At 45.8% G+C, this 69,552-nt stretch overlaps 4 protein-coding genes across 6 annotated transcripts in view; 2 read left to right on the top strand and 2 right to left on the bottom strand.

The window, feature by feature from the left end:
- The window catches only part of WNT8B (Wnt family member 8B), an 11,744-nt gene extending 4,984 nt beyond the window's left edge, over window positions 1-6,760 (top strand). Inside the window, exons 2-6 of the mRNA XM_058029326.1 lie at window positions 1,114-1,147; window positions 2,098-2,236; window positions 3,566-3,691; window positions 5,667-5,809; window positions 6,203-6,760. Of these exons, the coding sequence (XP_057885309.1) occupies window positions 1,114-1,147; window positions 2,098-2,236; window positions 3,566-3,691; window positions 5,667-5,809; window positions 6,203-6,760 (1,000 nt within the window). The remainder of the gene's footprint in view (window positions 1-1,113; window positions 1,148-2,097; window positions 2,237-3,565; window positions 3,692-5,666; window positions 5,810-6,202) is intronic.
- A 4,764-nt stretch (window positions 6,761-11,524) lies between these two features.
- SEC31B (SEC31 homolog B, COPII coat complex component) lies at window positions 11,525-46,501 on the bottom strand. Of its 3 annotated transcripts, none has more exons than XM_058028624.1 (27): window positions 46,427-46,501; window positions 42,034-42,122; window positions 39,913-40,036; window positions 38,930-39,125; window positions 38,077-38,172; window positions 36,853-36,993; window positions 36,225-36,367; window positions 35,889-35,988; window positions 33,810-33,971; window positions 31,834-31,986; window positions 30,874-31,104; window positions 29,398-29,472; window positions 28,777-28,857; window positions 27,739-27,847; window positions 27,176-27,354; window positions 26,397-26,523; window positions 25,180-25,325; window positions 23,612-23,785; window positions 22,808-22,990; window positions 21,879-22,095; window positions 21,186-21,509; window positions 20,103-20,141; window positions 17,298-17,356; window positions 15,921-16,067; window positions 15,385-15,501; window positions 13,926-13,997; window positions 11,525-13,386 (listed from the first exon to the last, which is right to left on the bottom strand). In XM_058028624.1, the coding sequence occupies exons 2-27, from the start codon at window positions 42,110-42,112 to the stop codon at window positions 13,207-13,209; spliced, it is 3,654 nt and encodes a 1,217-aa protein (XP_057884607.1). In that variant the 5' UTR covers window positions 42,113-42,122; window positions 46,427-46,501; the 3' UTR covers window positions 11,525-13,206. The 3 variants fall into 3 exon arrangements, with proteins under 3 accessions (XP_057884607.1, XP_057884608.1, XP_057884609.1); XM_058028625.1 differs by having other exon boundaries at window positions 17,298-17,353; XM_058028626.1 differs by lacking the exon at window positions 20,103-20,141 and having other exon boundaries at window positions 17,298-17,353.
- Window positions 46,502-48,504: 2,003 nt separating this feature from the next.
- NDUFB8 (NADH:ubiquinone oxidoreductase subunit B8) lies at window positions 48,505-51,116 on the bottom strand. The gene is made up of 5 exons (XM_058028627.1): window positions 51,032-51,116; window positions 50,736-50,862; window positions 50,045-50,144; window positions 49,428-49,583; window positions 48,505-48,730 (listed from the first exon to the last, which is right to left on the bottom strand). Exons 2-5 carry the CDS (start codon window positions 50,852-50,854, stop codon window positions 48,638-48,640), a joined length of 468 nt encoding a protein of 155 aa, XP_057884610.1. The 5' UTR covers window positions 50,855-50,862; window positions 51,032-51,116; the 3' UTR covers window positions 48,505-48,637.
- Window positions 51,117-51,432: 316 nt separating this feature from the next.
- Window positions 51,433-62,759, top strand: HIF1AN (hypoxia inducible factor 1 subunit alpha inhibitor). The gene is made up of 9 exons (XM_058029681.1): window positions 51,433-51,476; window positions 52,825-53,437; window positions 54,381-54,631; window positions 55,857-56,005; window positions 57,693-57,838; window positions 58,324-58,430; window positions 58,823-58,886; window positions 59,114-59,224; window positions 60,358-62,759. The coding sequence occupies exons 1-9, from the start codon at window positions 51,433-51,435 to the stop codon at window positions 60,400-60,402; spliced, it is 1,530 nt and encodes a 509-aa protein (XP_057885664.1). The 3' UTR covers window positions 60,403-62,759.
- The last annotated feature ends 6,793 nt before the right edge of the window (window positions 62,760-69,552 follow it).

Here is a 69,552-nt window from a genome sequence, read left to right as displayed (position 1 = left end):
GTCACCCATTTCTCTTGAAGTGTTGAGCTCCAGCAGGGAAAATGTTCCACAGACTCACCAGAAATAGTGATGTTATTTTATAAACCTTAGGTTTATAAAATATGTTATAAATTATATAAAATATATAAAATATGTTTATAAATGATGTTATTTTATAAAAAGTAGGTATTTTTAGGAGACCCTCTCTTTTCTTACTTCATTTCTGACTTGGGATATTTCGAATTGGCTCTTGGGTTTCTTCAAAGTGTCAGTCCTTTCTGCCATGATGCAGCTAAGCAGGATTCACCCAGAATTCTCCAAATTCTGCAGGTGGTCACTGCACCTTATGGAGTCCCAACGCTGACTAACCATTTGCACAGAAACAGTCTTTCTTACTGGAGAAAGACTCGGACCAGACAGCATCCATTCTGCAAGGCCATAGTGTTGGAGACAAGCCACACTGCCTGACCCTTGGAGATGATTCCTCCACACCTTCAGTGGGAACAGCAGAAAGATTAGTTTTGTCTAGGACCTCCCACCCACCCCAAACCCTCAGGGTGCCCTGCACAGTGTCCAGGAGGATGGGCAGGAGAGGTATATTTGTGTTCAGCCATCACCATAACCTGACCAAGAGGAGAGTGTGGGCAGTAAGACATGGCACCACAGGAAAACAAGGGATTGTGATGTGGAGAGATGCATCTGGACTCATATTGCAAAGAAGCAGTGGTGTGATGCCCTCCCTCCCTCAGCACGGTCCCACTCCTGGGGGCTGGGAGAAATGCTATCCTGACTTCAGTCAAGTGAGGTAAAAAAGCAAGGCTAGGGGAACCAGAAAGCTAAATAAGGGATAGATTGGTACAAAGGGTAGCTGTGCAGAGGAAAGCAAAAGGAGGGAGCAGTGAAGGAACTGCAGCCCAGTACAGTCTGACTGACGGGAGCAGGGTGGGGGGAAGGGGACAGCACTGTCCCGTTCCTTAGGGAGCAGCAAAAGAACATGGGGGAGAGAGCAGAGGTGCCTGCAGCCAGGAGACAGGCAGACTGTGGGGGAGCGAGAGGAGAGCCCTGGGATGCCTGGCATTCCCCAGGCCCCTCCACCATCACCCCCTCCCTGCTGACACTGTCTCTATCTTCCAGGTCAGTGAATAATTTCCTGATGACGGGCCCCAAGGTAAGAGAAATCCCTTTGATCTCTGTCCCTGATTCCACTAAACCCAGAGAGGGAAGGAGAGAGAGAGAGGGGCTCCTCCTTCCCACTCCTCTCCACTCAGCCTTGGCCAGAGCTCCTGTCTCCCCCAGGTTTCAAGCAATAAGGCAAAGAGAAAGGCCAGGAACTTGTGAGCTCCTTGGGCTGCATGAGCACTGAGCAATGCTGACCTGGGTTTCTTTTAAACTGCCTGGGACCAGATTCTGGAGATTTGTCTATTGATGCCAGCCAAGGCTGTCATCTGACATCTATTGCTTCCTGAGGATCAGGTTGGCATCAGGGTCCACACTGAAACAGCTGGGAAGTATTTTCTATGGGACATGTAAAACATACTTCCTCAAGGAGCACATCTTGAATTGCCAGGACTTCGTTCCATATTTTTGACCCCTCACACCTTTGTGCTCCTCTTTCAGAGGCTTTTTTTCTTAGCCAGGAGCAGTTGTAAAATTTACCCAGATTTTGTTCTGGCTATTCCCCAGGAATACCTCCAAGCCCATCTAGCTCCTAATATACTGGTGTAGCAGCCTTGCCCCAAAGCACTAGCTCTCCCCCATGGGCTGTGGTGAAGAAGAAGGCAGGTTGAGGCATCTGCTAGCCTGGAGCTCCCGGATCTGAGCAGAAAGTTGTTTCCTCTCATGGTGGAGAGATAAGGGGTTCCCCATGGCAGAGGCTGGCTGACACATTTCCTAATGTGGCTAACAGCCAAGAGCTGAGCTTTCTCCCACAGGAGGCTCAGGCTCTGACCCAGCTCAGCAGGAAATGGGTGTGCTGCTGGTGGTGGTGAGCTTCCCAGGGAAGCCAAGCCAGGAAGACCCTCTGAGCTCTGTACGTCTTGTCTCTGTGAGATGGCACACAGGTCACTTTCAGTTGAAACTACGCATTGTCCCCGTGCTGACGCCCAGCTCTGTTCCTAGGCCTATCTCATCTACTCCAGCAGCGTGGCGGCCGGGGCGCAGAGCGGCATCGAGGAGTGCAAGTTCCAGTTCGCCTGGGACCGCTGGAACTGCCCGGAGAGGGCACTGCAGCTCTCCAGCCACGGCGGGCTGCGCAGTGGTAAGGAAAGTATTGGATACCACTACTGGGACCCCCTTGCTACAGGTTAGAGCCCATGGCCCCCTCCTCTCTTCCCAAGTGCCTCCTTTTCTTCCCCATTCTCACCTGAGAAGAGCCTCTCGCAGGAATCACCCAGAGGGATCTCCCCAGGAGATCCCTTCACCCATCAGCTCCCAGATACAGTGGGATCTAGCTCCTTGCAATGCCAGCCTTACCCATGGACCTGCTGAACCCCAACTGGCACAGGACCAAACCTTACACAATAGTCTCCCCAAAAGGATGCATCCCCCTGACCTGCACATGGTCTGCTGGATACCATGCTAGATGGTGCCCCAGGGTATCCCCAGGGAGGCTGAGAACCAGCACAGGCTGCCTGGGTAGCAAGCAGAGGGATAAGGCTAAAGGGAGCAGGAAAGTTCATCAGCTGCTGTGCTCTGGCCAAGAGACAGGACAAAAGTCTTCCTACATCTTCCAGATGTCAGAACACCCTAGGCAGAAACCCAGCATCGCTGACCTGGGCCTCTGTAGAGCATGGGGCTGTGGTCATTGTCACTGCATCCTATTCTTTACCTATTTGCAGGTCCCCAGAAATATTTCAGTGCATATCTAGCCCTCTAGACCTATGTTTGATGCTCATACCTGCTTTGTAAAAGCAGGACCTGGGTGTGGAGGAGAGCCTCAGGCCTCTGGTGGGACTGGCAGCAGACAAGAGACCAGAGCCCCAGGCAGAGGTGGACAAAGGTTTCAAAGCGGGGCCTTGAGGAGACAGTTGCAGCACAAGGCCCGCTCTGAGATCAGAAGCAGGTCCTGGAACCGTTCCTGTCAAGGTTATCCACACCGTATTAAATGAAAGGCAAAGGCTTAGGGAAGTCAGCTGATGATTCCCAGACTGATCCTGGTGGGTAGGTATGGTCACTGCTCAGAGCCCTTTCAACAGAAGGTATGGCTTGAGGGGACTGTGGGGAAGGAGTTCATTGATACTTGGAGAGAACCCCTTCCCGTTGGGGTGTGTTAGTGACAAGTGGGGGACACTGGCTGTCTGTGCTATATCACCACTGTTGAGCTCCCACAAGGACAGTCAGGTACTATCTCCTCCACACCCTTTCAAATGACATGAGTCAGTCTGGATCATATTTGGGAGATTCTATCTTCATGAAGTTCAAACGCAAATTAAGCTAATCTGACATGTAGGGCCTCTTCTCCACCCCACAAAGTCTTCCCCACTGCAGATGTCCTGTGCAGACCCCTGCATGGCAGGAACAATTTCTAACACTGCCCTTGCCATGAAATCTTTTGCACATCTGCTCTCTTTGTATTCCCCCTTGACAGCAAACCGAGAAACAGCCTTTGTCCACGCCATCAGCTCTGCGGGTGTCATGTACACGCTGACCCGGAACTGCAGCCTGGGCGATTTTGACAACTGTGGCTGTGACGACTCCCGCAATGGACAGCTGGGTAAGGAGGGATGAGCTGCTGCCCCTCACTCGTCCCAGGTGGCAGGAGAAGCTCTTCTCTCCTCCACTGACGCCTGCAGAAACACCTCCCCATCCTGGTCCCCACACCTGGGAACAATGCCCAGAGAAAAGCTTTCCCTGGTTCAAACCAAAGTAGCTCTGTGGAAGCTAATGGAGTCACCTCCAGTTTACACCAGCCAAGCTCTTGATGCTTTCCATTACTTCCTCAATGAGCAGGAAAGCAGAAGGGGTTGAAGTTTTCCTGGTTCAAATCAACTCTATTTAAGCTGCTGGAGAGAATGACTATATCATACAGGCAGAGGAGTGGATCTGTTGCTATGCACCTAAATGATCTTGGTATAGCAGCACAGGTCAGAGACCTCAGGGTTCCCAGGGTCTGCAGGACCAGGCTGGTCCCACAGCAGAATGACCATGAGAAAAAGCAGGGTGGCATTCATAAACCTCTCTAGCACTCATCAGCCTGACAGGCACACAGGAGCACAACCAGGAGAATCATTGTGGGTGCACACAGCCATCACACCCTCCACATGGCAGTGATTTCCAGGCCCTCAGCCACCAAGCACCCCTGGTAGGGAACTCTAGGCTGCACCACTTCAGTTCTCTGCTCAGCTTTCATAGAAAACATTGACATTTAGGGATTTTGTTTTGAATAGAAAGAGGTCAAATTTCAAATTATCAAGATCTTGTAAAAGCCACGCCCTGCCCAGCTACACTAGGCAGTCAGTATGTGTCACTTTATGAGAAACTCCTCTGGAGTGTCCAGTATTTAGTTTACTGGCTGATAATTTTGAAAACAGACACTACTGCAGAGGTGTCCAAAGTTTGTGAATGCCTGTCTCTAGCAGAGCAAGACTTTTAGGTAACAACACATCAAATTCTGTCTTCTCTGGAAAACCAAGTTAGTCATGCTACATTTCCTTTCCCCCAAATATATCTGGTTTTAATACAAAACTTTCCATTGTGGACTTAAAACCTTGTAAGGCACAGGAAACTTTTGGGCTTGACCAAAACAGCATGATTCAATTTAGCCATTGGACTGAATCCAAGCTGGTGAAAGGTTTTTCTATTCCTTCAGTCCCAGTTCTTGATTTGGACTGCATCATCCACTGCAATTACCCACCTCCCATGAAGCACTCCTGTCTCTCCCTGGGAGAGGGGATCACAATGCCCTGGGGAAGTCCAGGCAAAGGCCAGGCCTTTCCAGAGAGGCACAAGGCCATTAAACCACAACTTCCAACATGTACCAATGTGGCACGTCAGGGTCAGAATGTTCCAGATTTCAAATCTTCATTAAAAATTTGGCATCTTTCTCTAGGAGGAAAAATACGGCATGATGTTTTTCCAGTCTCACTCAGCTCCCACTCAGTTAAGAAAAGTACTTTCACATATTTTTGTGTAATTTCACAGTTCTTTGCTGACTCCCTTGTTTCTTGATGGTAACTAGCAAATCAGACCCTTCTAAGATGCCAAACATCATCTCAGAATTCTGGGTGTGCCAAAACCACAGCCTCCTTGATGCACATGTGCCAGGTTTGGGCTGCTCTGGGCAGAGTGGAATTTGTTCCTCTGACCAAGATGCCTCCACCAGTTTGTTAATCCAAGTTAGCAAGATGCTGTTCCTGTAAGTCACTCTGAACCAGCTGAAGTCAGGGTTTGAGAAGTGATTAGAGACCCAAAGGCTTATCTGCATGTCTGCTAAGGCACGGTAACTGACAGCTTCTAAATCCTGCTCTACAGAAAACCCGGAAAGCTGTGTTTGCTGTACAGGACATAACCCCTCTGCCTGAGCCACTTACTATCCAGGCCTCAGGAGAAATGTCATGAACTCAATGGCAGGGAATCTGGGAGTACTGTGTGGTGAAAGGCTGGATTTGCCCCACAGCCTCCATTCCCTCCCATCACTTCTGAAACCTCTTCTGGTTCTTTGACAGCACACATCTCATCTCCTTTCTTAGGGGGACAAGGCTGGCTGTGGGGAGGCTGCAGCGATAATGTGGGCTTTGGGGAAGCTATTTCCAAGCAGTTTGTGGATGCCCTGGAGACTGGACAAGATGCCAGAGCTGCTATGAACCTGCATAACAACGAGGCAGGTAGAAAGGTGAGCACCTCTCTCCCTCCAGAGCTTACAGTGCATACCAAATTGGCTCTGAGCATTCACTGTGGAGAGTCACAATTTGATGTGGCTAAAAACACATGTCCAGAAGAAACAATTTCCTGGGGGGGATGGCAGCAGTACACTGGTGTCTGCTCTAAGGTAGCAAAGCTTCTGTGTTACAGCGTTAATGACTTTCTGCAGTCCTCCTCCTCCCAGTTCAAGGAGGCGAGCCCTGTGGAAAAGCAAATCTGTGAGCTTCAGGACTACTGTGCAGGGAGAATTGATGCCAAACTCCTCCACAGGCCTGGAGCCATGGTTCTGCATGGAATTGCAGCACAGAAACAGCCCCTCTGGGTTTTTTTTTTTCTTGAACTCCTCTCTCTGATCACCCCGTAGGCAGTGAAAGGGACCATGAAGCGGACTTGCAAATGCCATGGTGTGTCGGGGAGCTGCACCACCCAGACCTGCTGGCTGCAGTTGCCCGAGTTTCGGGAGGTGGGCACTTACCTCAAGGAGAGGTACCACAAAGCCCTGAAGGTGGACTTGCTGCAGGGAGCAGGGAACAGCGCTGCCAGCCGGGGTGCCATCGCTGAGACCTTCAGTTCCATCTCCAAGAAGGAACTGGTCCATTTGGAAGACTCTCCTGACTACTGCCTGGAGAACAAGACGCTGGGGCTGCTGGGCACGGAGGGCAGGGAGTGCCTGAAGAGGGGCAAGGCACTCAGCAAGTGGGAGAAGCGGAGCTGCCGGCGGCTGTGCGGGGACTGCGGGCTGGCGGTGGAGGAGAGGCGAGCCGAGATGGTGTCCAGCTGCAACTGCAAGTTCCACTGGTGCTGCGCCGTGCGCTGCGAGCAGTGCCGCAAACGGGTCACCAAGTACTTCTGTGTCCGCAAGGAGAAGCGCGAGCGGAGCGGGGGTGGTGGAGCCAGCCGCAAGCTCAAGAGAAAGCTCTAACTTGCTTCTGCTCCTCCACAGTCCTGCCTGCCCCTCTCCTCTCCTGCCCTTCCCATCAGCTCCTGGCACCATTTCTCTTTGGCATGGTTTTGTCTCATTCCCACTGCTGCCTCACTGGGGCTTGGGCAAGGCAAAAGAGCTTTGTATGAGTGCTCAGGCCTTGCCCATACAGGGCATTAGTGCAGCGGGCAATGTCTCATTTGAAGGGGAGACCTTCCAAGTGTTCACAAAACAAGGTGAGACTTGGTCCCTTCAACTCAGTGTCACTCTATCCAGTGACTATGGCATTATCTCTGAAAGCACAGGAGGTCTTGGTGGCTCCTGTGGTTTTGAGCTGGTCTGTTCCCCAAACAAGCACCTGCTCTGGGCTTTTGAGTAAGTGAGATAAAAAGTATAAGGAAACTGAGACGGCACCAACAATTGGGCAACTCATTTTCAACTCAGTAATCTGTAAATGAGAAGAGGCTTAAAAAAAATATAGGTACTAAAACAGATATGGCCTCAGGCCCACACTATGAGGAAATACAAAAGACATGCAATTCCTTTCTCAGCAAGCCAGCCTCCAGGGACCCCACAGCTTTGCTTCCCACCTTTTGACAGCTTTGCTAAGCTCTCCGGTGCTTTACTTTACATTTGAAATGGCAGCAGCAAGATCAAAACTGCTGCTTGACCTGCCCATTACAGCTGTCCAAAACAGGGGTCCCATCACTTGATTTTTACATGCTTTCTCTGTGTCTTCCAACTCTCCAGGTCTGGTCTCCCTTTTTAGGCCAGCATTGCTATCAAAGCCCCTGACTGATGCCATAAAGATGTCCTCACACTTCTCCACTACCTCCTTCCTCCCAAGTTGCTCCCAGAGAGGAGCTGCCAAGCTGAGCCTCCTCCCCATGTCCTGGTGTACTTGCCAAGCACTCTTACCCTGTCAGCTAACTAACTAAATACTTCTTCCTAGTCTGAGAAAATAATGTCAGTTACTATTTAATGGTGGTGTAAATAGGAAAGTGAAGCACTTTGAAGTTTAATTTATTGCACAGTTACTGTGATGTATACATAACAGTTTTTCCTCTACCACTTATTGTATATATTCTATAGGCTAAGCAAGCAGCAGGAAGATTTGGTTGATGCATCTCTGTTCCCTTGCTGAGGCTAGGGGAGGGAGGTAAGAAGCTGCCAGCTGCAGGGCTTGAGGAAGCTCACTGCACCATCACAGCAATCTTCCCCTGTGCTGCGATAAGATCATCTACTTTGCTGTTTGAAGTGTCCTTTAGCCAGACAAGAAGCCAGCAGAGCTGTTACTGGCCATTAGACCCATCTTGTAGCCAATATTTGTAAACCAATAGACAATGCAATAAATCATTAGCCAAGTGCTTGCAAAATGCTGTTGTGTCTAAGTGGCTGGGTGTTCTTTTGTCCCATTTTGCATGTGTATGTAGAAATTTAATTGTCCTAGAGATTAAAACACACTGCTTACCCATCTGAGCCCAGGAAGACCTAACCAGTTCCAGCCAGCACAACCTCAGCCCCTACCACAAGGGGAAAGGATGTGCTCTCTCCTGAGCTTGCTTGAGGATGCATCCAACTGCAATGCAACTGCCAGGAAGAAATGGAGTGGGAGGGGGGTAGGCAGGGCCCAGTTGCCCACTACACAGCTGATATATACAAGACACTCAGCAGCCTGTATTTGTCTCTCCATTATCAATTAGTCCCTTGATTCTAGGACTACCTCACAGGGAGCAGGAATTTGGACCTAGGATCTCATCAGAGCAAGAGCATTCCTGTGAAGCAAGAATCTGGCCTTTCTAAGATTGCAAGAAACCTTGGCCCATTCTCGGGGAAAACTGAAACACTTCCCTTCACACACAAACCACCACTGTTTGCACAGGAGTTCTTACTAGCACAGTGACCCTGCCCAAGGTCTCTTGCATCCCCAGCAGCAGTTGCCCTACGTCCCCGGGGTTGGCCAGGAAAGGAAGGAGGAAGCAAGAGCCTCTCGACCACCAGGGAAATCTCCAGCATAGGCCTCCCTTTTCCTTCTGGCTCCCCTCGTTCCACAGTCAGCTGTAGAAGCTGTAGAAGCTGCTTCCCTCTTCCCTCTTCCTGCCCGCGCAGGCCGTGGCACAGCCCCGGCTGTGGCGGCTGCTGGCGCAGGGGACATGCGGGGCACCTCAGCGACAGCCGCATCGCCACACGCTGCTTCCGCCGGGGAAACGGCGACACCGCAGCTGCAGAATGTGCTGACCTCAGCAGCGGGTCCCCCCTCCCGGCGCACGGAGCCCTCAGCGGTAAAGGCCCTGCTGCCATTGTGGGCAGGATTGGATGCTTCCATGTATTCATTTCGGTTTAATGAAGGCGCATTCCTCAGAGGAGAAATATTTACATTCAGCTTCCCAGGTGGTCACCTTCGCCCAGATGACACACAAACAGGCAGCCCCCCGCTCCCTTTTCCAATCCCAGCCTCTTTAGAGGGCTCGGGAGGAGGGGAGACAGCGGAGGGGGGGCTGCTGGGCGAGCAGAATAGAGAAGGGAACAAAATGCTAATAAATCAGCCAGCCAGCCCTTTTCCCCTCCCCTCAGTGGAGTCAATGGAAAGTGTCATTTCACATGCTAATCCCCCTCCGATCTCTTTACAACACCTTTTCCGAAAAGTGTTTGGGAAAAGTCCTTGTGGCCCGTTTACAGCTCCCCGCCGCTTCAGATTCCTTCTTGTCTAAGGCCGCGGCCCCGGTGTGGGTCTCTCCCTCCAGCAGGGCTCCTTACAAAAAACATCTCAACAAAGACTTTGGAGTTCATCAGCCTCCCACTGAAATTCACAGCTGCTGAACAAACTAATCCCCTCTCTTGGCCTTTCTTCCTTTCAATGGGTTCTTGGCTTCAAAGACACTTTGGGAAAGGACTTTGTGGGGACTCACACTGCTCCCTCAATAGAAGTTAGTGCAAGCATTATCTTCAGAGCAAGTGGCTTTACAAACAAATACTGCCTAACAATCTCTGCCCCTCCAGCTCCCCCAAACACACACAAGCCTAGCCTGCAGACATGATGTTATCTGCCACAGGATTAGAGCTCTGTTCTCTGTGCCCAGGGATCCTTCCCTGCTGCCCCCTTCCCCCCAAATTCTTTGTCAACCCAAAGGCCTTCTCACCCAACTGAAATGCCTTCTCTGGTGCCCGGGTGCTGTGAAGCCATGTGCCCACACTGGAGGGGGTAATGCTCACTGCCTGCAGAGTGGGATATTGCCAGCCAGCAGAGATGGTGCTATAAATGGAGAGCACTTTCCAGCAGGGTTTGAGGGGTAATATACCACACCAGGGCTGCAGAGACAGGGCCTCTGCCACAAGCCTCTCAAGCGAGTCACCTCACTTTCCCCTCTGCTTGCTTTCAAAGCAAAGAGCTTCAGGGATGGTGCTTACAGGGGTAAACATGAAGCAAAACAAGAGCAAGAGAGGGGCAGGTGGGAAGGATGCACATCAAAGGCAGGATAAACGGCCAGTCTTTCCATAAGTAACAGTAGCTATGCCTGCTCAAGGGACCTAATGTCATATGTATCTGAGAGATATGTGGAAAGTCTGTGCTTATTTCTCAGCAGTAGAAGTGGCCTGAGTTAAAGAGAGCAAAGGGCTGGACCACAAAGAGTACTGTAACTGAATCCAAAAAGGCAGAATCTAAGAAATGCCAGGCTTATTAAGTGATCTCAGAAAGCCAGGACTTCCCTTATACACTCATTAAGCAAATGTATGCCACCTGGGCTACCTGTGTGATAACCCCATTCTGATGCTGCTCCAGTGTTACCTTTGAAAATCAGCTTTGCTTGTCCCTGCTGGGGGACAGCTGTTAGGCCAGGCTGTTTGTTAACTGCTCCAGACCAAAAGCTCTTCAAGACTCCTTCACACTGGCTATTTGCCTCTGCCAGCAGCAGAACTACAAAAGCTTGTTTTCCTTGAATGCATGTGGTGTGTCCTTAACACCCACAACTCTCAGAAACCCCTAGGCCCTTCTCAGCAACAGCCCTTCAAATTTTCACCATTCAAACAATCTTTTCAAGCCTTTGCTTCCTTTTAAGTCCTCCAACCTTGGGCCATGTAATACAGTCCTTCATATTTTAGTGTTGAGACTGGCAGAGTTGTACATACATACTAGCTAACTGAAAGAAAAAAAGAAATCAGAATTTCTTTCTTTTGTAAGAAAGAAGTTTGATTCCCCCACCTTTAGCATAATACTATGTTTCAATTCAGAATTGAATTTCTTCTTACCTCCTTAAAAGATTAAATTAAATCAGCCAACAGATTCCTAAGCTATTAACTAATTATAAGAACTGACAATTCAAGGGTATAAATTTCCACACAGGTCCAATCCTTATCCTAGTTCAGGCTGCATGGCTTCAGTGGTGTAACATTTATTTCCAATGGGAGACAATGCCATCAAAGGCTCTCTGTTTACTTACTCACATACTTCCAACTCTTGATGTCAAGTGCAAAATCTCAAACATTGCTGAGATTCCCCAAGAGAACCTGAGTCTGGGGCCTTCTTGTGTCTGATGCAGATGAACAGTCACAACTGACGCAGCTCATTTGGAGAAGATCTGACCCTGCAGCCTTAGGGACTGCATAAGACCTGATGTCTCACCACACCAGGATGGATGCCACCCATAGCAGCTGAGCCCGAAATCTGGTTTGCCCCACACAGTTCTCAACTGCCCCCTCTGTGGGTGGCCATGTAGACTGAGGAAGTCTCATGCAGCCAGAGTAACAAGTCTATGAAAAAAGGCATCACAAAACACAGCTTTTATTTCACTGTTCTGTAATTTCTCAGTGCATCAAACCGCAGCAATAGAAACAACACAGCAGCAACAAGGAGGCACTTTGACCTGGAAAGGAGTGAATGAGACATGTCCTCTTCCTCCCTTCTCTGATTCTCCTCCCTCCTAAGTCTCATAGTAGACTAGGTTGATTCGTGTATGTCACTGAACCGCAGGCCCATGACAGCATTATCACTCAAGCAGCAAGCAGAGCAAATATGGGCTGGCTGCATCCAAATCTTGGGAATAACCCTTGCTCTCAGCTATGGATCAATGATTATGCTGCCTGGTTAGTAACAAGGATGTTGAGAGAGCAGACAAGGAGGGAGGAAGAGAGGAAAATAAACACACACAAAGATGTGCCCTAAAATCCCATCTACCTTTCCAGATTTCTTCCTTAGAACAGATATGCTTCATTCATCTACTTCCAGAGGAATTGCCACAGTGATGACAAGTCTCAGCACAATCCGTATCTTCAAGTCCTGACAAGTCACCTCCTGCAGCATATTCCTACCACCATAGTGCCAATGGGCCTTTGAGAACCACCTTTGCATCTATCTGTAGGTGGTATGAATGCACCATACCTGTAGCAAGGAGCTGTCTCTCCCTGCTCAAGTCTGGGCTGGTCAGGGTAGCTCAAGGGAGATCTTTATGGGACTTAAACAATCCTTTCTGCTCTTAAAGCCCCTAGGCCATCTGAAAAACCTGAAGTAGGAGGCCTTTAGATAATAGTAGGTGAAAAATCCAGCTGTGCTAAAGTAAAAGAAGTGAAAAAAGCCAGGAGCCAGAAAGGGCAGGTTTTAGCCCCAAGACAGGATTTGACTGGCTCCAGGGAGAAGCACACAGACCATAACCTGCCAACATTCCTGAATGGGAGAGTCACAGGAACTGGAAAGGGAAATTATCCCTGGATCTGAAACTGGGTGGGCTTGAGCCTGCAGATGATGGGGGAAAAAAGATATAAAGGAAGGTGGAGAGAGGGTAAACAGGAGACTTGACTTTTAAAAACAAGAGAGCTGGGTGAAGAAGAGAACCAAAGCTGGCCCAGAGTAGACTAGTAGTTAGTCCCAGGTGTAGCAGGATATGGGTGCAGAGGGGTGAAAGGGTGAGTCAAGGATGAGAATGAAGAGAAAGAAGGAGCCAGGAGAGATTCTTGCTGCAGCCCAACAGAGTGAAGACACACCAGCCTAGGTTCCCAAGGCAGCCCAGCTACCACTCAGGAAGTTTACTCTGCAGCAGGGAATAGAGCTTGAGCCTCTTCTGTGGTGGTGCTGCAGGTACCAGCCCTGTTTGTTTCCTGAAAAATAGAAAGCAATGCCAGCCTAGAAGGGAAAGATTTTCCCCTTTGTGCTGGGGATAGAAGGAAAGAAGAAGGACCTCTGTGCAACCTGGACAGACTGAAACTGAGATCCCTGGCTGAGAAGTGGCCTCAGACTAGTAAGAAAGAAGAGAGAAAAAAGTCTCCAGGAGCTGCAGGCACCAGTGGGCTGTCTGGATAGTGGATGGGGCCAGGCGTGCAGGCTTAGCACAGTTCCAGGCACTGGCACAGACCTATTTCTCCAGAGTCAGAAGGAGAGTCCACAACCTGCAGCACATCAACAGGTGAGGCAGTCCACCAGCTCCTGGTGTGCACTGCTCCAGCTGCTCCACACTTTACACATTCAGCTTGCCTGCTATGGTCATGAGGACTTTCAGGATGGGCATGAAACCAGACACCTCACTGAAACTGCTGCTGCTCACAACTTGGGTATGAACCAGGAGACCCTGTGGGTAGTTCTTAGCCTCAATGCATCGGGCAATTTCATGGAGGCCCATGAGGATGTTTGGAGAGAGCTGTGGAGAGGGAGAAGAAATGAGTCAGCATGTTCTGCAATATAACACAGGTCTCTCTCCCTCCACACCCTTCATTACTGTTCTCCACTTCATTTTCACCAAACAGCACCTATACAGTCAAGCACTGGCAGGAAGAATAGCTGCTTCTCCCCTTGCTTTCCCAGACTACAACTGCCAGCTGGCATCAGCAACTGGCATCAGCAACTTCAGAGTTTTTTACGCTAGTTACACTATGTTCACACTTAACCACTCCCAATTGCCCCTTCCCATCCAGGATCTATGTGCCAGTATACTTCTCAAAGGGTAAAAGCACCTTTCAGATACTTCCTCAACTTCTCCTTAGACTATGTCTGGGCCAAAGTTAAGAAAGAAGATACAAGGCAGGCTGGATTAATGGTCATTACAAGGTTTGGCACTCCCCTTGTCTTCCCAGAGAATATGTGCCAGTTACACTGGTACAGACACCAAGACCCACAGCCCAGAGCCAAGGTGTGCTCAGGGCCCCAGCAGGACCACAAGGAAAGGTGGCATCTACTCACGGCCTGCTCGCGCAGCTTCTCGTACAAACACTCCAGCCGCTGCAGCGCGTCCTCCAGCTTCCTTCGCGTTTTCTGAAGCAAAACAGGTATTGCTCGTCTGCCAGAGCTCCAAAGGCACCTCTCCAGAGCCAAAGTGCTCTCACTCAGTCCCTCCCTTCCTCTGCCTTTCCACAACACCTTACCATTCAGCTGCATCTCAGCCTCTGACAGCCAGGGTCTGTGACACAAGCCAGCCATGGCCTCACTCTGCATATATACATACATGTACATATATACACATTCTCTCCCCAATACAGAAAGATGGACGGCCCCTTTTCCCATCTCCCAGCCTAGGCATTCCTCCCTTCTGCCAGTACTTGCAGACCACAGGATAGACTGATGACTTCCTAAGTGTGAGAAACATCCACTAGTTGACCCATGGGGTGTTCAGACAGCCTCGCCCTGACTGGCCCAAGAGAGAGTTTCTTCCTGGTCTCCTAGGGAAAAGAGGGAATATCCTTCCCACTCTGGGTAACCACCAAGGAAAGTGTGTGAAGTGAGTACTGAAGCTCTGATGAGACTGACCTCATCAAGCCCATCTTGAGTAATCCACTCACAGGTAACTTATTCCACCAACACAAATGCCTGGCTCTGGGCACTGCTGGAACAGGCCTGGAAGCCACAGGAGTTCACTGCTGTACAGAGCCAGCTATTCAACCACGACCTGAGCTAAGTGCTTAAGCCCAAACCAACAGGCCTTTCTGTCCATAGAGGGAAACTTTAGATTATGCTGCAGAAATTGCTATGCTGCGCTCACAGAAAGCACAGAGCAAACACACGGAAGATGCTGCTCTAATTGCCTGATTCTGGCATAGCAGTCTGGGCTGAGTGTTCATCATAATACCTATCAAGCAGAGGTATTCTGGAAGGCTTCTTAGTGGCCCCAAGCCCTGGGAAGACTTAGCAACCTAACACAATGTGCAAACACTGCTTTTCTGCTTCCAGACAGTCTGGCCTGACACACTGACCCAATGTGACAGGTGCCAATAGCCTTTCAGGAACCAGGGTGGAGAAATTACATTTACTTGGACACAAAGATTGTTTGGCTTTCTCTTCCACCTGGGATATGTCAGCCTTTCCCTCTAAGGTCTATAGATAGCTGGTAATACCAGCTCTGCAGGAACTGTCTGCAGATCAAACCAGTGATTTAGCTGGGTAAATTCTTCTACTTTCCTTAAAAGAAAGAGCCAGGAGGACAGAATCATTGCTCCAAGAAGGCAATGAGAAGCAAGGGATAAAAGAGAATGCATCTCAGTTCTCAAAGATGAACAAAGCTGCAGCCTAAAGGAAGGAGGCAAATGGAAATTAACTTGGTTATAGGGACAAGACTTTTCCTTTCTTTAGCCAAACAAAAGAAGGAAGCACCAGTCAAACATCTCTAAGGGAAAAAAAGTCCAATATCAGAGAAGGGAGGACTTACTGGATCAGTGGCAACAGCCGAGCAGCGTTGTACCAGCCCTTCAAACGTAGCCTTCAAAGCCTGGTGCTCAGGGGGCAGCTCCTTCCTCTCAATGCTTTCCCTAGGTAGCTGGTGATACTGACAGAAAAAAATGCAGCTGAATGAATGCAACAGGAGCATGAAAGGCTGGAGCAGGTAGATTCCCCTCTTCAAACTAGAGAACAGAAAGAATTTCACCCCTTCACAAACCTAGAGAATATCTGGAAGCACAGAGTTAGGTTATCTTCAGACCGTGATACAGTTCCAGGCCTCTCTGGATTCCCAACTCCCAGCAGGCTGACAGCCCTCCCTGGTCTCCCTCGCTCTCTCCCACCCATACCCAGGTGTCATTTTTCCAACCTGGCAATTCCTCTAATGCTCAGCAGAGATGCCTTGTAGGGGCTAGGGAGCAGTATAAGCCCTCTGCAGCTGCCAAGTAGTAAGAACCTCAAAAGCTGAGTTGTTTTGCTACTTGACAAGATGCTGGTGGCTGGGGAATGCCCCACTTTCCCTGGTACCTGTAGGCTGCCTTCCTTGGGTGCTCCTGGGGGTGACTGGCCAGATTCTTGCAACCTGGATAGCTGAGGATGGATCCCTTGGGGTTCAGCAGGCACGCCCATTACTGGAGCTGTGATGGGGGCCAGAGGAGTAAATTTCTCAGGCAACTGTCAGCAAAGAAAGGAAAGAAAAAAAAATTAAGAAAATCAAGTCCAAGGAAGAAGGGTTGGCTGCTCCTCCACAGAAAAATTCAACATCCTTTCTAATTTGAAGAGTCTCCAGTTCTCAAGATGATGAAAGAACATATCCTTGTTCTTTCAGCCCCCTGACTCAGAGAATAGGGCCCTTCCTCTTCCATCCTAGATGAACAGTCAAAGCAGCAGCAAGAAAACCCCTCTGGAATTGCTCAATCAAACAGATCCGTTACCCCTGAGAGCACTGCTCCTCAGAAAGCCGCTTGGTCTCTGCAACGGCACGAGCCCTGAATGTAGAGATTAGCAGCAGTAAAGTGTCCAACTGAGCAAGTATTGGGGAAAATCCCACGACATGGGGGGAGATTCCTCTTGCAAACACTTCATCATGCCCCTGCTAAGCCAGAGAGTCATGACAGATTCTCTCCAACAGGGCTAGATCAAAAGGAGATGGCTTTAACAAGAGGCTAATCCTGTTGTAGTGAGCACAGCCTGAAGCAGGTTCCCAGCTATGCTGCCAGAAAAAAAGGGCGAGAAGTCTGTTCCAAGCTAAAGAAGAGGGGTGGGGGGTGGGAAGGATGCCAAAGATGCTTCTCATCACACCTGCCAGCAGGCACCAGTGATAGAAACAGGGTACTGAGAGCATTTGTTGCAGAAGAGCTCAGCTCACAGGCCCTCCAGTGCAATCACGACAAGGCACAGAGCTGCAGGACCAGCACAGCAGGCAGCTGACAGCTACACCTGTCCCAGCTTCTCTCAGCACAAGTGCCTTATCATTTGGTATCAGCATCTGAGGAGAATCACTGTTGTGAGGGAAAATGCTGCCCCTAGCTGTCAGGTGTGAAGAGAATGTGACCTCCTCAGCCGCTATCAAAAAAATTGTGTAGGCAAGGGCATAAGATTAAATCTGTATTTTTAACAACAAATTATTGTAGGCAGCCTGGGAAGTACTGACAGAGGATGCAACATTAGAGCTGATAACCATATTACAAAACAGCCACCCTGCAGAACAGCATGTGACTTTGGATGGCAAAGAGTCAAGATTGCTTGGTCTCCATTCCTAGCCATGAAGGCAGTGCAGATGTAGACAGAGCAACAGGGATAGAGACCTGCGGAGTTTGACAGCGAGCATTTATAGGAATGTATCTGTCACATGGAACTCCCTGGCTAAAAGACAACCAACACATATTGTAGCTGAAAACTTACCTTTTTCTTTTGAAGGCCTCCTCTTCCAGTAGAGGGATCACTCCAAGATTCCTGAGCTGCTAGGACAGAGGACAAGACACAAACCTCAGACTGTGAGAAGCTGGCTGCAGCAACAATGCACAATCTAATGCACAATTTAGAACTTCCTTCAGGAGAAGGTCCTTTGGCTCCAATTCCCTTGTCATTGTACCTTTAGACTGTTTCAGCTGAGGAATTTCAAACCCAGCTCACAGGCCCATGAGATGCTCTTGCTTTCCCTTCTCTTTCTTAGTTTCATTCTTAGTGTCCTAGTGTGTGCACAGCCTTAATGAGGTGATGTCTGATCAGACTGAACTGGCACATACCCACTCCCACACAGGAAACTTTTTTTCTAACTACCTGAAGCTTTCTGGATTCTGTATAAGCTGCAGAAGTCAGCCTCAGAGTCAGGCCTGAACCTTGGTGGGGACCTGCTAAGTGTGCACCTCACATTTCAGGAAGTTCTTGGGGTTCCCCAGAGAATATGGCACTGTGATAATGCAGCAAGAACCATGCTACAGGTGAGAGGGCTTGTGACCAGTACTCACAGGAATGCTCATGGTGGCAGTTCAAAGCAATACCGGCTGTTCTGATAAAGGAAGAAAGATTTAGGGGTGGGTTCCCTTCCAAAATCATGTTCAGAACCAAAGCTTAGCAAAATTTGCTGACTGCCAAATAGAAGGGAATAGACTTCACCAGTAAATGCTTTGGGAGCAGAAGGGTGTCTCAGCAGATGCTTCTGTGGTACTCTAACCTCACTCCAGGTAATTTAAAATCCATCAGACAACATGACATCAAAAGACTTGCATCCACTCTTCATTCTGCAAAGGTCAAATTGCAACTACCTTGTCTGCTGCTGTCCTGTAAAGGTACCTGCATCTTTAGACAAAACCCTAATATTAACAACCTCAAGCCCATGAGAAGGAATAATCTGTGAGAAAACAGAGGAATTCTAAGGGGGCAATATCAGAATTTCTGGAGCTCAGAGCCACACTTAATGAGCTACTGATCCTGAACTGAGCTTTAAAAATCGCAGGGGAAAGATGCAAAGGTGCTTCATTACTTTAATTACCTTTATTATTAAAATCCTGGCAGCCTCTTTTTGCCCTCCCTTTTCCCATGATTTCAAGACTCGCTCTCTGATGAGTTTGGATCAGAAGTTTAATTAAGTTGGCACCTATTTCTAGCTTGGGGATTCTGTGCCCTAGAACTCTGCTGGCCCCCACAGAGTCTGTGGCCCAGCAGTCCTTGGCACTATTCCAACCCAGTGGCACTCTGTATCCTCACTGGAAACAGCTATTTAAATTATACCCTTTAAGCCAGGCATTTAATCATCAGACATGACAGACAACAGACCCTGGTGCATTTTTCTGGGGTGAAATACTATCTTCCCTATGCTACTTGTGAAATAGGATTTCTCACCATCCCTGAAAGGAGTGCCCCATGGCAGCAGTCTCCAGCAATGCCTGTCCTAGAAAACACAAGACCATCAGAGGCTGGAATCAGGGATTATCCTGGCCAGAAAGGAGATGAGCCATCATGTTGCTGTCCTTCTCCCTGTCCCTGACACTCACAGGAACTTGGGATTTCTGCAAGTGGAGGTGTCTGTTCATTGTGTTAGTAATAATGTTCATGAGCTGTAGATACTATGTTCAGGAATGTCCAGAGCAAACAGTTTTGGCCAGTCAGATTGAGTGATTTTACAGTCCCTTTTCTGATTAGGAGAAATACAAATCAAAACCAGAACAATAATAGCAAGCAAGAAAGCACTCTCAAGGAAGCCAGTTTGCACTGCTGAACCAAGCATGCCATACGCTGCCATTAAAACCAGGGGCAAATGCTGCCAAGGAGAAGGGAATTTCTCAGTAGTGAATTCCTGAAGGGCATCTTCAGCCTAAAGAAGTGCTTGAAATCCTTGCTGTGGAATCATCTTCCCTTAACACAGAGAAACTGAGTTGAATTTCCTAAATGAAGCTGTGATGTTTGTGCCTGGTAGATAGATGGTCCTGCCAAAGGGCAGCAATCAGAACAGTGACAGCCCACAAAGACATTACCCCACTGACAATGTAGATTAGAATATGACTACCTTCCAACACCAATGAATATCAAGGAGAGAAATCAGTACAAAGTATCAGTCAGAAAACCCCTTGGGTCCAAATTTTCCCCCACAGTCAAACTAAGATTCAAAGCTAAACCTCACCCTTTAACTAAAGCCAAAAGGGATTTCCAGTTCCCCTTGGAAGAGAGCCCCCAAATTCTGCTTGGGAAGCTCTGCTCCACCACTGCTTCTATTGGGAGTCCACCTCTTCCAAACCACAGGAGGAAAGCACAAGCAAAACCATGCACAAGGCTGGGAAAGTAACAGGGAGAGATGAATTACAACCACTGGCCTCTTCCTCACCTAGACAACCAAGACAGAAAAACTGCTTCCCTGTACTGCTGGCCCAGCAACTGCCTGAAAAGACAGAGACTGAAAATGGTCTAATACCTCCAAAACTGGAGGGAAATAGAGAAGGAAGAAGCAGGAGACATTATTTTCTGTATCCAAACTCATGAGTAATAGCATAGTACTTTTATTTCACTTCCAATATTCCCAGCTGTCACTTACTAGTCCTCAGGACAGGTATGTTCCCTACCCCACTTGGACAGCTCCCCAGGCATGCAAGGGAACAACAAACAGCAGTGAGCATGCACACATGCACAAGTGCACACACATCAAAACATGCATTTCACTGGAACCAGCAACATTGCCTGCCCCACAGGTCTGGAGGTTTCTCTGGGTACTACCTGCATGATCCGTGTGGGGATCTAGCCAAGGGAAGAAACCTGAAAATCAAGGCAGGGTGGAAAAGGCATAATCACCAACAGCTTTAATTCAGTGAGTAATTTCACTGGACTACTATGCCAAAAAGCTTTTCAGGAAGGAATCTGTCCAGCTGTAGCTTAGAGCCTTTGGTGTGTAGTCCCCACAGACTTCAACTTCACACAGTGGGATTTGCTATCCTTGGATAAACACAGGTCAGCAAAGAATTTCAGGTGGAGGTAAACATCATAGCCTCAGTTCCTTCACTCTCAGCATACATGTGGCTTGGAGAAGCATCTGCTCAAAAATCTATGGATTGTCAGCCTTGTTGTTAGGTATCTCCACAGCCTGGTTAAGCCTGTCCCTTGAGACAGCAAACAGAGAATTAATAAACACCAGATATTCTGGGAAATAGAAGGAATGCCCACGAATGGGGAACTAGGTCCAATAACACTCTTTCTATTCATCATGCTAGCAAGGGCTTCACACGATAGACTGGATTCAAACTATAGACCCAGAGGGGTCTAAAACACTGCAGAGAGGAATCCAGAAGTGATTCCCAGACAAGTCCTTTATGACAACAGAAGGAAAATGGTAGCCCTAGAGCACAGCAGACAGAGGAATTTAGTCCTGAAGCTAACTAAGGAGTATCTCATGGACAGGGAAGCTCTCCCACCATTTCAAATACGCTTCTCATGTAAGTTGCATGAGCAAGGGTGAGATGAGCAAACCTTCCATCAGGCATTCCATGGGAACCACCACCCTTTCCATCACAGCAGATGCCTTTGGAGTAGATGACTATTCAGGGTGCACTGAGGACCTGAAGAGACATCATCTTGCAACCACAACCTGCGAGACAGAACAACTGAGCAGGCTGAAAGAAACTGTCAGCATTGTTGTGTTCCACCACCACAGCAAGACTCAGCACTCTCTGCCTGTAAGGTCTGCCTCAACACCACATTCACTCTTTACAGAGATAGACCAGACCTCAGAAGATCCATGTCCATTACACACTGCAAACCCCTCCTGGGCTTGTCCTGGACACATGTCACACAAGCAGTACTTACCTGTGGGAGGAGGAGGAATGGCTGCTGGCAGTGGTTTAGTAGATGGAGCTCCAGGACCTCCCTGAGGATAACCCATGTTCATGGGGCAGTTGAAAGGTGCTGAAGAGAAGTCTAGAGGAGACTGGCTTGCCACAGGGAGAGGACAGGCTGCAGGAAGCTGAGATGATGGGGCTGAGGCTGGAGTGAAGAGGGCAGGTCTGGGTGGTGGAACACCAGGAGATGTCATGGGCATCAACTGTCCTGGCAGAGAGGGCTGACTGGGGAAAGGAGCAGGACCAACAGGTCTGACTCCCATCGGTCCAAATGGCTGAGACTGTGACACAGCTACAGACAACAAAGGGAGTGTATCAGCATTACTTGTTTCATGTGCCAGCTACTCATGACACTATCCTTCTTGGTAATAAGCCTTCCCTTCTTCAAGCCATATCCTTTAATATTGCTGCCCTGCTAGCCCAGGCTACATCAGTGAAACTGCCATCAAGCCAGCTGTGGCTTTTCCACCCCTATTAGCACACATGCAGCAACAGTTACTACAACTAGATCTGTCAGAAGCACTGAGAAGCCTCTTAGACAGCTGACTTGTTCTTTGTCAGTACAATAGGCCTGTGAGTAAAAAACTAGAGCGGCCACCCACGTGGAAGGCTTTAGTCTTAGAAAACCTAGAAATAGACACAAGTATCAGACAATGCTTACCTGGCCCTGAGACAGCTGCTGGATTCAAGCCCAAGTTGTACTGTGGGTATGGGTATGTGTCTCTGGAATAGACACTTGTTTGTGGACCTGTGCTGGCCTGGGGAGGGGCAACATGGTGAGGTGTCACAGGCATTGCTGGCACTGGCTGAGGTGTGAAGAGGGAAGGCACTGAAGGCTGAGATGCTGCTGAAGGGGCAAATGATGACGGATAGTTGGGCTGCAATCAAAAAACAAAGAATTTGCAAATGGCCAACAGAGTCATATGCATACATAATACTAGCAGATGCAACTTCTATCTCTGTCACTTCTCAGGCAACAGAAGCTGCTGCTGTTGGTGGTGCCCTGGATGCACTCAATCAAAGGCCTTTCCCACCACGTAACTTGCTCAACATGATGAGCATCACACTCTTTCAGAGTATTCTCCAGCTCTCAAAAGGATTAGTCCTCAGGAGCAAGTTCCCATATAATGACTTCCTGGAAGCACAACCAAGAGGAAATAATGAAGGAACAACAATGGAATAATAGAGATTATTATTTACAAAGCAAAACTTTGTAAACAGTCTTCTTGTGCAAGAACTGAGATGGAGCTGTGAAGCCATACTACACTAATTTTACTAAGATATCAGGGTAAAATGAGAATAGCAAAATGACCCCAGCCCCTTTCACCCTAAGATTTGAGATCTCAGTGGATCACTACACTTGTAACATTCTCCTCCAGGGACTGCATGTAGGACAGGGCTTTGTGAAAAGACTCCAGGCCACTGACTTTTGGATTACCACACAGCTTGTGTTTGCTCCAGTGAAGGACATCAATGAGGAGTTCTCAGTATCTGCAGTTTGTGTCATCTCATATTACTTCTTGTGCCTTCCACCACCCAGCAGCCTTCCTCCCTCTTCCCAAGCCATGAGCACCTGAGTTTAGGGCCTACCTTCTCTGGATGTCTGGGACCTGCTTTGTGGGCTGCTCCTTCAAGGATGGAACCTGCCTTGGCTGCTGCAGGTTTGATGACCCCTACATTGACACGAGCGTAGGGAAAAGGGGGTGGCTGCTGATCACCCACACTCTCTCCTTGAGCATGAAAGAGCCGGTCTCGGAGCTGTTCAATCAGGAGCTGAAACAAACTCTGCTTTAGAAGAAGCACTTTGAGAGCCCCAGATGGAAAATGCTGGGGAGGCATTTAAAGCAGACCCTGACCTAAAGCACTATGAATCAAACTGCAAAACTAACCATGTCCCCAACAGCCACCAGGAAAAAAAATCTCAGCAAATGGTAAATGACAATCTGGGACATCACCTGCCATACTATCAGGCAGAGGAAGTCTCCCTAATCCCCCAGTCTTTATAGTATTCCCTCCCCAACCCCTATCCACATTTAGGCACCAGATGGATTTATTTCAAACTGCCAGGTGACCTCCTCATTCCCTTCCTCTACAAGCTAGTTTCAAGAAGAGAGGCAGCTTCCCTGGCAAGCTGCTTCCCAATGTTGTTCTGCATCAACCATTTTACAGTTCTATAACTCTTTCCTTTTCCTTGAATCAAAGGCACTACAAAGAAAATGCAAATGAAGACAAAACCCATATCCTGGAATACCTTCCCCTCTCACCCTCTATTCTCAAGTTAGCATAACTAAGGTGAAACTTTAAGTCCTGATGCATGACAAAACCCCAGCTCTCTCTCATGCAGTCTTCCCCCTCCATACGACTCTTTCCCACAACAGCTTGCTGCTCACTCACCTCTCTAGAGCTGCTGGGTAGGTAATTCATTGCAGCTGCCAAGCATCCTTGTGATGCCAGGAGATTGGCATACTGGGTGATTCGTTCTGCCAAGACAGGGCCTGGTGCTGGTGCTGCAGTGCCTCGGAGCATCTCCATGGACCTGCTCAGCACCATCACCTTCTCTATAAGATCCTGAATAATACAGGGAGAAGGAAGAGATCAGACTACTCAGAATCTGACTGGTTTTACTGGTCCATCTCATGCTGAGACAATACCGGATAGCTCTCCCCACTTTCAGTTGACATCAGGGCCAATGTGGACAGAAGTTACTCCCCTCTGCACCAAATACTGTCACTGATAACCATTTCCTCAGATGCACTTGGAGAAAAAGAGGAACCGGGAAGCAAATCCTGACATTGCTACTTTAATGGTAAGGAAAAAAAAGAAAATCAGAAGCCACAAGATTGCTCCAATCAACTGTGATAATTTTACTAGTAGGCTTCTGTTGTTACAGGCGATCAACTTGGAAGAAGAAGGCTTAAAACCGTATCAAGAGAAATTCACTAGAAAAAACCTACTACTGCTGGCAAAAGGACCAGAAGGGTTTTAGTTACTCAAAACTCCTTCAACTCCTAGGAATGAAAGCAGTGTTTACAGCTGGAGAATGATACATGTTGATATCTGGCAACCGGGAGGGGACCAGTTTCAGAAATAACCAGGAGTGCTGAAGATGCCTTTTTTTGCTTCTACTCAGTAGTGGGATTACAAAACCAGGGAACTCTGTAGCAGAGGGCATTATCTGCAGATATCCAAGTGGAAGACTTGTCTAGCTCATTCTAGCAAGTGACAGACACAACAGGGCATAGTCACTTAGCCAGGACTGGTTTAAGGGTAACAGATTACTGAGATTAACTCAGTTGGTCAGAGCATGGTGCTGGTAATACCAAGGTTGTGGGTTCAATCCCCGTATGAGCCATTCACTTAAGAGTTGGACTGCATCATTGTGGGTCCCTTCCAACTGGCATTATTCTGTGAAATAATCAACAGGAATGAAGAGAGGTAGGTAACAACATTGACTTAGAAGTCCTGATTTATCTGCAAGGTGTGACTTCCCATTTGTGGTCATTCAACTTGCAGTGGGAATATCATGATCCAGACTCGATTTTATTTTGCTAAGGCCATTCTGATGGTACAGCCAGATAACTGCAGCATTAAGTTATACATGACAAGCACAGCAGCAAATGTATCCCAGGCTACTACCAGTAAAAAAAAGGGTATAGCTCAAACTTCCCTGACCAAAAGGAAGCTCAGAAATTACATCAGTACATAAGAGAGGCAAGTAGGCTGTAACTCCTGCCTATAGCTGGATTTACATGCAGTGTAAACACACAAACCCTGACTGATTCAGAGTGCAAGCCTCCTTTCAAAGTAGGCTCATAACCCAGGCTAGAAGGAGATGCCTGGTTGAGTACAAACAGGTCTCCACTGTCTGCTGGAAGCCAGATACCCTGATGGGAAAATGCAGACAGTTCAGGGCTACCAGACTGGCTTAAAGAGGAGTCAGACCAACATCATAGCACCTGTACCTGTAGGGCAAGTGGTGATGAAGTCTCATGATTTTTTACCCAACATTCCACCAGCCTCTCCACATTGCCTGATGAGATATAGCAGAGGCAGGCATCATTGGACAGGGCTGCATCTCCCTCTGACTCCAGGCGGGCACCCAGCATGTCTAGAGAGAAGAGATGCAGCCAACATTTAACATACGACCCTTTGGAAGAGCTCATTAACCCCAGTGCTTTGAATCTGCACCTAATTAGAATCATAGAATAATTTAGATCAGGAAAGAACATTAAGATTGAGTCTAACTATAAACCTAGCACTGCCAAGTCCCACTAAACCAAGATTTTAAGTGCCACATATACTTATTTTATAAATAACTCCAGGGATGGTGACTCCACCAGTTCCCTGGGCAGCCTGTCCCAATGCTTGACAACCCGTTGAGTGTAGGTGGCTCTCCTAATGCCCAATTTAAACTTCCCCTGGTGCAACTTGAGGCTGTTTCTTCTTCTCCTGTCACTTGCTATTTTGGAGAAGTACAACCTCCTTTTGGGTGGTTGTAGAGAGCAGTAAGGCCACTCCAATCCTCCTTTTCTCCATGCTAAACAACCCCAGTTCTCTCAGCTGCTCCTCATAAGACTTGGGATCTAGACCCTTCACCAGCTCCATTGCGTAACTGTTGGATAACAGAGAAATGGGAAGGAAACCCAAAGACAACCGGTTAAAAAAAACCTACTTTTGTATATCTGCCAATTTTTATGTCTGCCCAAACACATAAAAGAAAGAAATGACAGATTAATTCAGTGAAAAAAATCCAACACTTTTTTTTTTCAATTTCCAAAAGAGGTGTGGGAATTTCCAGGCAATAGTAGGTGCCGAAACCTGTTTTAGGTGGAATGAAGCTCCACTGGACCTTTTATTGCAAATGAAATACCCTTCTCTATGGAATAAAAATCACCCTCTTCATGTCTCAGCCAAGGGATAGCAGCTATCTTGGTTTTTTTTCCATGCTGCTTCTAGAGGTCACAGGAAATACCCACATACACAACTTTACCCCATGATTCTCAGCTACAGTGTGCCCCTATCGTTCTCCTAACTCAACACCCCACACTTATGTAAGTTCCAGGTAGCTGTAATGAGTAAGAAGTGCTTCCTTTTCTTAACTCTACCCACTTCTTTCTGTAAGCAGTCCAGAGGTACCCTCTGCAAGGGAAACTGTATCAAAACATAGTACACTGCATACCACAGAGCTGAGTGTAGTCTTCCTGCTTTGAGTATGTTAACAAGATGGCCAGTGCCTCCTTCCAGCTCTGTAGATCACAAGTGCAAACAATATCTTGCCACTTCTGCTGCACAATGCAGGAAAGCAGCTGTAAGGGAAGCAGAAGACCTGTCACTCACTGAAGAAAAAGATAAGCTGACAGTCTAAGTAACAGCTCACTTTCAAACACGCTTTCCGCCAAGTAGAGACTACTACACTCACTGTATATTAAGGTCCAACAATCTCAGCATCCCTACCTTAACAGTAATTGGAACCTGATGCCTCTAAGAAAAGTAAAAAAGCCCAACAAAACACTTTAAAGAATATGGAAACAGCCACACTAGACAAGATTAAAGATCTAACACGTATCTTGTTTCAGAGCAGCTGGTATCAATGACAGGGAGCACAGTGTTAAGATATCTCAACCTCTGTTACACTTCCCCATTTGTAAATTAATAAGCCAGGAACTTCCTAGTTGAGCTGTTAAGGGGCAGAATGCACCACAGGTTACAAGCATGAAAAGCTGAGACAGAAACCATTATCAAAAAAAAAAAAAAGGAATAGAGAACACAGACATACTATGTAAAACTGCCATAAAACTCCCAAGATATTAGAGTAAATGCAATAGGAGATGAACAGATTCTGCTGACATTCTACTTCCTTCATTGAAGAGAAAGCATTTCCACATATATTCAGAGAAACATTTGGCAAGCCAGTGCACACCTTCTCCTGCTCAGTGTGTACACAAAGCCATCACTCACCACGGAGAGATTTGTTTTCCGCTTGGCAAAGTAGCGCTTCTGGGTTTCCCTCAGGAGGTTATCCCCACCAGCTATGGCCAAGATGATGGCATCAGCAAAGCGCTCTGCTCGCATGCACAGCTCCACTGCACCCTCAAAATTCCCCAACAAAAGGGCTTGGCTGATGAGTCCATCTGTGTCTACAGAGGTGAGAGGCAGAGTCAACCCAAAGAGTCATCACTCAGATGCACTGATGGTGCTTGTCTTAAAGAGCAGGCAGTAAAAAGCAGTAACAGCTAAAAGCCCACCTAAAAGAAAATTTGGAAACTCAAAAAAACCCACTGAATTGACTCTAGGTCTTCCATCATCTAGAACAATCTTCTAAATTTTTAATGGGTCTCTCATCTGGAAGAAGTATTTCTATACTCAATGTGATATGCTGCATAACACTTGAAGGGGTCATATGTTTTAAAAGTATCCGTTTGCTGCTGTGAACTAGATTCTTCCTGGTCTCTCTGAATTTTCTGGTTTTCCCTCCTCTCCCCTTTTCCTAAGAGGGCAGAAACACTCTTTATGTAACATACCTTCTGTGACAGGAATCTCCAAAGTGCTCATATTCTGTGGGATGAGGTTATCAAAAAAGGCTGAAGAGGAAGAAACAGCAGCTACATCATCGCTGGAATTCATCAAAAGCTGTGCAAAAAGTGCAAGAGCTTATTTAATTCACTGCACACACATATTCTACCCAAAACAGTTTAGTGGATTACAGGGTGGGATGGGGCTGCTCTCCACTTGGCTGTGTGTGCTCATATAAATCTAATTTCAATTTGGAAACTCCTGTCACTGTGCAATCAATCTGCACAGTTTCACAAGGGAAGCAGCGAGAGCAGTGCTGCAATTGGCAAAGCTTAGGAGATTGATGGTGCAAGACATGCAATGCCAACAGCACTGCTGGGCAGCATTCATCAACTCAAGTGTCAACTCTTGAGCAAGCTGAACTATTTTGGATGGAACAGAGACAAGAACAACAAGTAAAATCTGTAAATAACAGGTTGGATCACAGCCATGCGTGGTGCTTTACTGAAATGCAGGACACAATTGCTACTCCTAGAATATCTCAGCCAGTGTTTGAGGCTTGTGAAGGTGATTACTAATCAGAGGATATAAGTTTTAGATACCTCAGAGGAGAAAAGATTACAGTGAACCAGGCCTTGGAAGGCATCTGAAGATGGACATCGCAAAATTATGTGAAAACACATTTCAGAGGATAGAGGTGAAAAAGAAAGAAATACCACAGCAGAAGCTCCACAGAGGAAATCCAGAACAGTAGCCTCAAGTTAAGCTGGGGTGAGGCTAATTCTACCACTGAAGAAATCAACACAGGTGAAGCAAACCTTCTTGCAAGAATAATAGCCAGGAGTCCTTCATTGTTCACTGGTTAGTTTTAAAGCCAGAAGGGAAAATTATTATCATTTAGTCTGACCCTGTGAGGGTTTGATAGGCCTGTGAACTGCCCTCTGCAATGCCAGCACTGAACCCAACAAGCTGTGGTTGGAATTAGGCCTTCCAGTTCATTCTGCCCTCCTCTGCTCTCCCAAGCTGGCAAGATGTACAGGACATACCTGATCTGGTGCAGAATTTGTATCACCTGCCTCAGGAAGGGGCTGTTTATCTGGGATCCCATTACTCAAACATGAGGCAATCTAGAAAAGTAACAGACACACACAGAGTAAAGCAAAGTAAGCACCTGGACAGCAAAACTACCAAGAGACTGGCAAGCCCCAGACACAATTCCCCCAACTCTTTCACCTGTTTGAAAACTTCCACCTCACCCTATTCCTGGCTGGCTGCCTATCAGTGACTATTTATCCTTTTCAGAGCATTATCCATCAGTACTATGCCAGACTGTCTCCACCTGTCACCTTCTTCCTGACTGAAGAATCCCCTGAGATGCAGAGAGCTGAATGCTAAAAGAAGCTCTCACAACTGCACAGTTGTTGAACACTCCCCAGTGCACCAACAACTGAAACCAAGATAACTGGGCTCAAGATCCCTTTGGCTGCACAAGTGCTAAGTTTGCTTTTTAGTGGGGTATACTTCCTGTGACTTCCAGCAGAAATTTCACACACTTTGGTCATTTGTGTGTTGTGAGATCACTTGCTCAGTTCCAGCAGGACCCCACAACCCTCCTGCAGCAGCTTTAGTCCTGTAAAGGTTTCTATCTATTGGAAATTACCCCTTACCTTTTTTTGCAGATCCTCTTTACTGTAGCCCAGCAGCTTGAGAAGTTTAGTCCTGGACTCTTGCTCCAAATTCACCTGAGTCCCAATGGATATTAAAAAGACAAAAAAAAGTAATATCATAGACATCTACACACTGATAACAGTTAGCTGCTTCTGGCAGCAGCAAAGTTCAGAGCTCACTTTATAGATAAAGAATTCAACTATTGTGTAAAGATGTATGGAATTTAAGTTATAATCATGATAAAAGGGCAAAACTCAAGTTTGCCACAGTTACAACTGAGGTATAACTGTGTATCAAGATCACAACTGTATACATACCTAGTATACTTGGTCATTAATTTTCTGGATAATCTAGGAATTGCCAAGCTAATCTCTTCACAAAGAAAACTGACTGATTTGAATCTGGATGAAACTGAAACAAGGTTGTTGCCTGAACTGCTAGCTGGCTCAGTTGCTAGCTAACTCACAAGAATTAGTTAACTGTTACAGAAGCTCTCTGGCTGAGGATTTCAGACACTCCCAAAAATTCCCACAGGCTGCACACAGCCCAATTGACAGGCACTATTTATATGCTTTAATGCATGGTTTACATTCTGCAATGAGAATCTGTCTGTCTCAGTTAACTCCCATGCTGCTTCTTCTACACAAATGATCAGACTGTACATGTGTATGATACTTGTAAACTTGTAAACAGTCCATTTCAGAAACTGTTCCTGCAGAAGCAGGAATGGTGCTGCAGGACACTTTTGAACAGAAGCCTAGTTTGTAGTTTAAGACAATCAATTGTAATATATCCTTTATGTGCTGGAGTGGTCTCTCAGGACCACACACCAGATGGATTATAAAAAGGGACTCAAAATGACAGTTTGATGCATCTCATTTAACGCAACCAAAGACATTGTTGCAATGGAGAACACTTTCACCACCTAGATTAACAGCTGGCCATCCTGTTCAAGATTCCCCACTCAAATATAATACTGGGGCAAATATCTCAATATTTTGCCCTCCACACATTCTGCTACAAGTGTCTGTAAACAAATGCCAAGACTAAGCCCTGCCTCTTCAGACGGATGACCTTTTCTTATTACCAAACTCTCATCCTACCAAATTGTCTACAAAGGCTAGTGAGTCCTCATGCCACCACAGCTCTCTCCTTTCTTCTGGGTATCTAATTGTCCATTTGGACTTCACCTTGAAAATTAACAATGTACAGCTCCACAGGTTGCAGGCAGATATAGCTTGGCAGTGTGTTGAGTTGAAAAGATCCTGTTTCAGGAAGCCCAAACAAGTCCACTGAAAAGACCATTCCTAATGAAAACCAAGACAACCTCCAAGACCTCAACTTTCTTTAGAAAAATAAGAAGTGTATTCATTCAATTCCATTTTATATTTTAAAGAACAGGAATATAAAGGGCTAGAGAGGACCATATTCCACCCCAGGACCACAGAAGAACTGACCTCTGTATTTCATCCTACCTTCAAGAAGTTCCAAAGGTTCTCATCAAATGGCAGCTTGGCTGTCTGGATCTTGCCCTGGCAGTAATCAAGGAGGTTCCCTGACTGCAAGGCCATCTGCAGTTCTTTGGATCGGAGTAGGAATTCAGTTTCAGTAGTGACTTGACTGATGAATACCTGGTGTGGGTAAGGCTGCTGCATTTGCTGTCCAGGAGCTTTGGTTAGACCAAAGGTAATCAGTTTTCCTCCAAACTGAGAATGACAGAGGGAGATACAGTAAGTATTCTTATAAACAAAGGTAAAAGCTACTCAGTTCTTCATTTACCAAGACAGACCCAAGCTCCAGCAGTGATCACAAGGAACCCAAGAGTTTAGTGTGCATGCATGGTGTGAGCACTGAGGGAGCTCCCATTACTAGCCCTTCAGCTGAACAGAACACTGATAAACTTGACACTTGTGCATATCTGGTCAGGCCTAGCCAACTGCAAGTGCCAAAGAGGCACAGAGGACCCTTGGACAGAACTCTTAGCTCTTTTGTTACATGGAGAGGCAGACTGCCATGATAAAACCTATCAGGTGAAGAGCAGGCACTAGACAGACAAGGAACAAATCAAACAATAGGCTAAAAGAACAATTCAGCCATCCAATTTAGGAGCAAAGATGCAAGCAAAATTAAATGCCTGGATAGGAAAGAGAGGAGAATGGGAATGCATGCCAGCCTGCAAGGACAGCTTATACAAATTTTTCTTAGATTATATTGACTTCTACTTATAATCTCCCATTCTCTGCTACAGGACTCTTTCTTGTTGAAAATATATCTGAATATTGAGAGTAAACAAACTTCACTTCATGGGACACTACAATGCACCTTAAACAGGCATTAAAACAACTAGCAACAGGTTTCTCCAGTCAAAGCAAAGGATTGTGTCACAAGACAACACATCTATTGCATTTTCAGCTAAGGATGCTCCATTCACTTACTGCAAATGAAACCCCCACAGGTCTGCGAATCCACTTGGGTGGTTTTTTTAATGGTGGAATCAAGGTGGTCTGAGTTACTTGCTCTGGCACCTGCAGAGGAGGAAGGCTCTGTCCTGTGCCAAAGGGATCCAGGTTGTTGAAGGAGGAAGATATCTAGAATCAGATGGAAATGGCAAGAAAATATAATTCAATTCCTCTCTGTATGGAGTAAGCAGGAAAAATGAGGCAAGTACAGCACCTCTTTCTGGAATACCACCAAGTCCCTGTGCAAGAGAAATGGCATTCCAAAACAGTTCCAGCAATCGTTTCTCAAGGAAGTTTTACCCTGAGATTTTCAAGTAGTTTTTCCTTAGCAAGATGCAAATTTCCTAAAAAAGCACTGCTAGGCCTAGCACCCAGCTCAAACAGAGGAGTTGCAAAATTACTTGTTTTATGCAAGACAATGACAACATATGGTCAAAAGTTGTCCAACTTATTTCTTGTTTTTCCCACAGAGGAATTCTGACTCCCTTTTTGTTGCTGGAGTCTTTCAATTGGGTTAGTTTCAAGGACCGTCTCAAGCTTTTTTGGCTTCGATGAGACTGATGAAATAAAACTTTTTTGTCTAGACAAGAGAGTGACAAAAGTGGCCCCTGAGCCAGATTTCTTACATTTAGGGAGTCAGTGAACATACATACAATGCTGTTCACAAGCACTTTTCATTTTTAACATTTTGTTGTTTGCTAAAGATAATCCTGTTCAAATTTGACTGGACCGTAGGGAATAGCTCTATAATTCAGCTAACCAGCATGCCCAAAAGGAAGCAACCTCAGGCTGATCAAGCTAAGGTTGCCAAATCTTAGAATCACAAGCAATATTTTGTCTTTCTTCAGAGGAAACCAATTCCAAAGAAAGAATAGTTCTTAGGAACAGCTTATATCCAACAAATTAAACACCCTAAATCTTAAAGAAATAAATATACATAACCAGGTCTGCAACAGACTTTCTGTCCTGAGACTACTGAATTCATAAGAGAAAGACCTCTTGGTCACAAACTCCCTGTCACCATAACTGTCATTATCTCCTGCTTGTGCTCTTACTTGTCATTCAATTTACTCAGGAATTATTCAACACTACTGTTCCCCAATTTTGAACAGTGGAAGTGTGATGCATACACATGAAGAATGCAGAGAAAGAAAATTCTCCATGGGTTAAATAAATCCTTAATCTCCTGCAGCTGTTGCTTGATAAAGTATTTTCTGTCTCTTGCAAATCCTATGAAACTGAACTCAGTCAGCTGTAAATGACTATATAAATAACACTTAAGCCAGTTCATATGTATTCTCTTAAAACCTGTATTGTAAGGTATTTGTTGGCTGGGACAGAGGGAGGGAATTAAAAGACTAGACACCAGATTAAAACTAAAATTTTAGACAGTAGTGACATTTAATCTGTTCAGAATTTGCTCATCTATTCAATGGCTAAGTAATGGGTTTCAGTATCAAAAATATTAACATGCTCAAAGTTGTAGTCAAAAGACTTGAGGAAAATTGATAATAGTGGTTTATATGCCACTTTATAAAATTACCTTCTAAACTAATGAAGAATAACACACCCTATTAATTAGTATCAATGTATTTAATGCTAACCTAATAACAAGAAAAGCTTGTGTACTGCTTTATTTTTAGGCTAATAGTAATAAAAATAAAATGTGTCTTAACATCACAACTGTGCTTGCTCTTGGTTTTCTTTACACACCTTGTCAGAGGCAAGGTGTCTTAATAATCCCACCACATCTCTTTGGGATGTGGTGGGATTATTAAACCCTCACACAGGCAGCTTCTGGTTCCCACACCATACAGCCATAGGTCCAGGTGTGTGGGAAAGACTGTATTGCTTAAAAGTGACCCTGTTACACACGTGTGCTTCCAGCACTCTGAGCAGTCACGAGAGAAACTGCCAGTCTGTCAAGGTCTAACACGGTCACAGGACTTTACCTTGTCAGCCTGTGTCTTCTGCTGAGCTTCTAAGTTCCCACCCATAACAGAATAAATGTTGATCCACCCATCAAAAGTGGCAGCAGAGAAGACTGAAGGATTCCTAGGACACCACTGGACATCAAAGCACCACTGACTCCGAATGGGCAACTCATACACCACCTATGACAGAAAGAGAGAAGATGGAAGCACAACACAAATAGCCTCATGCTTTCCCCAAATTACTTGCCCACAGCAAACCTGTCACTTTATATACATGTCATCATTGCATACAAATCTCTTATTTTTGCTTCTCAAAGGATGCATTTGCAACCAAATTATAGCACTTCGAGTCCAAACAGCTGAAAGTCACAGAAAACTCACGTTAAACTGGATTCTGACTGTAGACCAAAATTCAAAAGTGAGAAGTCACTTTTGCTCTGCTTCCTGAGTACTACAGTATCAGAGTATTATAGCATTGTCACATTTGCTGTTAACCGAGGGAGAGACACCAGAAAACAGCACAATAAAACCAGAAGTCAAGAGGCAAGAATGTGTCATGAGCAAGAACACAAACAGAAAGAATAGTGTGAAGTAACAAATGTGACAAGGAAAATAAAGAGCCTAAAGAAAAAAAAAAATAGAACAAGAAGAGAGGAATGTGATAGCTGCACATGAACTGTGAAGGGCATTGCAGCCAACAAGTTTACAGTTCAGCATTCAAAAAGCCAAAGTTCAATTCACAGACTTCCTGCCTGATGTTGGGCAACTCACTAACACAGCCTTGACTTTAAACCTCCCATTTGTAAAATGAACATATTTCCTTTATGGTTTACAGAAACAAAGCATAGACAATCACAGCTTCATCTTCTGTGGGAACATGATTTGTGTTTTCTGTTCGATATAGAAGCAAATTAATAATTTGCTTATATTAAAATCTAGATTGTCAAACAGAAAAACTAAGAAACAAATCCCAAGAAACCAAACATCCCCCAAATCCAAAGAAACCAATACTTCCCTCAAACTTACAAGATCAGCATTCTGTATAACTGTATTAATTCTTAATACTGCAAAACTTCCCAACTTTTTCACTTGAAAATTTGCTGTTCATTGGTACCAAGTCAAAAAGAGCCCCCTAACAGTAGTTTATACACAGAAGTCTAATTTGAACTTGAACTCTGCACATCTACAGCAGCATGCATGCCAGCCACAGTAATTTTGTTTTAAGTTTTCCACTAGAAGACAATTAAAATATTTTTGTAAAAATTAGACACCAGGAACATTTCAGAGTCTGAATCTCTTCTAACCACTAGAGATCTAGACAAAGTGAGCATCAAATCCCATGAAACTACAAAAACAGAATTGCATGCATTTTAGGAAAACACATTCATTTTTTTCCTTGTCTCCAAGGCAAAAGTGGCCAGTGAGTGATACTGTCCCATGAAATTAATCTAGCCTGGGGCTCCCATCTGGACTTTGCTCAGTGTTGTTAGAGCACTTTCCCCATGCTATCATCAAGATCAATGTTCAAAGTTCAGTTATATCCAGGATCTCTTCATTGAATGAATGGGTGCGCATAAAAACTTTAAACAGCCCCACTTTAATTTAGGTGATACTTGAATATACCAAGTATGGTAATTCTGAGATACGTGACTAGATAAGCACATACATGTGAAACTATTTTGCTATAAATAAAGTTTACTTGCATTGTTTAACTACACTGTTCCCTTCTCAGCGACCCTCTCTAACATATCCTCCTTGGTCTCCTTCAAATTTCCTCCCAAATAAACTTACTACTCTAGGAGAAGGAAAAAGAAACACATGGAAAGAGAAAACACTAAAGTGTTAGCATAGCAAGAGTAATCATAAATAGTTGAAACTAAATTTTAGGTTAAAGTTTTCTTCCCTCTCTGATCTCTGGACAAAGATGTATCTATTTCAATCTGGATACGGACCACACTCATTCACTTCAGAAAGAGTGCATAAGACATGCTTGAGGGAATTACATTGGCACTCCACAAGGATAAAGGGAAGGACACACACAGAGTAAAGCACACAGTATAAAGCAGACCCTGTGTACTGATAGCTGTGGTTACATACCTCCCCCATACTTGGGTTCCAGCACAAGATTCGGTTGTCTTTGGCACTACTCAACAGCAGTTCAGGGTCAGCCTGGCACCAAGAAACAGAGAGAACTCCCCTAAAATAGATCAGAAAGAAATCAGTCATATTTCCTGTACAGTTTGTTCTGCCATCCAGTAACTAAGAAAGCACCATGCACCAGCACCTTGGCTCAGAAATGCAAGTTCTCATCTCTACCTTCAACCAGATTCATCTGGGAAAGAAAGCAGGCCCAGGAGAAAATCATAGTTCCCCTAAGTCCAGTCTCCCAGTTGTCTGCCTTGAAAAGATGCAACACACCATGCAAGTCCTCACCTGGTGTGCCCTTCCAGCTGGCTAAGAGGAGAGGTAGCAAAGCGTAAGTCCCATATTTGGATCACTGGCAAACGGTCATCCTCAGAGGAAAGGACTAGCTGGGTTGCAACTTCTGGATGCCAGGCCATTCCTGAGCAATGCATCTAGGGACAAAAATAGCACAGGCTGAAAATTCAGCAATGCAAGCTGGCAACAGCACAAATGGGCCAAAGCCACGCCATTCTGTACTGAACTCGCCTAGAATGCTTGACATAAACCAAGTCTACTAATGTCTTGCTCCAGGCAGCAAGCATTTCTACCATCTCTTCACAGCAAAAACAACCCCACTAACCACACAGAAGTCAAAGCCCAAAGCTGACCTAGGAAGAAAGCTGAGGCTTCTCATAAATGAGGTGTGAACACAGAAACTGAATGCAAGAGTGCATGAATTTTGAGAACAGTAGAGGCCTTGTTTCCCCATTTACTCAGGAAAGACGAAAAAGAGGTGCTTTGATGCTACATTTCCAAGAGAACTAGTTCCAACAGCTCCTAGAAGAAAACCACTGGTACCAAGAGTCTGTGCCACTGCTTTGTAGTCCCATGTGGCACGTTGTAAGTTAGTTAGAAATGCAGCCTTTTCTCCACTCACTCTGTTGCTGTGGTCACTGACTTTGATGATGGGCTCATTCTTCCTGAGGTCCCAGACCACAGCCTTGCCGCTGGGGTGAGCGGAGGACAGGATATGCTGCACCTGCCGATTCCAGGACACCACACTGATGTCTTCATGCGGCTGCCAAGAGAGGAAAGGCCACACATCCATTATTCCCAAGCTGAGGGAACACTCACAGGAGTCTGTCAATAGTTTAACTGAAGGATTAGGGACTTGATCATACATAGATTCCTCTCTTCAACTGCTGATCAATTAACTGGAAATACCAGCAGCACTAGCCAGAAAGACTAGGGAAAGTCCTTTACTCAGAGTACAGTGGACACTAAAATTCTATAGGGGAATGTCATCTGGAAAAGTACCTCTGTATTTGATGAACAGGCACTGGATTCTACATTGGCCAAATGTGTTATAAATCACTCCAGAGAGAACTGCAGCAAAGCACACATATATGTTTCTACCCCAACTTCTCCGATGGACTTAAATGGAAAGATGACCTTGTGCAACATTTCAGGAGTGCAGTGAGATGGAAAACAATGAAGTATTCATGACTAATTGCTGTTATTGTAGCTACTGCAATGCAGGAGATAAGCAAGGAAACAAAGAGGAGACTTACTGGAGGAAAAACCTGGACTGCTTTTACTGAAGTTGACTATGATTTTTCTACTTTCAGGAGTTGATTGCCCTGAATAATATAATAAGCATCAGAAGATCAGAAACTTCTTCCTCTTCAAACTCGGGAAATATTATCTGGGAGCAATAGCCAAGATGCATTTAATGGCTCACTGGCTCTGCTAGGGATATGACTTTCATGAGATATGAAAAGCCTCAGCTGAAGCCTGAAATAAATTCATTCCTCAGAGAAGGTCCAATAAACCTTCTTAATCCATCACACATGCCCCAGCTGGATCACAAGATAAACTGGTCAGTTACTTGATTCAAATCCACAAAGAGCTTACCCATCCATGCAAAGTGCATCCTTCCAGAGCTTGCCAGTCTACCTCCCCTCCCTTTACAACACTTCTTCCACCCCCAAGAATGAAATCAATCAGTCTCTTCTGATTCATCTCTCTCCTGACAGACTTCAAAGTCATTCCCCTTTCACAGACTGACTGACTAGGCTAGGATGCCTCCACACACATCTTTTTGTCTTGCCTACTGAGATACAAAACTGCACAAGTATTGCCCAGAGGAAAACTCATTTACGTGTGATTTAGTCCCCGGAGTCATAGGCACACTGAAATTATTCAAGTCCCAGATGAAAATTTCAGAATCATTGGCTCCAGAAGCCAAGAGATTATTCTGTAGAAAAAAAAAAAAAAAAAGAAATGCTCAGTTGAGATTCCTGCTCACAGATTTCTTAAAAATAAATGGAAGCAAAACCCCCAAACTCTTCCATAGTGAGATGAAAGCTGTATTTCACAGCCACTGGCATGCACAAAGATACTAACTGGATTATAAACCAAGCACACTTCTGGCCTCTGTGCCATCCACTGCGGCATAGTACAGACACTTTTAAAATTTGTCTGTTGTGTGCAGATGGCTGCTGTTAATCACGATGCAATTCTGCCACAGGCCTTGAAGCCACCATCTCTGGCCAGCTGAGCCTTTGCCTGGCATCAAGGACATTTCTTCTGAGAATATGCAAGTTTCTCACAACCAACTGCAGACAACTTTCCATTTGCCTTTGTGCTACCACAAGAAACATGTTCTGTTTACTCCTCATTTGTTGCAGTCCTTTCAAATGTGATCAGAGCCCCACTGAATTAAACACCAACTGAACAAATAACAAAATAGAAGTTTTAATTTTGAAAGGATAATGGTTTGACATGTAACAATATTACAAGACATGTTTTGATAGAGAGGTGTGTGATTTGAACAAGAATTCATAGGCAAAGCTGTGAAAAGAACCCAAATCTGAGTATCAAACCAGCCTTGTATGACAACTACTGTGACTCTTAAGTTAAAACTTGTCCCTTCACTTTATGAATCTATACACAAAGGAACACATTTTCTAACATGGAGATTAACTTTCCTTTGTTATCTTTGTGTTACACACCTGGAAAGGGTTGAAGTCAAGGGCTCGAACCGGCCCTGAGTGCTTCTCTGCCTGCGCAATGACGGGGTCGCCCCTGGAGGCCAGGACGCGCTGCACGCTGTACATGGTCAGCACTCCGTTATCCCCCCCGCCAATGAGCACTCCAGAGGACTCTGCAGAACCATTGCCAAAGTTCCCCCAGATCAGCTTATGAAACCTAACAAAAGAAGAAAATAAAGCTGGCATAGGCCATGATGTTTGGTGGAAATCAAGACACCCTCTTCATTACCAAAACTCACATCCCTGTTTCAACCTATCAAATATATCCATCAGTCTGCACTTGAAACAATCATCTCCCTTTTAAGAGGACTGTGGCTCTTGCATGCAACAAAAGAAATAAGCTTCCTTCCAAAGATTTTTCAAGGGAATTTAAAAAGAAAGAGCTTGTCTCTATATTTTCAGCTGTTTTGTTGTTTATTTAAAAGTTTTAGGACCTCACATGAGATTTGGTGGGTGCAATCCTCTAGCCTCCACTTTACTGAAAATTAGTTAAGAGATCTATGTGCCTTCATTTCCAGAGCTGTTATCTGAAAAATATGCTTACACCCCTTAAAATCTGCTAGTTAGAAATCCAGGCTGTGTTTTGCACTTGGGGCAGACACCACCTACACTGATAAGCCTAAGAAATCATCTTGCTTTAAAGAGCTTCACTCTCTCTATATCATCTTCAGGGCAAATTGTTAGCCCCAGCAAATTCACACTTTACCTAATGTCTCTACTGACTGACTACCATACAAGTAATTTCAGATTTCTCTAATAGTCCACCTGCTTTACTTTTATACCCAATATGATCTCTATCCAAAAAAATGTTCCATTTTTGAAGACAGGTCAATTGATTCAAAAGATTACTTTATATGCTGTAAACATTCTCCTGCTCTCCTTTCTCACACCAGAAAACCCTTTTCATTTTCATTGATTGATACACCAGTATGAGCCTCTAGTACCTGTTTGAGGCAGGAAGTGCTCCTTTCTGCTTCATATCCAGGGAGGGATCCCTGAAGTCAGCTTCAAATATTTCCAAGGTGGCATTTGTGCTGAAGGACGCATCCAGTTGTTGGGCAGATGTTCCTAGTACAAGAAATACAAGAGCAATGTAAGTGGACATTTTTATCAAAAGCACAAGATACAAAAAGAGTAAGGCACTGAAAACCTATCCTTCATAGTCAACACAACCTTGCTGTTGTAACAGTTCAGAAGAGGACATGTCTGAACACCGCAGAAAAAAGAATCAACAATTATGACAAACTTGAAAGAAATTAAAAGTTCTTCAGGAACTTGATCACCAAAGTTACTGTTACACAGATAACTTTCTTTCTTGGATAGGTGCAACTCACACACCCTCCTCCAAGTAACTATGGCTTTTGATATTAATTCTTTAAATTACTAAGGACTGACATAATGAAATCATTATGATCCCAGTACAGTTATGATCCCAAGTACTTCTGCATAATGTTCCTCAATCACGACATGTCTAAATCAGACCTTGTAAAGCCACTCTACAGACTAAGTTCTTCAAATGTAACCTACTAAACATGCCTCAACAACCCACAGACACCAGCAGTCACAAACTGGTGGGTTCCTTCTTTCTCCTTATTCTTATGGAAAAAAAGCTGCAGGTTGATTTAACATTGCCTAGTGGGACACTGCCAAGCAAACTGTCCCCCAGTTACCACAGGGATGCTTACAGCATGGAAAGTGCCCAAAGGACTATTAAAAAGCAGTGCAATTTATGAAACCACACAGCTTCTGATCTAAAGCAAACTGAAGCCAAGACCTTTGGTTCAATCAAAACCCTGGCCTTGTTGTCTGCAAACTTCCCCAATGCAAATCCTTCCCAGAGGCTGCAGCTCTTCACAAACTGATCCACTGTGGGTCCCCTCCATGGGGTGGTCTTTCAGAACAGATTGTTCCAACCTCAATCCCTCATAGGGTCATGAGTCCTGCCAGCAAACCTGTTCCAGTATGGACTCCTCTCTCCATGGGGCCACAGGCCCTACCAAGACCCTGCTCCAGCATGGGCTTTCCACAGGGCCACAGCATCATTTGGCACCCACCTGCTCCAGCATGGTGGATTGTAGCTGGGTGTCTGTTCCACCACAGACCTCCATGGGCTGTGGAGGTGAGAGCCTGCCCCACTAAGGTCTTCACCAGGGGCTGCAGGGGAATCTCTGCTCTGGCACCTGACACACCTCCAGCCCATCTTTCTGCACGGACCTCAGTGACTGCAGCCTTGTTTCTCTCCCATATTCTCACTCCTCTCTTGTGCTTCAGTTCCACATGGCATTTTTTCTCCCTCTAGTTAACAATGTCACCCCAGAGGCACTCCCACTGCCAGGCTCACCCTGGGACAGCAGTGGGTCCATCTGGAAGGGGGCTGGCACCAGTGCCAGCAGGCACAGAAGGAGCTCCTGGCAGCTTCTTACAGGAGCCACCCCAGCTACCAAAGCCTTACCATGCAAACCCAACCAAACCACCAGAGCTGTCAGCTCCACAGACAAACTTGCCTGCTGCCAACTCAGTGAATAGGCTCACTTTCTGTTTCAGGAAATAAAATTACTATAAGAATAGTGATTAATTAATAAAATCAAGAAAATGAAATTTAAGGTTTTGCAAAAGTACCAAAAATTGAATGTTAACCAAAACAGGCAACTTTACAGATAAGAGGTTTACAGTATTTGATTGTCAAGCTACATGATTATGACTGAAGACAGAGAAGTACAAGTGACCTTAAACAAACATTACTTGAATTCACTTTTTTCCCCACAGGCACAGGACATGTGTAATGCAGAACATCAAGCAGTGTTGGAGTCTTAATTAGAAATAAAAAAAAATCATGTATTCAACCTTTGAAAAACCACGCACATTTAAAATGTCAAAGTTGGTCACAGAAGTAATTCTTTACCAGTTACTCTACACATAAAAGCTGTAATGTTTTTGGTATATTGGTTGTAAGTTTTCCAGGGACTATCAAGGTGGAAACTGTTGAAAGCTAAAACCCATACAACTCTACATTTTTTTTTTCTGTGATTCATACTCTAATATTCACAAATTGTGAAGAACTTTACCTGTTGCTAGGTAAATAGGGTGGTTGTTTGCCGGACTCCATGCCTGCACAGCTGTTCGCTCAATTTCTTTTAGCTTCATTTTCCAAACTCTGAAAGAAATTTCACACAGAGTTTAGATCAGAGAGACACAGTTGATGTGAAAATATTCACATCAGAAACATGATGAGAACACCCTGCTCTCAAAAGAGTGAAGTTAATTGCTACTTCCTGAGGCAGTGAATACTGGAATAAACCAGGATATTTGAGAATTCATTAAACCTGCCCCAACCCCCCTCAAAATCCCACTGTCTGACCCCAGATTTTCTTTCATATGTAAGTCTCTTTTTGATATGTCCCAATTACAGGAGAGTTTCAGAAAAAAAAAAAAAAAAGGGGGTCTAAATTAACATACTCAAGTCTTCGCTGCAGGCTGGTTTAAATCAGCTGCAGAAATTAATTTAAACAAATGTATTTTGATCTAGCACTAGTTGCTCTCTCCAAACAAGCTAATGTCAGTATATACATAAGCAAAAAGGGAGCAGAAGGAATCTCAGGGCAGGCTAAATTCCAAGCAGAAAAGTGACGTGGCAACAGAAAACAAAGTGCAATGCTATTGTGTGCCAATTCAGTTAATGTACTTTGTTCTTGCTCCTCCGAAAAGCAAAAGGAAAAAATATCATTTGACTTTCTCTTTGAGCTAGCAAATGGCAGAAGGTGAGAAGAAGTAATCCACAAGTAACTACTGGGTTTCAATCTCAGTACTGACAGCAACTCTTTTATTTACTCAGGATAGATTGAGCGACACCTGTAAAACGGGAACCAAATCTCCCCATGTCTCTGGAGATAGATTAGTTGGGCAACAATGTAGCAGGTTAATTGAAAATCAAACATCAACAGCAGGCAGGTAGGAGGCTGCAAAACTGAATATAAAGACAACTGAATACAATACAAATAATTATTGTTCTGAGTAGGATCCCATTCTTACTAAGGAGAAGGCACCCTGCACTCCATTCCTTACCACAAACAGGCCTTCTAAGCATCACAAATGATGTGTGCACATTCACAGGCTAGTGGGGTCACTCTCATGAGCACTGCCTAAACTTTTCAAGCTCGGCTGCACTGCAGTCTTTTAACTTCAGCTAAACAGAAGTGTATGCTTAGATGATATCATGCTGAATAAAGTAAAACTGTCAGCAGGCAGCACAGCAAAACCCTCTGCATCTTGTCAGTTTGCTGTGATTAACCTCTCCTGGTTACTTGACACTGTTTGTATAAACCACAACCTGCATCACATGGCCCTCTGTTCAGATGCAGGGCTTATGAGAAACTGTGGTCTCCCGGGGCCCACACAAGGGGGAAGTTTGGTCAGCATTACTTCCCAGCTAATAATTCTACACCTCTTTTTAGGGTTTCTTCTGGCTCAGGAGTCAGAAGTTAAGGACATCCTCTCCCTCTGTCTCTCCCATGCACTATTAGGATATGCTGATTGACTAGAATCTATTTAATGCTTTTTAGCATTAGTCTGCAGCAGTATCTCCCAAAGCTCACATTGCCAACTGCTATTTGCACATTAAGCTTATACCAACTTAGTTGAGGCCCAAGAGAATCTGAACAGAACTCTTGTACAATTTTAAAAAGTGCAACTATTTCTTCATGCTGCCTATGAATAGAGGTGGAAAGGTCATCTTCTCATTACCATAACAAATCTCTAAAGCTTACTTTCCAATCTTCCAGTACACACTTTGTGGGGTACTTGTACCACACTCTCTCTGTGGTGCATCTCTCAAGATGTTCCAGTACCTACTCATGCCTCCCACAATACTGCAGAAACCCTGCCCAGGTCTTCTCCCTTCACTGGCACAGGCCAGTGAAAATACCCGCAGTACTTAGAATCTGAATCTGAATCTTCTAGAAACAGTCAATTGCACAGTGCTCTAGCTGACACCACCACTATGGGGGGACAGGACAGCTGGTGTGCTCCTTACAAGTCCCTTTCTTGCCTCTTCCTCCTCCAGTTACAATCTATCAGTTGTAGCAGCTGACTGTACACTCAGGCCTCACTGCTTCTTGGCTTTTGAGAAGGCAACTTCCCTGTGACCATTACCAGACAATGTTGCAGAGACCTCCTCCCTATAGGAAATTAACTGGTAAGGAATCAGTGAAGAATATAACTATCACAAACTTAGTTGGGTAATTACCTCTGTGCTGGACCAACTGCACGGCTGAAATAATTTACATTTAATGTGCAAATAAAGATAAGCTGCAAAAATTGTCCAGAACAGTATTGATCAATTGTTTGGCTTTTCTTGTCAATAGAGCGTTTTACATAATAAAGTCAATTACTGCATCATTAGTGTTCTCTTTTCACAAACTTAAGTCAGGACAGAATGTGAAGATAAAGTGTCTTGGTCATGGTAACCCACCCAAACGGAGGAAAGCAAACAACACTCCCTTTAGAGTGGCTCAATGTCAACAGAACAACTGCAGAAGTGCTGGATCAGAGGTACTGAAGAGGTTCACTGTGTCCCTGGCCCTAAAGGCAAACCAGCAGAGGTTCCAATAGACTTGAGAAGGCCCCCAGAGGATGCATAAGAAGCTAAAAGATCACAGTATCACACTGTCTCTTAGGAACGTCTGAGCAGTTCAGCTCCACTGCAGCTGAGGATCTGCAGAGATACAGCAGCATCCCCTCCTTAAGTCAGTGAGCTCTGAGTTTCAAAGGGGAAAGAAAAACCTGATTAAGTGATCCTTCTATACACTATGCATATCTGTACCCAGGAGAGGACTCATGATTCTTAAAGAAGGAAAAAACTCTTCTTTAGCCAACTCTTCTGGCTGCCCGAGAAAAATTTGCAAGTATTGAACTCTTCCACAGTAGAACTTTTAGGGAGAGGTTGCCACCTGCTGTCATCTCTCAAAATAACATCTAAGACTTCCAAGAAAGCTCATGCTTTTCTCAGGACTTCTAATTAATTAATCATGACAATTCCTCACCCTTCCTCTACAGACATCCATCCGAATACAGATCTAATATATTAATGAATCTCAGCCCCAAAGGGAGTGGACAGAAGCAGCAATTCCTCACAGCTTTCCTCAGACATGGCTTCTTGCACAGACCTTAAAGGGTAACAAAGCAAAACCTGACAGGTCAGAGCACACCTCACCACTGAGAAATAGAGAGCATGCAGCTAAACAGTGAAAATTCCCAAATTACTTTAGACCATGGAAACAGTGCTGTCAGAGGCAAAAATTTCTCACCTTTGCTAACCTGAAATACTTATGGCTTTACAGTACACTATAATAAGACCAAGGTTGTTATTGTATGTACTAATTGACCCTCAAAGCTATCATAATAATTATCCCTGATAGCACCCTAGTGAGGCGTTCTCTCTCCTGCACCACCCAAATACTGTCAATCAGAAATCCCCTCCCACTGACTTTCCCAGTCCTCCTCCTGCCACTGGACACCCAACCATTCCCCTCTGTTCCTACTGATATTGGACTTCCAGCACTGCACACAAAGGACCTGATAGGCTGATCTCCCCCCACTTAGCTAAAAAAGTGAAACTTGGGCAGAACAAGATTTGTCCCAGGTCACCCGGGTGACAAGTAGACACCCTAAGACCTGAAAAACATCCCCCAGCCATGACACAATGGTTAAGACACAAACTGTCCCTAGAGTTTCCACATCCCAGCATTGATTTAAAATCTCTGTACTGCCCCTTCCCTTAGCACTGTCCTGACATGACAGGCTCCTTCTGCAGCTCCCCAGCTCCCCACAGCCAGGCTGTTCTCGTACGTGCTCATTATAAACCCCGATTACAGAAGGCAGAGACACACTCAGCTAATCTCAGCTAATCACTGGTGTGTGCAAGGTAGGGTTGTTGCAGGGCAGGGCTCAGCACATTCCTCCATGACAGCTCCAATGGTATATAAAGAAACTTCTTGTGCTCTGCGCAGTTTCAGAAGCTGTTGCCCATTGCACGGCGCGGCACACACGTCCCAGGTGTGCTGGTCTGCACAACAGCATTACCCCGTGGGATGGTAAAAAGAGCAGGGCTCTAGGAGGAAAGCATTGACCTCGGACACCGGGTGTCACACACAGGCTTCGGGCTACGCCAGAGGCCTCTCCGCGGCCCAGGTCACACAGCTGAGATCCCCGGCCGCTCCCCGCCCGCCGCCAGCCGACCGGCGGAGGAGAAACGGGAGAGAGGAGCTGAGGCTCCCGGGGCAAGGACGGGGCCCCGGGACCGGAGTCTCGACAGAGACGGGAGGGCAGCACAGCAGCCCTGGGCTGGGGGGACAGGGGCGCGGCGGGGCAGGGCCAGCCCCAGCTCGGTGTCCGAGGGGCGCGGCCTGGCCGGGCCGGGCCGGGTCGGGGGGCGGGCGGCCCTTACCGGCTGGCTGCCCTTACCGGCTGGCTGCCGTGCCTCCCGCGCCGCTCGCTCCCGCAGCCCGGCGCTCCGACGGTGGCCGCGGGGAGCCCAGAGCGCCGCCCGCCCCGCCGCGCCTGCGCGGGGCCGGCCCCGGAACACGGCCTGGCCCGGCGCCCCGCAGCAGCAGCGGCCGGGCCCGACACCCCCGGGCTCCTTCCCCCTCGGTAGGGTACCTGAATCGGCTCCGTCCGTCGGTACCGGATGGTGCAGCCGGAGGCCAAGGACACACTGCTGGAGCCGGGCTCTGCTGCGGCTGCCATACCCCCTCAGCCTTAGCTATATATGTAACGCATCTTGAGGGTGTGCAGAAAGGAAAGTAATGTGTTTTTCTAAAAGTATTTTAATTGCCAGGAAACTATGCAGAAGGACCCAGGCCTTCTTCCCGTACATCTGTCCTGCTTTAAGAAAAAAATTACCTCCATTACAAACTCCATTTTTTAGGATTTCTGAGCCGTATCTGCCCAACCCATTATGCCGTCCCCATGGATGAAAACCATAATGAAGCTACTGTTTAGAACAAACTGGGACTGGAAGTCCCCAAAGCGGGCAGCAGCTAACAGTGCTGGAACGCTGCACAATGAGCTGGATGGGCCTAGCCCTGCCTCAATGCAAGCGCTACACTATCACACACACCAAAGCTCCTATTACTGCTCTGATCACCTTTATTTCACTTGAGACTTACAGATCTCATAACATTTTATACAGTGCTGCATGGAAGTGCTGTGGAATGATAATTCTTGACTCAAGTATCCCTAAGGAGTGTTTTGCCCTGCAAAACAGAATTCAGTTTTAAGGTCCCATAGCTCATAAAAAACACTTGAAATCCCTTCTGAGATAAAACATAACTGATTATAATTTAAAAGCAAGCATTTCTGTAATGAGAAGGTGACAGCTGACAAAAGCTGTGAGGAATGTTGATTGTTCAGCACCTCCAAAGGAGTTGTAAATATTCAGATGCAAATAAAACTATGTCCTAGCATTCAATCCTATAATTTCCTTTAACATATATCCTTATAAAAAAACCCCACACAAAAACCAAGCTAACAGTCTCTTTAGAATTTGGAGTTTAAAATCTGTACAGATGGAAAAACCATGCATCACTGTCCTTATATACCTGCTTATCTTAAAGCACAAAACTAACAAGTTGTGACAGGGTGCTGAGAGCAGAGCACAGTTTATAGGAAGCACACCTAGAGTGGCCCAAGCCTTCAGCCTTCTGTGATCACCCACTCCTGCAACTAAACAGTGGGGTTAAGGCATAGCACGGCACAGTTGAGAGAAGATTCACTGTAAATTAGTACTAAAGGTACTGTCTCCTCCAGCAACAAGAGGCAAAAAAACCTTACATTAGAGTGTAGCTGAAGAAATTTAGGAGCTTAATATAACTGTATGTATAACTTTCCCAAGCAAACTGTTGCTGAAGCTATAGGAGGTCCAAGACCAGCGGTTTGCAGTAAAACAGGCAGATGTCATGGGTCAGATGTAACTCCAAGCCAGGTGGATGAACTCAAGCCATAAAGGAACATTTATGGGCACCTGTGCACTTGTATCAAAGCAGATCTGGCCTGAGCTGAACTTGCTCATTAGCCTTTCCATACTGCTGCTGTCCACACAGCTCTGCTGTCAGCTTCAAGCTACACACTGCAAGGCTCTGTGCCTCACAAGTGCTTCCTACTGGTTATGCAAACTTCACTTGAGAGGGCATCTAGACCTGGAAGAGATCAAAGTCAACTCCCAGTAAGGGCAGACACAGTACACAACTCCCAAGGACTGGCACTCGCCAATCTGTTTCTGCCTGTCATTTTACAGTATACAGTGACACTCCAACTCCCAGCAGCACCTGCATTAAATGCCTAGGTTACAGACAGTACTGCCTACATAAACAGGCACAGGTGAGGAATGTTTGTGCACAGGACACATAAATGACCAGCAGTCCTAGGTCTGCACTCATAATTTTGCCCTATAGATGCTACAGCATTTAGAAAAATGGCAAAGGTCACTCCATTTGATTAGCTATAATTCAGCCTTCTCAAAGCAACAGAAGACAACTAGCACAGTAGGTGTCATTGATATATTTCACTGCAGTTAGCAGCTGAGCATTGAAGAACAAGTGTTAACATATGCCAGTGAACACTAGACAAGATTTCTTCCCCAGCAGAACTGATGGAAATGTAGCACTTGAACAACTTTCAAATTTCATAGTGTATCACTGCTGGTGGCTCTTTATTAGGGTCTCCTCCTCTCTCCAGATACAGGTCATTGAAGGGATATTGCTTCGGTCCCTGCAAAGAGAGACAAACAGTGGCAAAATCACCAAGCAGATTAAGAGGTAAGAGCAAAATGTCTCATCCCATCCCACCCCTACCCAAATGAAGGCTTGTAATCTATGACCTAAATTTCTATTTCTTAAGTGCTTCAGCTAGAATATTAGAGTATGAGGAAAGTAAATTCAGAAATATAGGGTTCCTTGCATAAATTATTTTTTTAACAGAAACATCAAGGCGGTCTTGCTTTTAATCTTAATCAACATTTTATCTCACAGCATGAGGATAACATATCGCAAAAGCTGCTTGTGTATTCAGACACATTTTTCAAGAGTACATTTACCAAATGATACAGCTCATGAGATATAATTAAAAACACAGGGCAAGAGAAGAGTTAAAGCATCTCACTTGAGTAGATGCACACAGGGAAGGAGAATACCTAGACCAAAGATGGGATACTGCAAGAATCATAGCTCAAATTAGTTCCCTGTGAACAGGAACTGCACACTATGAAGCAGCATCTGTGAGCTGAGCCAGGCCAGCCAAGAGAACTCAGGCTAGATGAGGCCACAGGACATCCCTTGGCCCATCCACTGCCAGCAGCAGTTTTGCATTCACACCCATCACTCATCTTCAGCAAAACCACTCTTATGGGCATTGGCAATAACCAGAAATACAGCTTCTTTTTCTCCCTTTATCCTCAGGTTTCACTCACCACAGGCCTGTAGGATGGGTAGATTTCTCCAAGACCAAACATGATCAGCATTGTGCCCAAAAAGAGAAGGAAGTGTTTGCTCATGGTGTGCCAGGGAACGACAGTGGGGGATGTATCAGCCCGGTTCCGAATGTACATGTCAAAATCCCAGTGCATCTAAAGAACAAAGGAAAACAATTGCACATTTACCAACAGTGGTCAGGCTGCTTCTCTCAAGGGAAGCAGCACATTACAGCATTCACAAAACTGCAAGAAGCTGCACTAAAAGGACATTATTCAAATGGTGGCTTCTTTGCTAAACAATTCTGAACCAGACTCTCATACTGAGTCCTATCAGGCAAATAAAATTACTCCTGCAGGGAAAGTTACGTTTGTTAAGTCTCCCTTCTCATATGTAGTATGTTAACTCTCTTAAGTACTTTTACAGTATTTTACAGATGGCCAAAGCCTAACTTTGCCTTGAACTGACTGTCTCTGCTAGCACAGGCAACACACACCAGCACTGGTGATGAAATCACACGAAGGATTCACCAGAAAGCTCTAACAAGAGGTGCAGGTTAGAATTTAGTAACAGGAGCATTGGTGAGCAACTTGAGAAGTGGAACTGATGCTCCTACCGGCTCTCCCCAGTTGTGTCTCATGTCTGGCTGGTCCCACTGGTACCAGGGGTCCCTCTCATATTGAGACTTATTAGGGAGCATGGGATAGTCACCATACCTATGAGAAACAAACAAAAGACCAAACATAAAGAAATCTGTACTAATTTAGATATAATTTGTAAGAGATAGTATAAGAAAGGCCTAAGGAAATAGAATTAAATACTACTTTGTTTTTATAGATTTTTGAAATTCATTAAAACAATTAGCACAACAATAATTACCTTGACACCAGTCACCACAACAAATGGCATTCCCCAAACTGGCCTTATTGGGCTCCAGTACATGAAAGAAAATGCAAGCTTAACCAAAATACGGAAACCTAGTTATTTTGGCACATGTCAAAGCATTCCTCAACATTTAAACATCTCCTGAAACCTTTATTCTAGACATGGCTTTCAGTTCCTCCCACTTAGCCTTGCAGTACAACAGCATATGAAGTCTCCCAAGTTTCTCTCATGAAGTCTTTCGTGTTTTATTCACATAGCCTCTAACTCATTCCATTCGTTCCTTTTTTAAAACACTGAAGTGTTTTCAAAGCTCTAAGCTCACAGTAGAGCAAAGGCAGGCATTCACCAGGAGGTACGAGCACATCCCCACAAATCCCGGAGCTACTGGCCCCGGCTGCGGAACAACGGCACCACCAGCTCACCCCATGCCATCGTCGGGGTAGGGCTGATAGTCCTCCACCCGCATGTTGTACTTCTTCGCAGCGGCCGCCCGCTCCTCCGGAGTCCGCGGATACGGCCCAGGCATCATGTCCTTGGACATCTCCGAGGCTGCGGGACAGGAACGCGGCACAGTGGGCGCGGGCCCCGCCGGCAGCCGCAGCCGGCCCGGGGAGGTCAAGCCGCCCTCCCGCCCCGACCCCGCAACCACCGGCCCGTCGCCCCAGACACCGCGACCCCGCCGCCGGCCCCTCGCTCCAGCCTTCGCCTTCCCGCTCACCCGCCCGCGCCCCCGAAGGCGCCGCCAAGGCGGCCCGGGCCGCCCTGAGCCCGGCGGCCGCCCGGGGCCAGAGGACACCGCGGAGAGCGCCCGCCGCCATCACCCCCAGCGCGCAGGCGCGGCCGCGGGAGGCAGGGGGCGGGGGCGGGGCTCGGGGCGGGGCCAGCCCTCAGGGGCTCGGGGCCGGTGCCGGTACCGGCCCCCTCCGGGGCAGGAATTGACCTGCCGCGGGTGCAGTACTGACACGGGGGCAATGGACGAAAAAGGCAGCGTTACGATATTTCGCTTTGTCTGTCACCGTCTGAAGCGGGGCAACGGGAATGTATGGCAGGAATGGCCCTCCAGACACGGGGAGCCTCCTGCGGATCGATGCTTCATCGGATCGATGCTTCATCGGATCGATGCCGTGCCCGGCGGCGTTATGCAAATCGCCTTCTTTGTATCAGTATCAATATTATTAAATTCAATACCCAAATGTAATCGTCTTATCTCCATGGAGCCAGAAGAAGGTGGACAGCAGAAATGGCATGTTAATTTAGCAATGTGATTCTTCAAATATAAGCAATGTATTATTGTAAATAAAATCAATATGAGCATTAAAGGATTTTGCAGTTTACTTCATTATGTAAACTCTGTGGTAGTTGAACTCATTTTCCTTCAGTTATTCACATCAGCCATAATGGGTAATGTCTCTATAACGATTTACATTATAAAGTTTGCAGCTCAAAAACTATCACAGACAGTTTGTCATTAAAGCCATTCCTTCTAATAACAACATTAATTTTAAACCTAATAATTGAATGAAGATAGTGATGAACCATAAAACTATGTCTGAGATACAGCATGCCTGAGATGGGGGCTTTGTTGCAGATAAAGGACAGGATCTTTTCACTTATCCCAAAGAAAGGCCTACTGATATCATTTTAGGGATGGTATCTTAATTCAGCCAACTCCCTTACAAATGAGTATGCAGTGAAGTTATTCAGTTATCTAATAAAGTTATTAACTCAGAGTCCGACGTTCCAGGGCAGATGCTGCTGCTGTTTTCCATGGAGCAGCGTTTGGAGCCTGTCCCACCTCTGCAGCCCAGCGAGCTGTGGGGACAGCAGTGTGGGGATAGCACTGGCAGTGCTATCCATTGACTTGGGCTCAGGCTTGGATTGTGGTCAGCCGTTTCTAACATCAGCTCTTCACCACTGGGTATTTATTTTCTGAATTATGTTTGAGTTTTCCACAACTGTGTTTCAAGTTTCTTAAGCACCCATATATATTTGCAAATACACTGTAAAAAATGTTGTTAAGCTGTACAGCAGAAAAGGATTTAAAACGTAAGAGAACATTCATTTTCCCAGAAACTAAGTATATTAATAAATTTTGGCAGGACAAAGGGAAATTGTATTATTCTCATGAAGGCAAAGTTCTGTGCAGGCAGAACAAATCCCAGCTAGTGTAAGATGAAAACCACTGTATGCCAGACACCAAAATCTTCTCCAGAGCTGATGCCTAATGTGGCGTGCATTCTTGGGAAATAGCGATCATCATTCTTGCTGTTTGCAGATTAAAAGCCAAATGTAGACTTTGTCTCACTTAATAAACATACAAGAAGATAATTGAACGGCTCCAGCTTCAGTCACACAGTTCATGAAATCCTGCTAAAATGATGCAGCCGCCACCACAGGCTGGATGTTAGTTGCACCAGGCAGTGCTACATGGTTTTTTGTAGCCAGTGTTAATTAAGGATCTCGTTTTCAGGCGCAGAGCTCCGCAGCGCATTTCCCGCATTTCCCGGGCAGAGTCAGCGGGCGCAGCTGTTTCCGTGGGCAATGGAAATGCCCGAAGGTAGCGCTGGCGCCCGCATCGCCGCCTTTCAGAGGAAGGAGCGGCCGGGGCCCGGCCAGGAGGCTGCAGAGCCGATCCTGCTGTTTCCTGCAGCGGGTCCGGCCCCGCTGCGCTCCCAGCGCCCGGCGGGGCCCGGGAGCCTCGGAAGGGACCGAGGCCCGGGGCAGCGGATCCCCTGCAGCCTCCGCCCGCCCGGGGGCGCTGCCGCCGCCGCCCCGCTCTCCTCCCTCTCCATGTCCTCTGCCCTCCGCCTCTGCCCTCCGCTTCCGGCGTTGCCATGGGTGCGCAGCTTCCGCTTCCGCCTTCCTTGGGACGGGCTCTCCGGTGGAGGCGGCGATGGCGGCGGCCTCGTCCTCCTCCTCCTCCTCTTCCTCTTCTTCTTCCTCCTCCTCCTCCTCTTCCTCCTGCTCCTCCTCGGCGGCCGCCGCGGGTTGCCGGGAGGGCCCGGCAGTGGCGGCAGGGCCCGGCTGGAGCGACTCCCAGTTCCGCCGCTACTCGTTCGAGACGCGGCCCATCCCGCGGCTCAGCCACAGCGACCCCCGCGCCGAGGAGCTCATCGAGAACGAGGTGAGGGGTCCCGGGCGCAGGCACCGCCTCATCCCGGCCCTGTCCGCCCCGGGCACCGCGCGGGCTCTGCTGTAGCCGCTGTCCCGTTCCTCTCTGCTCTGTGGACATTTTTCTTCGGTGCTACAGTTGTGTTGTGAAATTGGCAGGAAACGTTTGTTTTAAGCCCTTTGTTGTCGGGATGGAAGTTGTGGGAACGTTGTAGAAACCCCTGGGCACGTATTGATTGTTTTCTAAGTGCCAGCGACCACAGATGTAAAGGGTCCTTTGCAGTGGTGGCTCTCGTACTGGCTCTGTACCAGCTCAGTCTCCTTTTGGTAGGTTCGGTAGTTGGGTGTTTTAAGGAAAGTCTGCAAGAAGTTGTGTATGCACAGCTTGGGAACACAGTGCTGCCTTGGTTAGGTTGCTTACTACTGTATGAGATAGGTGATGTACTTTGTCTTCCTTTTGTAGAGCTTCTTTTTTTGCTGTAGAAGAGATGGTCGGTTTTTTTGATGGTGGTTATTTGCAGTCCTCTGAGAAAAGAGATGAGTTCTGTTTCTGGATTCAGAGGGATCTTTTTGCTGGCACTTTCCCCTTCACAGCTGGGGCTGGAAGTGACCAGCCAGAATCTACTGTGTCTCCTGGCTACGTGGCAGGACCAAGCAGGCCCAGAAGTGTTGCCAGCTAGTGTTTGTCTAACCTTGCTGATAGAGACTGGCTAAGCAGATAGTGCAATCTGTCGTCCCATTGCTACCAGGAGCTTACTGTAGCCCCAGGCCACCACTTTCTTAGAATTTCCTATCATGTCTTGCTTGGTTTTCTCCCCAGAACAAATATATGATTACTTCAAATGCCTTTTCCAATTCCCCATTTTGAAGGGGAGTTTTTGTGGGTGCAATAATGAATGTGTTTGTTCTTAAGTTCAAGAGGTCTTTGAATCAATAAACTTCCTGTTTCTCTCCAGGAGCCAGTGGTGCTAACAGATACAAATCTGGTTTATCCTGCTCTGAAATGGGACCTGGACTACCTCCAGGAAAATGTTGGCAATGGGGACTTCTCAGTGTATAGTGCCAGCACACACAAGTTTTTGTACTATGATGAGAAAAAAATGGCCAATTTTAAGAACTTCAAACCCAAGTCAAGTAGGGAAGAAATGAAGTTTGCCGAGTTTGTGGACAGACTCAAAGAAATACAACAAAAAGGGAGTGCTGAGAGGTAAGTGATAAGTGGAGTGTGGAGGTTTCTCTATTTCTTCAGACCTAAGTAGGAGCTAAGTTTCTCTTCAGTGGGTGTTGATGATTAAAGTGTCATGAACTTTTTGAAATTTTTATTTGTTTCTTGTTAATAATCCTGCTTTTCCTGCAGGGCTTCTAGTTGACAGCAGCCTTGTTACCTTATTAGAAAAGTCAAACCAAACAAACTGTTCACACTGGCTGTGGGAATTTATTTATTTTTTCCTCCTCTGTGTGAGGAAGGGTTTGTATAGAGAAAGAATTAAGCTTCACTTTTTTTTTTGGCAGGTGGTGGTATTGGTAGAGAAGCATGTTGTCTGATGTAAAGGTATAGGCTGTGGCATTCAGAATCCCAAGGCAGCTGGAGCTAACCCTCTTTGGGAATATAGGCCAGGTTGTGCACGTGCTGTGGATTGTGGGTGATGGCCTGTGCCACAAACAGAGCTGTGGGTCACTGAGAGGAGCTTCAGCTGGACATGGAATATAACTGTCAGCAGCTTAACCCTCAGTGTTTTCAGTCACAGCTCTCTAAAAGGAATTACAGATGTTTAATTGTGTCTTAATTGGAAGCAATCCTGCCCACTTGTCATCTGTGCCTTTCTCTTCTTTCTCAGCTTTAGGTATGCTTTTTCCAAGAGAGAAGTCAGTCCTTGCTCTTGGAAATGGGTTTTCTTCCTGCATTGCAGACAGCAGTCTGCAATACTGTGATTGTTGGTACAGATGTTAGATTCCTCTGATCCTCTATGTCTAAATGTAAACATGGCTTTAAGTAACTTGATACTGACATGTGCAGGCTCTCCTGAGCCCTCTTTTTCCCTCATGTAGTTCTGCTAGAAGAGATAACTGATATTGCAGGTGAGTTAGAGGGGTGGCATTCATCTAGGGATTTTTTTGATAATGGCCAGTCTGTTTAGAGTTTCCTCCTCCTGCTCTGTGAGAGGATTGTTCTTCCTTAAAATTATGTTTTTCCCTTGTAATTGTTCAAGCTGAACTAAGATCTGTTCTCTTGTGTACTGGGAAACCTTACAGCAAAGTTTGCAGACTTTTTGAAACTGTTTTCTTCCATGGGTGTTGAAGCTGTGTAGTGATAGAACAGAATCTCTAGGAAGTACTTCTCTGTTTTGAAATCTTTCTGAAGAGACAGAGTATGTCTGTGCTCATGACAAAGTTTGATATTTGATTCCTGCTTTCTCTCTTTGACAATTCAGGCTATATCTACAGCAAACATTGAATGACACAGTTGGAAGGAAGATTGTAGTGGATTTCCTTGGCTTCAACTGGAACTGGATTAACAAGCAGCAAGGGAAACGTGGCTGGGGTCAACTGACTTCTAACTTGCTTCTTATTGGCATGGAAGGTAAATAGCTTCCTCAGACTGAAGGAAAAAGGGAGAAGATTGCATCAGCAGTTCTGTATTTCAGTTCCAGAAGGTGTTTCAAATGGATTTTCCCCTATATCTGTGTCTTTCTTCAGAGGAGGTAGAGTAAAGCTTTGTGCTGGGAGGAGACTGTTGTCACACCTTAACTTGAGAAACAAGGAAAGGAATAGTCTGTATTTTGCCAGGGATGTACTCTGAATGCCTGAATGTCATGTGCTGATGGAAAGGCTCTGTGTGATGCTGGTGGCACTGTGTTTCTAGTAACTGCTAATCATATCCTGGGATCTGTTTACTGTTTGCATGCTTCAGGCACTGTAGATTTAAAAAGCTCAAAGCCTGCAGATTCAAACTGCAGAAAGGTTTGCAACTTGAACAGTGTTAGACTTCTGGGCTTTTCTGAGTATGTCCAATGTCTGCCCAGAAGGAAATCTGACTATTTCGTGAAACCTTTTTTCTTATTTGAGCTAGTACACTGTGAGGAGGAATTCTCTTTTGATTAAGACCTGATTTTTTTTCTTGAAAGCCTATAGGACAGTGGGAAACTTGAAGATGGGTAAATTCTAAAAGTATTTGGATAGAATAGAATTTCAAATTCATGTGGAGCCTGACTAAGAGGCAAGTGCCTTAGAAGACAGAGGAACCACTCGGCTGTTGTCAAGGAGAACATCCTTTTAGAAAGTAATCTCAATAACTGGGGAAGAAATGTACACTGTTCTGTGAAGTGGGAGAGCCTATAATCAATGTGGCCAGCATATCCAATTATAATTGTTCAATTACACAACCTGAATGGTTTTTTCCCCTTTACACCAAGTCATACTTAACCTACAGTAGTTTGTCTTTGCCACTTGTTTTACTAGCTGAGAACATAACATAAAATCAGTGGACCAACACTTCCTTACAGGCCATATAGTCACTAAAATTCTATTAACAGGTTAGCACAAGAACCAAGGAATTGTCTTGAACCAGCATGTGCTAGAAAAAGGAATGTCTTTAGAGCAGCATATATGCTGCTCTAGCTGCTCTATTTAATGAAGTTATGAGGTTAACTGTTATCTTAGTTCTTGCAGGCCAAGAGAGTAATATCTGAATTGGCAAACAGCCTGAAAAACAGTTTTTTGTGAGGAGTACAGTGTGAGGAGTAGAAAACAGCCCACTGTATTTAAAGATTTGATTAAATTTAAGATGCAGTGACAACAGTCAAGCACTGTTAATCAGACTTGAGTGGGTGCTATTGGAAGCTCCATTGACAGAGATTGTTTACTTGTTTTCTTGAAAAACTTCTGGGACTTTTTTTCAAATCTGACCACTGAACTCCTTTTCTCTAGACTAATAATCTTTGACAGTCTGTTCCACAACTTGTCATTTAAACGAAGTGTTTTATGAAAAAGCTCCCTATCAACATTTAGCATCTGCTGTTCATTGGAACAAGCTGGAAATTCTAATCCTGTAGAGCATAAGTTGCTGAGTATGGATTTAGAATGGAAATTAAGTGGAGTAGCAGTTCCTCAATAAAGGCTGATGATAGGGTGTTTGTAACATTCCTATTGTCATTTTCCTTGTTTAGTTTCTGAATATGTGGGAGTATATTTTCTGTCTTCAGCAAGGAATATAACTTGCATCTCTTTCATACCTGAGAGTGTCTTGACTTTCTTTTCTCTCTGTGTAGGGAATGTGACACCAGCTCATTATGACGAGCAACAGAACTTCTTTGCTCAGATTAAGGGTTACAAGAGGTGTATCCTGTTTCCTCCTGATCAGTTTGAATGCCTCTACCCTTATCCTGTGCACCACCCATGTGACAGACAGAGCCAGGTGAGAGTAGCAAATCTGTTCTCTGCTCCACACCAAAATGGGCATTTGTAAAGATGCTAGGTGGGAGGAAGCTGCACTGGAGTTAAAGCTGCAAAATACTTGCTGAGCTTTTGCAAAACCTCTGCTCAGTTTTCAACAGCATTGGGGAATGCATTGGTGGTTTTCTGTTTGTGTCTGGTTCCAACTCACAAGTGCTAGAGCCATAAAAACCTTCTTACTGATACACAATGGGTCTGCAGTTGCTACCTCCTCTGTTCTGCTTCACTGATCACTGGTCAAACACAGATTTGTTGACAGACAAATTTCAGGATTCCTAACTACATGGTACTTGGAGGGTACTGCAGGACCTCACAATAAAGCTAAGATACAAATGGAAACATAAAAGCCATGTAAGGAGGACCAGGATGATTTGACACTGAGAGCCAATAATGAGGATTGTCATTGCAGGAAATTCTTCTGAGTTTCTTCATGTTTTCTCCTATCAGGTCGACTTTGACAATCCTGACTATGAGAAGTTTCCAAACTTCCGGAATGTGGTTGGCTATGAGACGGTGGTGGGTCCTGGGGATGTGCTGTACATACCTATGTACTGGTAAGAGGGATAGCTGGACTGTGATAAAAAAAAGAGGTTTAAAATGTATTCTGCTTAGTGTTGGGTTGGCTCCTAAGAGTATTTTGTTTTTACTTCTCCAGCAACTGTGATATTTTCTGTGATATCTTGGGCCAGTATGCTTCTAACTCCTCTACCTGTTGGATGGGAATAGTAATTTCCCCTGACACCACTTTAATTGTACATGTACTCACTAACATGTGAGAAAAGGATCTATATTTAAGTAAGGAGAGCTTTCCAGAAGTTTTGAGGTCTTGGTGCAGGAGGTATAGGGCCAGGCTTGTCTAGTGCTGTCTGAACTCATCATCCAAGGTATTTCACTATAAGCTACAGCAATAGTTTCTTTTCTTTTTTTTTATGTGATTTCCATGCAGGTGGCACCACATTGAGTCTCTCCTGAATGGGGGGATTACCATCACTGTGAACTTCTGGTACAAGGTGAGTACAAGCACAGCTTGGATAGCTCCATCTCAGATGATTTTTTCAGGTAGAGATGTATCGACACACATTGTCCATATGAGAACTTCGTGGCACCAAGTCCTTTGCTTCTGGAAGCTACTTTTTCCTCTTCAGAGTTGTGTGTGTGAAGAACTGAGTGACTGGGGTACAGTGGAATAAGCTGCCAATACAGGAAGCATGCAAATGCGCTCTTTTTGATATTTCAGGGTGCCCCAACCCCAAAGAGAATTGAGTATCCCTTAAAGGCTCATCAGAAAGTGGCAATAATGAGGAACATTGAGAAGATGCTAGGAGAAGCCTTAGGAAATCCACAAGAGGTATGGAAAGAACCATGTGGTCACTGCTGTTGAAATCATTAAGGCATAATGCAGAACTTGAGATGACAGCTGCTTGGCTCTGTAGGTGCCAGAGTGAGGGTGGGAAAGCAGGATTGCTCTTTGCTGATTCTTCCTGCAGTCTTCAGAAGGTCATTTGCTTACAAAAATGCAAGCTCTTAAAATTACAGTTATGGAAAGGACCCCTACAAACAATTTAGCAGTTGTTCTTGTATGTGGGAAAAAAGTGTACTTTGACTTCCAGGAAAGTGTTGTTCCCAAAAACTCCTTAGTCTTCTGTGCAGCAATGATACCCATTATATACAAAAAAAAAAAAAAAAAAATTGAAACTGTTTCACCTGTTGAACCCAAGTCTCTTAAATAACAGAAATCTCCTCTATTAAGTCATGTGCTTCATCTTTAACATGTCTCTTGCTTATCTCTGAATTCTTTGTAGTCTTAACTATCTGGTATATATAAAAAAAAAAATCTCCTGAGGTACTAAGTCTAAAAAGACTGAGGTACTAGGAGTATGCCTTTGAAGATCTGATCATCTGAAAGTGGAAATGCAGGTCAAGGATAGAAATGCTTTCATGGTCTGTAATCCTTACCACTGTGCAGAAACTTGTCTTTAGCCTCTCCTCTGAGATTATTTTAATGCCATAGTATTCTGAGCTTCCCTTGATGGTTAGGAAGTCCTGAGATGTGGGAGTGGTCTTGACTGAAAAAAAAACCCTGTAGCCCCCCCCTCTTAGTGACCCCAGGGACCGGAGAGGATTCAATGAATAAGAATGTTTCTTCTCTCCCTGAAAAGAGCAACCCATGATGACTATTGATTCCCTTCAATAGCATCTACTTAGAAATCACAAAGGTTAGGTGGGAAGTGAAAATGTTTCGGGCATGTTTCCACTCTGATGGAATGTTTTGGTGTCACCTGAAGTCAGGTGTTGACAGAGAACTCTGCAGTTTTGGTAGGGTATTTTGAGAATGTGTTCATGTGTGCCCCAGTGTTTTTCCAGAAAATACATTGAAAGTGATTAGGTGTATCTTGGGCTCTGTGATGGAGAGGGAGCAGGCTCTGTGCTGCCATTTGTGTGTAACTGTCCTGGCTAATGACCTGTTTTTGCTTTGAACAGGTGGGTCCCTTGCTGAATATGATGATTAAGGGCCGCTATGACTAATGCCTGGTGCCCCTGGCTGATGTTGGAGCTGCTTTGTTCACAAGCAATGGAAGATACTGAGCGCTAGTATTGCACGCAGCACTTAACAGACTGATGGGTTTCCTGGCCTGTCCTGGCCCCACTACAATAAAGGGGCTACTGGAACTGCAAAACCATTAGTACCCTATTCATCCTCCACTCTCATCTAACTGAACCTCCCAAGAAAGAGTCTGCACTTACTGGAAGCTGGATTCATGCTCACTAACTTGTTTATTTTCATCCCTCTGCCCTGTTTGCCACAACAAGGAGCATGGCTTCTGGCACTTGGATGTGTTACTTCAGGATTTTCAGGCATATGAAGAAGAGCTTGGAGGATAACCAGGAGCAATATTGTTTCCTCAGCCTCATGGGGTTTGGACCTCTTGGCTGGGTTTGTGTGTTGGTGGCAGCAGTGGATATAAGGCGGGAAATGTTAGGTTTCACAGTCCTCTGTTGTTAGAGGACCTGTCCCTGCTCAACTCTGGCACCTTTTTGTATTCATGGAAACGAACATATGAGATGGCCTGTGTGCATTGAGCAACTGGACAAATGATTCAGTTCCTTTAACCTAAGACATCTATGCTTTGGATGTAGTGCAGGGTAGAGATCAGAATGAATTTATCTAGTGTGTGAGCACCAAATCCTATGCTGTCCAAATAACATCTGTCTTGTATGAGTCTAGATAAATCTCCTTCCTGACAGCTTTTTCTGGGGAGTGAAGGCTTCTCTCCTGCTCTTTTGAAGCTGCAGTATGGTTAAAAGGAGATGTAGCATTATGAAGGGAGATGCATAACTGCCAGGGCACTCTCCAAGTCATGAATGATTAAGCCACATTTTTAAATTAAATTTCCAAGGGATGCTGAGCTCAACTGTCACAACACAGTGTCAGATAGGTACAGAGCCTCACTTCTCCCCAGCAGGGTGCTGGCTCCTGAGACTAGCACAGGAAAGTGCCCTTTTTACTGAAACTGCAAGAACTCAAGTGTGTGTGGCTGCGCACAGGTGCGCGCGTTTGTGTGATTTTGTGTGGCTCCTGTCCATCAGTTAAATCCATGCCAGTGTGTGGTTCTCTTCCTTGTACAGTCATGTGAAAGAGTTCCGGGCTTTTTGTTTAAATGTGATTAAGTTTATCTTGATCCTTTTTGTGTTCTGGGACTTGACATGGCAGACTGGGAAGTGACAAGACCAGAGCACAGGAACCAGATAAGCCTCTGTTTGAGTCCTCAGTAATCACTCTGAAAAATAACTTTGCTTTCCTCCTCCTCCTCCTCTTCCATGCAGAAGCCTTAGGCTCATGTGGAAGCTGGCTTTTTATTCCCTGAGGTGTGCTGCACTGCTGTCCCTGGTTTGGGGGGTGGTGCAAAGATCTTGTACTTGTGATGCGGTTGTAATGGGTTCCAAAAGCTAGAGGTGGGAGAAGCTGTTTCATAGCCCATGTATCTCATCCCAGAAAGCGTAGAATTTGTTTTGTTGAGGCTTTCCAGTGTTTCCTCTGTTGTGCTGGGCTTGTTCTGATGTGGGTTCGGATAAAAGTGTAATGTGCTACTTGAGAAGTGCTCCATCTTTGGTCTCAGGTCCCATCTTTTGCTGGGATAGTGCATGCACCACTTGCATTGGGCTTGTCTTTCACAAAAGTGAAAGGCTTCTCAAGCAGGAGGAAACAGGAGGTCCTAAGGCAAGTTTTCTGGCTGCTTTATTGGTCAGAATAAATGAAGTTTAATTGGCAGCTACAGGGTCCTTGTTCAAGAAAAGTGTGTCACTGAGTAGTCTGACTGCCATGTTGCAGGCTCTCCAGAGCTGTGGTTACATCCAGACGAAGGTCACTCAGCTGGATGCTTATCAATGCTCAGCCTTTGGACAACTGGGGAAGAACCTTCTGACTGGCCAAAAGCAAGGCCTTCCCAGGAATCTTGGGCACATGCCCTTTGTTGAAAGATGGTCAAATTAAATCCCATTTCTGTGCTATTTATTCAGCACATGGTAGTCTTCAGTACTGCTTGTTAGACACCATCAACTCTTGAAGCTCAGGGTGGGAGTTCATATCCCGTGTGGAGAGAGAATGGTACTTACAGAACTTTTAGGATCCTTTTTTTTCTTTTATTTGCCAAAGGTCTAACTTTTAAAGTGTCTGAACAGGTTTTGCTGCACTTGACTTTGTGAAAGCTCATTTACAATGCACTGATGGACTGACTCCCTCCCCCTTCCCTTTTCACCTTGTGCTTTCAATGCCCCTTGCCATGGTATTGGGAAGCTGTGTGTTGTGTGCAGGGGGTGGGGTGTGACAAACACATGGTACCTTCTGAAGTGTAGTTCTTAAATACAACCAATGTTGAACAACAGAATGGTGTGGCTTTTATTTTGTGAGTGGCTGTGTAGAAGAGCTCTATAAGGACGTGTGTCTAAATCTACCTTTCATTCTGACAACTCCACTTGTGTTCTTCACTGGTTAAGGCTGTTGGTCTCCAGAACTGCCTTCAAAACAGCAATACCAATTGCATTATTATGTGTCTTCACATCTTTCACCATACTACTTCTAGAAGCCTGAAAGGAAAGCTGGGAATAAGATGGTGTGCTTGTACCCTGTCAACAAGAAGTGTTGGTGGGCAGGGAAAAATTCCCTTCCCTGCTGACCTGCATGGTGTCACCATACTCTGGATGATGGAGCAAACTACACAAGCAGACCTGATGAACTCAATTAATTGTCCCTGAGATTTTGGGGGGAAGCTTCCTGTGTGTACCTGTGCTGTGTGTTAGCAGCCTTGGGAGATGAAGCCCTCTCTACCTAGTAAACAAAAGTTATTTTAAGTAATATTAACTCCACAGCAATCTTGAAATGTAACCATTGGTGAAACGCTGACTAATTCTGAACAAATGGCTAAGATGTAGTAAAATAGGGAAGAGTTGAATAGTAGGTGAAGGATGTTGGCATTGTGGGAGAGAGATGCCTCAGCCTGGGCCACCGCAAATGGCACTCTCCTCACACCCTTGGGGGACAGGGTGAATGTGAAGGGAGTAGGAAAGCCAAGTGCAGAAAGTCTGGCTCTGGGTGCTCACCCTTCCCTGCTGTGCCTGCTGGGATCATCATCTCTGAACACCCTTGCTTGTGTTCCACTGAACTTTGTGATCTGCTGTGTCTGATCCTTTCAGCTCTGCATTGCCTCTTGGATAACGTACAGGTGGCATCTGAGCTTTAGCTCAGAAACGTTTTGGTTGTACAAAGAGCACAGGAAACTGAGAGATGAGAACCATGTCATTTGAAAACTAGGTCAGAGGCCAAGATTTTTCACTTGTACTTACAGTCTTTTTCTTATTTTATTTTATTAACTTAAGTTCCTTAATACCTTTCTTCTCCCTTTTTTTTCCTCCTCTTTTCCCTGCTCCTTGAAAAGAGGGATTCTTCTAGGAGAAGTCTTAATCCTTGTAAATCATAGCTGCAGAATCTTTCCTGTGTAAGGAGAAGCACATGGATTTTTTAGCTGATCCACTTGTTCACCGCCTTATTGATCAGGGTCATGCTCAGCTTAGGGATATTTGGAGTGATAAATCAGGCCTAAGGTGAAGCCACGAGGTGAGGATCAGGCCTGGGCTGAGGAGGTATCAGACACAGCTGCAGTGCAGTCTGACTCAGCTGGGGGCAAGGGGTCACCCTTGGCATCAAAGCAGCTCTTGAGAGAGAGAGGGGCAGGCCTGGGCAGAGACTTCTTTTGTTTGCAACGGCTCTTATCAATGGCCAAGCTGACCTTGAACACAGCCAACCGTCCTTTAAAGCTGTAGAATGGGGGTAGTGCTCTCAGGGTCTCAACAATCTCCTGGCAGGCCTTTGTTAATGCATGGTCTCAGCCCTGGAAGCAGAGCAGCAATTGCAGCAGAAGTATTGCCTTTGCTCATATGTTTCTACACTTAGAGAAATGCATTTCTGCCTCGTGTGTGTGAGAAGCTTCCTTGCACTCTTGCTTCTGGTCTTCATCTTCTGTTCCTGTTTCGGAACAGAAAGCAATCTCCCATCAATGTCCTCGGAAGCTCTGAAGCCACCATCTTCCCTGGGCACTTCTCTGCATTGCTGCTGCCTAGACAGAAAGGGAAAGATGCTGTACTGTGACAAACACATGCAAAGTAAGTTCTAATTACTGCCTCGAAAAGTCAAATATTTGTTGCAAGCAGAGGACTAATTGTGGGGGGAGGGAGCGGAAGTCGAGGCTCTTGGAGTGTAAGTGGAACAGATGCCCGGACGCCTTGGGGAAACGCAGCTTTCCTCTACAAATCAGAGCTTTAAATTACAAGGCTTTTACCAACGAGAACAGTTGTGGGAAGTCGTCTGCTCTCATTTGCGTAATGGCTTCTGTCACTGGTGATTAGACACAGGATGAAAGAAAAGAAATTTGACAATTAGGAATGAGCGATCATTAATCAGAATCTTTGTTAGAAGGAGGGAAGGGGGGGATAATATCCCACAAACAATGGAGGCTGCCACTAGAGCCACTGTGAAGTCCACAAGATGCATAACTAAGTGCTCCTGTTGCTCCACAGAGCCATCTCTGCCTAGGTACAGAGCAGCAAAGAGGGTTTGTGTGGCTTGAAAAGCTTGGGGAGGAAGGCAGTGAGGCAAAATCCTTCCAGTCCTACTTAGTAAGGGAGAGAGCATATCTGGGAGACCAGTCCTTCCCCCACTGACACCTTGCACTTCCATCTCGATGCCTGGCCACAAACTGACAGCAAAAACCACAGAAACAAGGTCTTAAATTTTCTGTCTCCTTTCTCCACATTTTGCATGCAGTTTGTGGTGTGGAAGAGAGCAGGCAGGGGCCTTGACTGGCATGCAGCAAGCTTAGGATAGGCAACATGAAAGCAGTTTCAGGCTCTTTTCCTGATAATGTCATTTTCTACAAGAGCAATGAAGAACCTGATGGACTGCATGACAGGTAAAGAAAAGGAGGCAGTGGTGACTTCTCTGTGTCTGTCATTTGCTGTCTTGCCTCATCATCCACTCATGCACAATCCACTATATGCTTTTGTTTGGGTTTTGTCAGCTTTGATCGAATTATTGTACCTATGGGATCTATGTTACCTGGTTTTCCTACAGCTGTCATTCATGGTCTTGTCAGGTTAAACACTTTGGTATAGTTTGCATGAAGAGGCATTGCCTCTGATTAATCAGCAGCTCTAACATGGAAGGACAGGACAGACCATTTGTGAGCATACAGTGTTGGTTCATCTGAACACTTAAGCTTACTGGATCCATTGATTTCAGTGGCAGTTGCTGCCTTTGCAAGGCTGGGTCCTTTACTTGAGGTGAAGGTCTCCATCAGGGTGATTATTCTTTCTGTAACTGGAAATCAAAGCAGATACAAAGGTAAAACAGTGGGAGCTCACACTGTGACCCAGCGGGCCCAGGACGCTGCATTCCGCTGCATTCCAGCAGGGAGGGACTGATAACAGACTGAGTGAGCCAAGCTGCAACCCACAAACAGGACCTTCTGAATTTGTCATCTCTTTAGAGCAGCAAGAAGTTTTATTGTTTAGTATTGTTCATTTTTGTGCTGGTGAATGCTTTGCCGGCTAAATAAACAGTTTTTTTCCACTTTTCTCCAAGGAACTATTTTCTCAGACCAGTTGGGGGAGGGCCTTGCTCAAATCTGTTTTCTAGAGGAACCCCTTTAGAGGTTTTCTCCCAAATTTGCCCTAAACCAGAACAAAAGGGGAGAGCTGAAGCCATGTTGTCTCATTCTCTGCTGGCTCTGAGCTCAGACAAATGAGAGCAGCTTAGATTTTCAGCCTCTTCCCATGGCTAGTGTTCACCACAGGAACTCAAATGAAAGAGAGAACAGTAGATCTCAGGACAGGATCTAACAGGGTTTTCCATCCAGAGCTCATCATGACAGCAGTTAGGAGAATCACTGGTCACATTGCTTAGGATGGGAAGGTATGTCAGGTAGTGACTTTTATTCCCTCTTGAACACAAGAGGAAGGCTGCTCCTCATTTACAGCAACACTTTAAATGTGTGCTTACATTTGGAGTGCACCTTGTGCTCTTTGTAGAGGGGGAAGGTAGATTGTGCTGTAGTAGGTAGCAGGGTCAGAATTCACTTAACAAACTTGCAGCAAACCCTGAGCAATCCCAGACTTTGACACGACAGGGCATTGCCCTTTCTGTAAGAAATGTCGCTCTACTAGATGGCAGGAGCACAAGTGTGACTTTTGTCCCAGTGTCAGCTGTGGTTTTTTTTTTTTTTCCTGAATAGTCAGGATTTGCCATTGAATGCCTTGATGGGGAGGACCTTTGGGTGTGACTTAACCTCTTGGGAAGCCAGGAAGGGAGGCTCTCCTGTGTGCAGGTAATCTATGTTACCAAATCTGCTGCATGCTCTGTGCCCCTTGAGCTGCTTAAGCAGTACTGGCCTCATGCAGTGAGCTGTGTGAGGGCTCGAGCTGAGCTGAAAGCAGCTAAAGGGGTGAGGTCAAACCATTTGCTTCTATAAAAGGACATTCTCCATGTCCACAGAGAGGGCACATGGGGTGATAATAGCATCCAAGGGGATAGTTTCTGTAGAAGAGATTAGTAGCACAGGCAATGGGCCGATTCTGCTGCAAGTTCCCTTGCCAGGACCTCTGATATTCTGAAGCTGCTCCCAACCATCTGTGTTTCATTGGGTTAAAATCCTTCTGGCAGCAAAGAATTACTGATGCTGGTGGGTACTTGGGTCAAATGCCAGTCAATACAGGCTGTGGAGCTGGAGGCAAGGCCTTGCTTGGTATTTGAGGTAATAAGCTTCTGGTCTGTCAGCTCACGGGAACTACAGAGTTTTGTAGAACTGAGGTGTCACAGGACCATGTTACTTGGGCTGTCAGGTCTGACACTGCTCTGGTGGAGCAGGCCTTAGTGCTCTTTGAGCCTGTGTTTAGGAGTGGTGCACACCTGAGGAAGAAATCTCCAAGTGGAATTGGGGGCTGTGAAGGACCCATTCATCTGCCACCAGTTCACTCCAAGCACAGCCTGGGGCCTCTTGCTTCCAATTCCTCCCCAGCACAGAACAATCCTGTGTCTCCTGCTTTTGCTATTTGTTTATAGCTCTCCCCATCCCATCTGTCTTTCTCTTCTCCTTCCTCCCGTTCCTTTTCCCTCCCTCCTCCCCCTCATTCTCTGTAAGCGATTAATCATTTTGACAGGCTCAGCGATGGCCTTTATTTCCTTGAGGCAGCCAAGAAATGTCTGTGAGCACCTTCTCTGCCACCCCTCGTGTTCCCTGGCCAATCAGATCAGCCACTTCGCTTGGAGTGACACCGTCAGGAACATGGAGAGGGGAGCAGGGGGGAAACTCCAGCAGGGTCAGCTGGGAAACGGGCAGTGGGGCAGCATCCAGTTGGGGTGCCATGTGGGCCCCCATTAGCTGTAATGAATATGTCATTTCACTATAGCTTGAATGTGTCATACTTTGCTCCCTCTCCCTCTCCTGAGGCTCCCCTTCAAATCTTGGTTTCAGTGCAAAGGCAGTTGAGAAGAAATTTGGCTTCTCGGGAACATATCAGCTTCCAACAGAGTGGCTGAAAAGCTGTCAGAAGAGAAAGAAGAGCAGGCTGAGATCATCAAGAGAAAAAGAATGAGGATGATTTTGCAGATGGATGTGGAAGTCTTCCTGGGAAACTCCCTTTTGTCATGTGCAGAAAGGAAGTTGCTTCTGAGTCTCTGTCATGGTTCACCTGGACTTGTCATGTTGTCATGAGGATGCTTTCCATTCACCTGCAGCCTGAGAATCTCCTGGGCCACAGTACCTGCTCTTGCAAATGCCCTGTCACCTAACTAGGATGAAAATGGGGTACATCAGATGTGTGATAGTCCCAAAAGGATTTTATCATCTGCTGTTATCAAGCTTTACAGTACCCACTGTCCCATTAGCATGGAATCGAGGAATGCTATACATATAGAATTCTCTTCCCTCTCATGGATGAAAGCTGATATCCTCCACAGTGGGAATGAGGGGTAATAATAACCATTCTCCTTAGGGGTTCTGGGGATCTCTAGGGACCCTCTGTGCAGGGCACTGGGTTGTAACTAACATTTATAGAAGAGATTGTGAAGGAGAGAAAGAAGATGTAGGTGTTGTGCTAGAGGTCAGATGGAATGTGATGTAAAGATCTGGGACAAGGTGGTCAAGTATCATAAGGTGGGAGACTGAATACAGAGACTCAAGGGATCCTCTCTGGCCTCATGCATTAAACCAGTAAATAAGCCCTGAGTTGAGCCTAGAAGAGAGTTAATAGTCTTATCCCAGATAAATGGCTCTAGCATGAGACTGTTCCAACTCTATTACACCAAAGAACGTGGTGGATAGAATGAGCTGTGCTTTGAAGTCGCCACATCTTGCAGTGGCAGGGAGGCAACAATACAGGGCCAAACCCCAAAGCTCAATGCAGCTTCTCCTCTGTGAGATGCAGCCAGGCAGGTGACAGCTCCCAACTGAGTTTAGGAAGCTCAGACCCTCTTACTTTGCCATGTGAGCTTGAGTTCTAGCAGCAGGCTGAATGGGCTCAGTGAAGCAGCCAAGGAAAAAACCACAATCTCGCTCCTACACCTCTTGTTGTTTGTTTCCTCCTTGAAAAAGTTGCCTTTTAGGTACAGACCTAAAAACTGATACAATCTGAGTCCCAAGGGAGGGCAATGAACTCATCTGGAATAAACACCTGTGCCTCTTGAGGGCTGACTGCATCAGAAGTCTGGAAGGTAGAAAGTCTCAAACAAAAGAAGAGTTAACAGGCACTTTCCAGCAGGCAGTGTGTGCTCCCTCTGACAGACATGCTGCCCCATGTCTTGGGAGTGGCCTCTGCCAGGGTCACTGCTGGGTTTCTCTCAACCAGCATTTCTCTTAAGTAAATATTGATTTTGTGCTGGTGGTGCTAATCAGTGTTGTTGAAAGAGAGGCTGTAAATGCCTGGCAGAGCAGTGGTGGCCCTTCTTGGCAGCCAGACTCGCTCATTTGCCTTGTTTTCTGCACACTTGTGCTCATGGGTCCAGGGTGAGGAACACTGGCTTTGGACTGCCTGACTAGTGACCACTAACAGCTTTAGTGCCTCTTCTCCTGTGTAGGGTGGTTATGTTTGCTCCCATGAGTTCAGTCAAGGATGTTCATTAGCAGCAGA

The sequence above is a fragment of the Melospiza georgiana genome, chromosome 8 (genome assembly GCF_028018845.1).
Source record: "Melospiza georgiana isolate bMelGeo1 chromosome 8, bMelGeo1.pri, whole genome shotgun sequence".
Taxonomy (NCBI): domain Eukaryota; kingdom Metazoa; phylum Chordata; class Aves; order Passeriformes; family Passerellidae; genus Melospiza; species Melospiza georgiana.
The sequence above is the reverse complement of the archived record's forward strand: the minus strand, read 5'-3'. Positions and strand labels throughout refer to the sequence as shown.

Excerpts from the sequence above, each read along its gene's own strand:
- HIF1AN (XM_058029681.1), top strand. The coding sequence starts at position 51,433 with ATGCCGTGCCCGGCGGCGTTATGCAAATCGCCTTCTTTGTATCA. Across the intron at positions 58,887-59,113 it reads CTGTGAACTTCTGGTACAAG|GGTGCCCCAACCCCAAAGAG; the intron begins GTGAGTACAAGC and ends TTGATATTTCAG. Across the intron at positions 59,225-60,357 it reads CCTTAGGAAATCCACAAGAG|GTGGGTCCCTTGCTGAATAT; the intron begins GTATGGAAAGAA and ends TGCTTTGAACAG.
- NDUFB8 (XM_058028627.1), bottom strand. The coding sequence starts at position 50,854 with ATGTCCAAGGACATGATGCCTGGGCCGTATCCGCGGACTCCGGAGGAG. Across the intron at positions 49,584-50,044 it reads GACACAACTGGGGAGAGCCG|ATGCACTGGGATTTTGACAT; the intron begins GTAGGAGCATCA and ends TTTGTTCTTTAG. Across the intron at positions 48,731-49,427 it reads ACCCATCCTACAGGCCTGTG|GGACCGAAGCAATATCCCTT; the intron begins GTGAGTGAAACC and ends CTCTCTTTGCAG.
- SEC31B (XM_058028624.1), bottom strand. The coding sequence starts at position 42,112 with ATGAAGCTAAAAGAAATTGAGCGAACAGCTGTGCAGGCATGGAGTCCG. Across the intron at positions 33,972-35,888 it reads GGAACCCAAGTATGGGGGAG|GTGGTGTATGAGTTGCCCAT; the intron begins GTATGTAACCAC and ends TTTCTGTCATAG. Across the intron at positions 13,998-15,384 it reads CGGCTGTTGCCACTGATCCA|AAAACGCGAAGGAAGCTGGA; the intron begins GTAAGTCCTCCC and ends GTTTTGCTTCAG.